Here is a 72,089-nt window from a genome sequence, read left to right as displayed (position 1 = left end):
ACCTGAGCCAGAATTTTTTTGTGACAATTTGGTTTTAAAATGTTGGGTTGCCATAAGAACCAAGATTAAAAATAACGTTTAATTGCAGACACCTGTGATAACTGTTACAGCTGTTTATTGTAGCCTAAAGCTAAAGTACAAGAAATTACTAACATCCAGAGGTTTGTAACTAGGGGTCATCTGTAAGTCGTGTGTTCTTAAGTAGGGGACCGCCTGTACAAACAATAACATTTATTTGCTGACATGGGAACACCCCTTTAGTGAGAACAGGACTCCAGTTCTCTGGGTTACTGGGGGTACATATGCGTGATCTGTTGGGTTCCCAGCAGTCGGATGCTAACAAATCAACAGAGGTTTGCTCACATTTAGAGAGTAGCAGACCCAAAATGTAGGTTGAGGTTTGGCATTTGGGCCCTTTCCTTCCAACCTGCACACCCTGGTCAATTACAACCATAGCTTATTGTTAAGGGAGTTTATGTCCAGCAATATGTCTGGATCGGGAGGAATGCCCTTGAATGCCCAAATTAATCCTACATTTCAGGTCCGCTCATCTCTACTCACTTCTAGTACTTTTTAAAGACTAGACAATCGGGCCTAGATTTCTTTATATGTAGACACATGAATTGCCTTCAATATTCTAGATTGTACTTAGATTAGTGAATTCTGACAAGTTGATATGCAGAAATTTAAAAAGAACAGATACATTATTACGGTAAATATGTATTCAATATTTAATGTACTTCATATTTTAATGTGTACCTATCTTTTAGCATGGGAAAGAGTGTTCCTCTCCTCCCCTCTAGGCCAGAGACTGACTCCTACTCTGAGATAATTAAGAACTAACATTCTCGGCACTGCTTTCATTGCTAGCAGCAGTTAACCAGCACGGACCATCAGAGTAACAAAGTATTACTATATGAGGAGGTCACTGGAAACAGTCAAACCCTGAGTTAAAGCTGCAAGGCATGACTTCAATGTTCCTTCTTGAATTGAATGTTGTTTCTAATGTACAAGGACAGAGAGGCTTGAAGTTTGATTTAAAATGAAGATAAAAGGGCACTTTGCCAGACATGAAGATGAAAGCATGAAGGTTGAAATAATAGCGTTTATTCTTCAAAATAACGTTCAATGTAATGATGACAAAACAACCTAGGTGTAATACTACAGAGACTACATAAAAGCAACAGAAATACTGTAAAGAAGCCTTGTGTACAGTGGCGTAACAACAGCCGTAGTAGCCGAAGCAGTTGCTATGGGGCCCGGGAGCAGGGGGGCCCGCGACGGACAGCCTGAAGGCCCGTCTGTCCGTCTCCTGACTGCTGCTGACTGGCCCCACCTACCTCACATGCGTCCTGGCCCGCCCCGGTCCACCCACCTTCCTCACTTGCAGCCTGGTCCCCTCACCTGCGGCCTGGCCTGGTCCTCCCACCCACCTCACCTGCGGCCCGATGCACCCACCCACCTCTCCAGTGCCACCCTCTCCTGTGCTCCTGTGCTTTCTCCCACTTTCCAGGAGGGACACGATGTGACGACCGAGTGACATTGATGAAGGAGGGTATATACTGGATGCATGTGTATATATGCTGTGAATGCTGTATATGTGTGTGTATGCTGTATATACTTGATGCATGTGTATATATGCTGTATATGTGCGTATGTTGTGTATATATGCTGTGTATTTGTGTGTATGCTGTATATACTGGATGTGTGTATATGCTGTATATTTGTGTGTATGTTGTGTATATATGCTGTATATGTCTGTGTATGCTGTATATACTGGATATGTGTATATATGCTGTATATGTCTGTGTATGTTGTATATACTGGATGTGTGTATATATGCTGTATATGTCTCTGTATGTTGAATACTGGATGTGTGTATATATGCTACATATCTGTGTGCATGTTGTATATACTGGATGTGTGTTTATATGCTGTATATTGGTGTATGTTGTATATACTGGATGTGTGTGTGTATATCTGCTGTATATGTGTGTATGTTGTATATACAGGATGTGTGTGTGTATGCTGTATATACAGGATGCGTGTGTGTATGCTGCATATGTGTGTGTATGCTGTATATACTGAATGTGTGTGTATATATGCTATATATGTGTGTATGTAATGTATGCCTGTGTACATATGCTGTGTAAAAATGATTGTGATTGAGTAAATGTGTGTGTATAAATATGTATATATTTTTTAAGGGGAAGGGAGTCCCATTCAAAGATCTGCTATGGGGCTCAACCTCTGCTGGTTATGCCCCTGTGTGTGTAAAGTATCATTTAGGAGGATAAATATAAATCATGGGTAAAGATGTTCCTACAAAATGAGTAGTTAAAATAATTTTGACAAGTGTATCAATAAGCCGGGTTTACAGTCCTAGGAATCCTGAGGAGTGAGGGTATAATTAATGGGTTACAAAAGCTGAAACAAAATTTGGTTTCTTTGCTCAGGCAGCTAAAACATTTCACATGCTGCAGTCCTTCCTTGTATGTGCTGGTAGCCTCTTTATCCCCTGTTGATCTATACTATATAAAGCCATACTTCTATCCTTCATTGGTTCCTTGGTCCCACCAGATAAAATTATTCAGGGAGCCCCCCTGCATTAATAGACCCTACAAGTCTCCAAATTAGGTTCTCATCTGCTGTATCTATGGGATCCTCTGCTTACATCTACCCCTTTCAAATTTTGGTAAACATTTCATGTAGGTCCAGTTTGTTATCGATCACTGTTGGGGTAATCTATAAGTAAATTATGATAGTTACACTGGTTTGTTTCTGATAAGCATAGGAGGCCATAATCAGACCAAGTTTTGAGAAGTCCTTAAAGAGAACCTACCACCACGAATCTACCTATAAAGGTAGATCGGGTGGTAGGTGGATGTAAGGGACGTGAGGAGAGTTATTTTTAGAGCTAATCCTCACGTCCCCTCTAACTTTTGGGAAACTTTATTGACCGAATATGTAAATTTAGTTATGCGGCTACTGGGGTGTGGAGTAGCCGGCACGAGGCTACACAGCGCGGCTACTCCACGCCCCAGTAGCCACATTACTCCTCCTACCCTGTTGTGTGCGGCGCGCTGCTCCTCGTAGCTGCGCGCCCTCGTCCGATATGATAGCGTTTTGCGCATGCAGTTCCAGCTCCGAGGCCGGAGCTACTGCGCATGCGCAGTAGCCGGCTTGTCAGACGAGGGCGCGCAGCTACGAGGAGCTGCGCGCCGCACACAACAGGGTAGGAGGAGTAATGTGGCTACTGGGGCGTGGAGTAGCCGCGCTGTGTAGCCTCCTGCCCAGCTACTCCACCCCCCAGTAGCCGCATAACTAAATTTACATATTCGGTCAATAAAGTTTCCCAAAAGTTAGAGGGGACGTGAGGATTAGCTCTAAAAAGAGCTCTCCTCACGTCCCTTACATCCACCTACCACCCGATCTACCTTTATAGGTAGATTCGTGGTGGTAGGTTCTCTTTAAGGACTTCTCAAAACTTGGTCTGATTATGGCCTCCTATGCTTATCAGAAACAAACCAGTGTAACTATCATAATTTACTTATAGATTACCCCAACAGTGATCGATTCGTGGTGGTAGGTTCCCTTTAAATATACCCAATGGGAAGCAAGCAATAGAGACACATGCTAAGTAAGAGCTAGCATAGTTTCAAAGCAATGGAGTATTAAAGTACTGTACATAATTTGCAGCTAAACATTATACTGAATCCATACCTTTGCATTTTCAGCCAAGGATTTGATGACTTCTACATGGCTGCTGTCTTGTGGAAATACCCGGAAAACCTTTTCCCTGTAAATAATTTGATATAGATGTAAACACCAATATGTATTTTTTCACATTAGGTGGTCCAAATCAACAATATACTTACCCATGAAAGGTTCTGGGTTCGGCAGAAACGGCCGCTATACTCACAAGGATGAGTATCTTCCACATGATGATGAAAGTAGGGATTGTTCACTCTACGTCCTAATTATATATGCTGCCTAGATTGTTTATCCAGTTCATGATTTGCAGAGGGCCACTCCACGCCCATTAGCCTATCTCTTGTATGATTGATTATAGCAATGTCCTTGTTGTGTTTACCCAATGACTTGTTTTCTTGCACCTGTGTTTTAATATTTCTTGGCCACTGCACGGAAATACAGCAATTCAATAGGAGAGAGTGCACATTGCTCTTTAGCTTTACTGAAATTGAAGATGAGTTACTGAGGTCAAAACATGAAGTCTTTCTATTTAGTAGTCATGACCTTTTGGGTTTACTTTTGCAAAGTTGCTGAGCAATAGTACGCGAATGTGGGAAGTCCCCTGTGTTCAACTTGTCTTTGGTGTATCCATAATTTAAGCTATGAAGGAATAATACAATCAATGCCACATATGGTACAATCTTTTTGTAAATAGGTGAGTTCAGTAGAAATGAGTTTTTGTTGTCCAATTTTATATTTGATCACACCACAATATATAATGAAATCCATTCACATTAAATTCTGGTATTATTAAAGCTCAAGTGTATAAAAGAGGGGTTAGAATCTTCGGAGTGTCAGAAACACATCAGAACATCTTCAGGACCTGCTGTCACTTTCTTGTCATCAGAGGCGCAGGAAAATTCAGACGAAGGGCATTTTCCTGGAAATATTTAGGAACCCTTATTCATCCTAAGCATTATTCTCTAAAATGTCACCTCTACCCCAGTCATATTGATTTCTTTATGTTATGTGGCATAACCAGGGTTGTAACTCATTATCCCCACTTGATTTTTACTTTTTTATAAAAAGGTTTCCAAAAAGTATAATCAAAATGGCTTTTCAATTTGTCACATAATGTTTTAGTTGTGTAGCCCAAACCTTATATTATAAAGATGACTTTCTAAAGCAACATGAATATTCTAATTTGCAAAGAAAAATTGTCTACATTTCCAATACAAAAACTGTTAGGTAATTTAATTTATATATATAACCCAAACTATTAAATGATATTCATAATGTCTTGGCTGGTGAATGGAATTGCTGATATTTCATCATTTTCCATGTGTAAAGCAACCTTGACTCCAATCAGAAAAAAGAAACAGATTCTGCTTGGATGAACTCTCCCTTACCTACATATGAGAAGGTTGTGTCACATCCCAGCCAAAGTCTTATTGCTTTAATAAGCTGCTTCAATTATATTAAGGTGCTTTTATTGCTATATACTTTTTGTAACTACAATTTTAAAAGCATTTCAATCCTTATTTGTAGATGTATGACTGTGTTGGGGAGTTAGGGCCATCAGTTGCAAAATGCTCTCACCAGTCCAATTGTTCTAGTAACTAAAAGGATGAGCTAGAGAAGGCCAGACAGAAGATTTATGTCACAGCCATAGGATTTCCGAGGTACATACAGTAGACAAGGGTTATGTGCTCTGGGGGCTGACACACAGCTCACTCTTGACTGTTACTCAAGTTCCCCAGTTCTCATGCAGAGCTTTGTGGATGAGGGTTATTATTTTATAGTGAATTCGGAAGAAGAGAGGCAGCCAGTGCAGTGACTGGCACAGACTAGAGGCATTCGTGTAGCGTTTGGTCTGAAAAACAAGCCTGGTGGTTGCATTAAGAATAGATTGGATAGGAGAGTTTAGTGAGTGGAAAACCAATTAGTAGGGAGTTACAGTAGCCTAGTTGAGAGTGAATCAGAGCAACAATTAGCATTTTAGAGGTTTTAATTGTCAGAAATGGGCGGATTCTGGAGATGTTTTCAAGATGCATGGGGCAAGAGCTAGCAAGAGATTGAATATGCGGTGAAAAGGAGAGGTCAGAGTCCAGAACAACCCCAAGACAGCGGGCCTGCTGCCTCGGGGTTATAATGAACCCACAGACCAAGATGGAGAAGTCATTGTTGGGTCGGTTAGTAGATGGTGGAAAGACAAGAAGTTCAGTCATAGAAAGTTTAAGTTACAAGAAGAGAGAGGACATGATTTTAGAGACAGCAGAGACATTCACCAGTGTTCTGGATTAAGGCAGACCTACGGTATTTAAAAAAAAAATGTTTGCTGCAATTCAAAACTCCTCAGACTAATTGTACTCTACAAACTGGAAATTCATTTTAAATGTATAAAGTTCTTTTAAAGTGTCTTGAATATTATAGAGAAAAACGCAGATGCCACCAGAAAACAATAAAAGCAAGCAATGTAAATAAAAGTTATCACATTGTAAAGTATTATATCTTTTTCAGATTAAAAAAAAAGCAGGAGCATTATCCCTTTTAGTAAGTAAATTTACATTACAGTGCATTGAATGATAACATTAAATGATATACAAGTATGATGCAATTATGCAATTACATTATATTTTCAATGTTCTTTTTGAACTCAGAATGTCTGATAATCTCCTATAACTCAGCAACATATTAGTTAAATTCCCATACATTTGAAATTGTTACAGAATTGGGGTAATGTTTTCTAGAGAAATTTGTCTTTTTGCCTATTTCTTCCAGGTATTGTTAGGCATGAAACAGCTATTCTTAACCCCTTACCGAGATGTGACTTATTATTACGTCACATGCCGGGTACGGGTGCATGGAGAGGGCTCACGGGCTGGGCTCTCTTCATAGCCGGTAAGTCTTTGCTGCATATTGCTAGCACTGATCGCGGGTGTTTTCCCGCCAATTGCTGCCAGCGAAGCTGCTGGCAGCTTCAAAAAGATGGTGGTGCATGGGCGCCGCCATCTTGCCAAGGATCGTCACTCCCCGTGGCATCATTGGGGAGCGGCGATCCGTCACCATGACAGCCTCGGGTCTTGTTTTAACCCCTTGATTACAATTTGCTAATAGCACATTGTAATGAATGAGGAGGAAAATCCCCATATACTGCCATAATGTAGTAAAAAAAAAATTATAATAAAAAAACATAAAAAAATTCTAATCAACCCCTTTCCCTAGAACTGATAGAATTATAAATAAACAGTAAAAATAATTAACACATTAGCTATCACCGGATCCGAAAATGCCAAATCTATCCGTTTTTTTTACTGCGTTTAACCCCATAACGGAAAATATCGCCCAAAGTCGAAAATGGCACTTTTTTCCGCATTTTAAAAAATAGAAAACATTCTATAAAAAGTGATCAAAAGGTCGTACTTTCCTAAAAATGATAACATTGAAAATTTCATCAAAAGTCACAAAAAATGAAACCCCCAAAGCTCTGGCAAAATCAAAAAATGTTTTTTGTACAGGTTTTCATTTTCATAAATGTATGAAAACATTATAAAACCTATAGAAATTTTCTATCCATGTTATCGTACCGACCCAAAGAATAAAGTAGACATGTCCTTTAGGGGCAAACAGTGAAATCCGTAAAAATCCAAGCCTACAAGAATATGGCTCAAATGATTTTTTCACCAATTTCACTGCATTTGGAATTTTTTCCAGCTTCCCAGTACACAGCATGGAATATTAAATGCCACCATTTTGAAGTGTAATTTGTTACGCAGAAAATAAGCCATAACACAGCTCTGTACATGGAAAAATAAAAAAGTGTAAATATTAAAACAAAAAAACGAAAAAGGGCATCGGCGGGAAGGGGTTTCAGAATAGTGATGTTTAAAAGATGGGGACCTTATCAAAGCTTGTATGCCAGTTTTCAGGAGTAAACATTGGGGGACATTTATCAAATGTCGAACAGAGCACTGTTAGATTACAAGGCAGTCTTAATTGTCAAAATCTCAGTCAGTCTTGTTCCCAGTCCAGCACAAGCAAAAACATGTAGCGGATCCAGCTTCACACAACCATCCAGGGTCAGTAAAAACATAGCAATTTATTTCATATTCTCTAAAAATTCACAGAGGCAGATGAACATATAGGAGAACACAGACGCGTTTCGGAAAAAATCCTTCATCATGGCATCCATTCGCGATCCAGTGGCGTGTTCTCTGTGGTGGATTCGGGTCTTCCGGCGATTCACTAAGGCAGTTCCTCCGACGTTCACCAGGTGTCGCTGCTGCGCTGAAGTCCGCCGAGGTCCGCCGGAGTTCACGATCCTATTCCTATTGAAGGTAAGTGCGTGTCCAGCGACACTTTTTTTAAAAATGTGGCGGTTTCTACGAATCCGACGGGTTTTCGGTCGGCCATGCCCCCCCCATTTCCGTCGCGTGCATGCAGGCGCTGATACGCCACAATCCGATCGCGTACGCCAAAAACCCGGGGCAATTAAGGAAAAATCAGCGCAAATTGGAAATATTCGGGTAAGACGTCGGGAAATCTGGCCCTAAGTAAATTACCCCCATTGTGACCACATTTATATGAGCCTTTCGTTTTCAACCATTTGAAGGATCTTGTGTTTTGGAAGAAAACCAGCTTGGTGACAACAACTGGCCAAGTGTAGGAGCTTTTCTTGAAACATAATTTACTCCGTTATCTAGGATACAGGAAAGGGTATCCTACTGGATCTTTGTATTAGAAACTAGATTTCCACTGGGTCTTAATAAAAGACATGATATGATTTTTCAATTGTAAATTTCCTTGATAAATTTTCTATTTTTTGCTTTCTCTATTTAGTGTTTGATGCTTGTATCGTGCGTTTTGCCTATTGACACATGACCGGGCACACGAACAATTAAAACTTTTTAAACATGTAATGTTCCTTTAACATGATCACATGACCACTGTTGCGGGCTATTTAAGAATCACCTGTTCATGCCTCACAATATGCCGGGATGAAGGATTTTTTCCGAAACGCATAGGCATTTACGTTGTGTATGTCTGTGTTCTCCTATATGTTCATCTGCCTCTGTGAATTTTTAAAGAATATGAAATAAATTGCTATGTTTTTACTGACCCTGGGTGGTTGTGTGAAGCTGGATCCGCTACATGTTTTTGCTAACACTTGTTTCTCGACTACTGCTAGACTAGACAGTCTTATGCTGTCCCAGATGTCTGATGTTGAATGATATATCTGGAGTAGCAACTGTTGTCTGTGAAGCACAAACAGTGAAAATTCCTGTGACATGTACCAATATGCAGCATAGCTGACACTATACATTACCTTATTACGGCTGCCCATAGAGGTCTATGGCATCCGGTCAGGCACCAGGCAGCAGCTGAGTTTTCTTTTTAATCACCTATGACTCAAAAAATGTAATTAATTGAGATAAAAAAAATTCTGAAACCCAAATGTGCTCAAATAAAATCTACAGGTAAAAAAAGAAGCCCTCACACAGCAAAATTGACAAAAAAGGAGGAGTAATGGCTGGGTCGATCAGTATACTTCTTATGGATTGAACTGGTAAGAGAGAAGACATGATCTTGTAGATAGCAGAAAGACAATCACCAGTGGTCTGCACAAATGCAGAGATAGTGTTACAAGCAGAAGCATATAGTTGTTTATCATCAGCATAAAGATGGTACCAAAAACCACATCTACCAATGGTTTGTCCAATGTGGACAGTATGGAAGGAAAAGAGAGAGAAGACCTAGTACTGAGATCTGAGGAACTCCAACAGTAAGGGATTGAGGATGCGAGAGAGATCCAGAGAAGGAGACACTGAGAGTGTGGTCAGATAGATAGGAAGAGAACCAAGAGAGTGCAGTGTCCTTCAGGCCAATGAAGCATCCTATGGAGGACCCAGTGGTCCACAGTATGATACGTTGCAAAGAGTTTCAAAAAAATGATGAAAGAATAGTCACCTTTGGATTTTGCAGTGAGGAGATCATTGGGGGCTTTAGAAAGTGCAGTTTTAGTAGAATGCATAGCGCCAGATTGTAAGGAGTTAGATAGCAGAGAGAATAGGTTATGTGAGAATAGACTAGGCATTCCAGGAGGTTGGAGATGAAAGGTAGATCAGGTCCAGTGAGGGTGTTTTAGTAGTGGGGTTACAACAGCATTTATGAAAGAAGAGGGAAAGACACCACAAAAAAGAGAGAGGTTAACTTTTATTGTGAGGTGAGAAGTAACTCTTGGGTAGAGGGCCTGTATCAGATGCCAGGTGATGGGGTCGCTGAGGACAGGAGTCTGGATACATCTTCCTTTATGGCTGGCTCAAAGGAGGAGAGTGAACAAGGTGAGGTACCGGAGGGAAGGTGATCCATGTAGCTTGTGGTGTGGGAAATTACAGTATTTATTTATTGAATACAGTTACTACCTGCGCCTCTTGTTAAATGCCTCCTAATAGTTGTAGATCATCTGGTTAAAGGGCAAAATACAGTTCAGAAATATGCCCCAATCAGGAAAATTCTAATACATGAAATAACTGAACTCTACAGTTAGTACTACAGGTATTAAATCCAGAACTAAAGATGATTATCATCTCTCGGTCTTTATCTTTGTCCATCTTTGCATTTTCTCAAAATGTCCTTTCACTGTAACCTAACTGCTCATAAGCAAGAGAAGCAATGTTCACATGAAAGTAATGGATGACGCGACTGCTCAGCACTTGTTCCCATAACATAATTTGAAGATCACATGGTTTATGTAATTACCTAAAAAAAATTAAACTTCCCTTTGCAATATTTATTTTGGGTGATCTTGCAGCATTTTGTCTATTACGACTACAACAGGCTAATAAAAGACTCACAGTGCGTCTCCATTACATGAAAGCAGTCCCCAGACTGGCAAGCAGTGACATTTGTAACGTCATTGTCATATTTTCTTTGTGATAGCAGCAGCGGCTTGTACAGTACCGGATGAATAGTGGCTCACCCTGGTTGCTTCAGAGATGTTCCGTAACCAAAACTGTCCGCTTACATTTTTCTCACAGGAACAATTCAACGCACATCATTAAAAGTGAAAAACAAAGTTACAAGGTTTAAGTTGACTATTAGAATGGAAAATTTGAAGCAAAGATCCACAGAGAAAATAAAACATGGAAACTTGAATACAACTATATCTTTATATAGACTTACACAACAGGACTTGCATTTGAATTATATGAGATAGCATGAGATTTTTTTTATCCTAAAACAATAGCAACTATTAATTGACTACTATCCCATAGTGTTACTCTAGGGCCCATATTTTCAGGGTTGTGCGGCACACTACACAAGCATCAGAAGGTTGTATGTACTACTGAACACAACGCCATCACATTGGCAACATAAAAATGCTTTGTGTGAAGCTTAGTGCTTGGGAGGTGCGAAGACTGGCCAACATCAGGACTGACACTGGAAGTTTATCTCGCACTCCCTCAGCCATTCTCAGCTTGCCTGGCTACCACGCCTTACTCTCTTGTTATCCTCTACAGGGATAAGGGTACTATGAACCCAGCGATCCCCTGACGAGCCCAATAGGGCGAAACAAGCCTTGTCGGGATTTGGGATTCATGCCGCATCTTTGACATACATTTATGACACAGGAGTTGGAATTTATACCCTATTTGTGACATTTCTATGACGCAAAAGGACTAAAACCTGACTATACTTGCTGAATAGGTCTACAACAGGGCCAGTTATTGCAGGGTCAGGTTGCAGTCGGGACTGTGGTTGAATAGGACCACAGTGCCGAAGCCAGGCTTTAAGGGTGTGATAGACTTTTTTAAAACAGGGCTATTGTAGGGACTTTCTATGACTCAAAAGTCATCAAGACCCAAGCCCACACGGACAATCATCTATCACCTTTCTATTTCGCTATTCACTCTACGTACTACACTATAATTGACTTTACAGACGGTCCCATATTTTGGCGTGAACCATCTCTGGTGTTTTCCTAAGGAGCTACATAGTTGGCCCATCTGCGATCTTTGAGTCATTGAACAAACTGCTAGGTGAGTCCTCTATATAACTATTTACTTCACACAGGAGGATACTCCAGGCCGGTTCTCATACGCTCACTTATTGTATCCTTTAATCACTATTTGTATTCTTTATACTCTCCCTAAGTGATTTTTGGGGTTACATCAGTAGAGGTTCTGACAAATCCCACTTTTTTGGACATCTCATATAATATACTGACACTTGCTTGTTTTAGGAACTTCAGCTAGTCAGCACTGTAGAAGTGAGACATAAAACGACTGGTTTGGGGTCTGGTTTTAGTTTCCACCTGGTCAGTAATTTAGAGGTATGGCTTAGGTTTGGCCAGTGATCTCAATGATTTCAATAGTCTAGTCTACAATATAATGTCATTGATGCAGTAATTTCTATACAAGGTTTTAATCCATTTAGGGGAGGAGGTCTGTGTCTGTATTTTAACAGTGGGTGGTTCCCAGAAGGTCAGGTAATAGTGATACTACAGTGTTCTAGTAAGGAGATTGAATTTTGGCTTTAGCTGAAAACTGGACCATATGTCATTGAAGTTTTCTGTGATACTCCTGCTGAGATGGGTAAATGTTAGCTCATGATAGCTGCAGTGGACCTTGAAGAGAAGATAGAAGCAGTATCTACCACTTATATCTTCTACATTTCTCATACATAGCTCTCGATCATGGGTCAGCTCCCTCTATTCATCCTGGTGATCACATGACATGTGAATGCTAGGAGGTTTGGGCCTCCTGATAAATCCATGTGGGCGGGAGTGCATTGCAGCTCTGTGCCACCAGGGCACTTCACAACAAGCAGTATAGGCATTTCACTGGCACCGGACAGGAACAACCCGAACTTGCATCGAGAATTGCAACTAAATTACAGCTGGTACGCCTGTTTTTTAAGTGAACAAGAATGATAAATCCCCCAAAGACCAGAGACAGAATTATTCGTCATACATACCCTGGTATATTGATCTATGCAAAGCTTGTTGAGAGGCTCGGTATTCTTGTAACACCAAGTATAGTCAACAACACAGGCTAATGTTACAATGTGCTCATGCTGTCATTCACTGCTTAACTCAGATTTATTAGTTAGATTTAGACTTTCCCACATGAATAAAGTTACTAAAGACTACTTTTGCTATTCTTAAAGGATTACTAGTTTATTTAGAAGACTTTTACTTGTAAGAGGTTAAAATTGGAAAACGACTGAGTAGATGATTTAAACTGGAAAAAAAAAACATATATATAATATCTCTGGTTTATCACAGTAATGTTTAGTACTTACAAGTAATGATCATTGCTTTGTTGGACTTTCCGCATGTTGAGATCTTTAGAGGAAGAACTGAATTCTTAGAATTAATTAAGAAGATCAGAGAAATCAATTAAACTTCAATTCTGTGATAGGTTTTTATTCTGCTAACTAGAAAAGCTCCACATGCTTGTTCCTTAGCCTCTATGTTCTTGCTGCTCCCAGGGGCCTTATAATTTTATTTAGGGCTCAAATGCCATAAAATGATCTTATGCATTTGTTGCACTGGGTTCATAACTTAACATTTCCAAGTATTTTCTTTGAATTTATCAGCTGTCTTTGCAAAAGTAAAGACACATTTTAATAAGATTTCTTACAAAGAACTTTGTCATTACTCTCCACTATTCATGTCTTTGGAATTGTTTCATTTTGGAAATAAAAACAACAAGCAAACACTCAAAAAAGACATAAAAATAATCCAAAATACACCAGTTATCCAATCTGCAAAACACATAAATCATGAAAGACTTATTTCCTCTTCCACACTTTCTCAGAATATATTTAAAAATACTGAAAATGTTCTGCTTAAGCCAATTATGTTTATTAAAAATCCTGCCATTCCCAAGGGAATGTTGCTTATCCAGTGAGAACAATCCCCGAATTTCATGGTTTAGGATTTTTATGTGCTGAAAACCTCTCCTGCCCTATTGACTAACCGAAAGCTGTTATGAATGTACCAAACAATGTACAGTTGCAACCCGGTACCGATCCTGCTGCTATCTTAAAGGAAACCTAACATTGAAATCAAGCATGATAAACTAGGGACACATAGATCCCGGCACTGTGACTGGTAATCTTCATATATTTGTTATACATAGACTCCTTCCAGGATTGTGCTAAAATTGTGCTAATGAGCCAGAAGGGCTTTGGGGGCCTTACCAGAGCCCCCCTGTGCTGTAGCTGTTACACTGTCACTCTTCCCCCTCCATCTTCCTGTTGTTATTTCTCATAGTTGGAGAGGGGAGTGCTCCTGTACACTGTAACAGCCTGTGAAGACAGAGCACGAAGGGTTTCTGATAATGACTCCAGAACACTTGTGGCTCCTTAGTATAATTTTAAACTTTGATTTTAGAAGAAAGGAGGCCATGGATAACAATCTATGAGGAAGTTCCCCTGGTTTATCAGGATTCATTTGGATGGTATATTTCCTTTAAAGGGAAGCTGTCACCACATTTTTTACAAATACAGCTGGTGAAGGGTTCATATAGTGCTCTATTAACTAAATGCCACCCTTCTTTTAGCTAAAAAAAAAATTATTCACATCCCCATAAATAAACTTTGTGCTCTTACCTGGCATACAGCCAGATCTAGCAGGGAGTTGGAAGGGGCATGTCCCGTATGGCCGAGTGTATCTGCTCCTCCTCATGCACCATGCTTTTTCTCACTATTCAGCACTTCATGTCATGTGACCAGGGTGATGTCGTCTAAGGTACTTAACCCACTATCAATTGCATAATCTACCCCATGTATGTATCTGATCACATGAAATTACAGCATACCTCTGTGGACTTCTACTCCTCTCCATGCCTTCATGAAGGCATGTTGTGATTTCTGATCACATAAAATTACGGCATACCTCCTGCTGACACAGGTGTAACAGGTGCACTATTATACTTTGCTTGTGATTACATTTGCTACTGTTATTTTGCGAAGTGAGAATGCCATGGGGAATGCCAGGTCTGGAAATCACAGAGCGTTCCGAAAAAGAAGCCATTGCTCCCAAACCTGATTTTCACGAGTTTTAGCAGCCTCTCCCGACAACTCCTTCAGCAACAGATCAGCATTATCTTATTTTTCCACATTGAGGGACATAGAGGGACCAGATGAGTATCGCCAGTGATTAGGAATCACAGAGCAAGCAATATATTACAATAGCACAGCTGATCCTTCTTTTGGCCTCATGGAACATGATGGTTAATATATCAAGATATAATCAAGATATAATATAATTTGCCATCTAAGACATTTTAAAACTTGTCTTAATGGAAGAATATAATAAAATATTTATTTATTAGTACTAGGTAAATAGCCAGACAAATTTCCAAATGTTACTGGTAAGTAATTGCTCGTGAATTAGTGGTGTCACTTAGGGATACATTTTTTTCTGCAAAGAATAATGATGCATGGCCAAGAGTTATCACTGGAAGTGGACACAGCAGGGATCGATTATTAGGAGTGGATTATTTGAAGTCATTATTTTTGCTGTTGATTTGTTCAATTTATTCAGGAAATCCTTCTTTACTTTGTTATGTTCAGAACATTTTCACACTAAGGTATTCCAGGAATCAGCATAATTCATATACAAATGGATCCTTAAAATATAAGCTAATATGTAATTAGTTGTTGTTGAAAATCTTGCTCCCCTTAGCAGAAAAATACTGTGCACATACAATGTAATGAAGAATAAAAATACTTCTGGCCCTTTAATCATTCTGTTGCTTTTCTCCCCACAGAGCAGACACAGGACAGAAGATGGCCGCTGATCACATGTCCACATCACATGTCCTGCACCTGCCTGGGCCGGTCATGTGATCATCACTATGTTTGGCTGTAGTCGGTTGGTTGCAGTGCATCCAATATGGCTAGTGTTGTGGTGAGACACATCTCAGTGAGGTAATGTGCAGTGATGGCAGTTACACATCATTACTATGGTAACAGAGTAGGACAGTCTGTTACATCATCACTGGAAGTAGAGCATAAGAAGGAGGAGCTATTACTGAGAACTAAAGGATCATGTGGCGCCCATCTTAGATATAACTCTGCATACTTTAGAGAGGCCATAACATTTTGTGAATCATAAAACCAGACAATTTAAGCTCAATTTTGTGACTAATAACAATGAGTTTTTTTCTAGTTTGACCTAAGACTCTTGATTATTTATCTGCCAGGTCGCAGGGGAAGGGAGTGTCCCAAGGGCATTGCTAGGGTAGCAAAAGATACAGGGCACGGGCCCCAATGCATATGCACCAAATTTTTGAAGTGTCCACTTCTGTACATTAACCCCCTTACATGTTCTTGCACCAACAATAACTGTTCCTTTACAGTTAAAGGAAACACAGGTGAAATCCCTACTTATTCCATTCACTGAATGTGGGTGACATGTCCTCGCATTGTACCTGTTCTCTATTTTCTCCATTAGGCCCCGCATACCCATGTCTCCACTTTCAGCAACATGCTGTCCCTGTGTGGTTTACCACAAACACATCTGATGTTATTCAATTTTTTCTTGTCCCTACATCTTGGTCCTCCACAGTGTCATCCTGCTTCTGCCCCTAAAACACTGTAACAGTATTTTATGTACCACTAAAAATATAATCAGTATACAAAGAATGCTTCCTAGTATAACACGCAGTAAAATTCCCCCAATTCCAGGCCCTACATCGTAAAAAGCCCTCTTTCCGATACCAGCGCTGTATAACACCCCCGATCCCCAGTGTGGCCCGCACAATTTATAATGGGACATTGTAGCAGTATACTGTCCTGATTTTGGCTCTCAAACTTGGTAATGACCCACGAGCATTAGACTCCACATTCACGTTTAGACACTGTACATTGTCTCCATTGTGGTCCCCATACTTTGTAATATACCCATTATTGTGGTCACCACATTTTCTAATGAACCCTCTAATTACCCGTCCTAGTATATGGTCCCATACATTACATCACCCCTCTCTCTTGTGTCACTTGCATTTAATAATGCCACCCATTGTGCCACGCACCCAATAAATGTTACATAAATGTGGCCTGACATCCTATAATACTACCCACTTAAACCCTGTATACCCCACTAATTCCCACTCACTGTGACCCCCTAACGCTAAAGAATGTCCCCTCAAAGACCCTACACTTTACGCCCCATAATTGTGGCCCCCTCCCCAACTGGCTTCTCCTTTCTCATAATTCCCCTACCTCGATTGTGGCTCCTGTCCTAACATTTTCCACTGAAAGGAACCCCTGCCTTAAAGTGCCTTCCCACTAAATAAGTCCATAGTCCTCAGTGATGCCCCCATACTCCACAGTAATGCCTGCATTATTGTGCACAATCCAAATAAATAGTAATTCCCCGCAGACCACAGTGTTAACCACAATCTACAATAATGCCCCCCCCGGTCTAATAATGACCCCTCACTAATATTCACCTCTGTCTTCTCTTCTTATCCTCTGTCTTCTGTGCAGGACGATCAGCAGTGACATCATCACATAACGTCTCAGTTTTTTTCCTGCTACTGTACTGAACTGCATGAAGCAGGAGATGCGATATAATCACATTATCGTGTCTCCTGCTCCGTGTAGTACTGCTCCTCATCTCCTGCTCCATGTAGTGCTCCGTGCACCATTACACTACCCGTCTCGGATGATAGTGGAAAAAGCTCCCCGGACAGCGGGACCAGTGACCTTCTGATCCAGGGAGATCCAGGGCTCTGGCCAAAAGATCTGAGGCTTTTGACCTAGCGACGCCCCTGGTGGGGCCAATATCATATGTAGGAGCGCAGGAGCATGATAAATCTCCCCTGAAATTCTTATTATTCTAATATGATTACAAAGCATGGTTTTATAGAGCTAAATATAGTTGCGGGTGAAGTTACATGTCTCAGGCAAGAGGTGACTCTTTTCAGCTCATGTGCAAACTATTTTGGTGACAATTTTTCTTTATAGATAAATGGACAGGAGGCAAGGCATCCCCCCAGTCCATAAACCACAGTGATTACCCCAGGAACACTTGGTTGTGGTGTCACTCACATTTTCTATAATTTACTTGGTTCTCAATCTGGCAACTGTTTAGGCCCAAGTAATTATTGTTACCCTGTAATTGGTCTTAAAGGACACATGTAAGAAAGATGTAGTATAGTTGTAGTTCATTCTTATATACTGTAATAGCTCACGCTGCTTACTAAATAATGGAAAAACATGTCAAGTTTTAAAAGTTATTTTATTAAAACACTGTAAATAACATATACTCTCAAAATACTTTTTTCACAGAAAACACAACAGCTAAATCATTTGTCCAACACGAAAACAATACTATGAACCATACATAAAAATATATGTATATCCAATAACTCATTATAAAGATCAAGGTGTGACACTATATACAACATTCAAGATATTCTAAGAGCAGAAATATAAAATGAACAAAAATATCCACCAAACAGGTGTAATATTCCCTATGGGCACAATGTTGACTATGAGATATACTCTATAAATGTGTGACCTCTAACTTGTATCTGAAGCATTATAAACGTTGTTTTATGCCTGGATTCTCCATCCATATACACAATGTAACAAATGCAGCAAATTTTTTACACTGCTTTCAGGATAGGGTCTAGCACTCACAATACTTCAAAAAGTGTCTAACACATCACTCATCCAATGTACCAAAAGTGTTAAATACAATTACTTTACATTCAACAAAATTAAGCTCTACCATTAGACGGTGATTAGCAAACCACCTCCCACTTCCCCATCCCCATAAATGTTTCCTGCGTGTCAATGGCTGACTGAGTAATAATGATGCAATTCACTTTTCTCTCCCAAGGATGGATCTCATACTTTTTAACATGGTGGCTGTTCAGCAGCCAAGGTTATATGCAATATGTCTTGGCTCATTAAGCCATTAATTTGGATCTTAGATTCTGTAGCACCCAAACCACTGAGTTTAAAGATGAATTTCCCATCTTCAAAGGGGCATCAGAACCATGGTTCTAGGTGTTATAGACCCAGAGATATGGGCAAGGGCAGTTGGGGGTCTGTAGAGTTTAAATATACTGGGACTTATTTACTAAGGGTCTGACGACGCACTTTAGTATGGTTTTCCGACGTTTTCAGGATTTGCGTCGCTTTGATAGGTATTTAACTGTAGATATGTCGCACGCGATCGGACTGTGACACAGCTGCGCTGGCTTTCATGCGACAGATATCGGGGGGCGGGCTATTGGACCATCCTACTGATTCGGACTGAGCATGGGATTTAACTTTCAAATCGTGTTGCAAGATCAAGCACTTACATGCACCAGGAAAAAGAAGGTAAACTCCGTCGGATCTGAGCAGGGAAGCGACACATGCAGGATATTGGGTCTCTTAGTGAATCGCGGCAGAGTGTATTCCAGGCGGACAATGCACTTTCTAGGAATGTGTCAGGACAGGTAAGTAAATGTGCCCCACTATCTGCAAATGTAGCTGACCCAGAGGGAAAGCATTATTATATTTATGCTCTTTAAGTGTTAGATATGGCGTTGGGGGTCTTTTCTTTTCACTATAAGAAGAGAGGATGAGCCATTGTACATCTAATAACTCCTCTCTAACAAGATGAACCACATATTGCTGCAACCTCTAAATGTCCTGTACTAGAGTCCGGAATGTGGCATTAAAAAAGTTACATCATAGACACACACACACATTACTAAAGTATATGACTAAAGTGTGTAAATACCCTACTCATACTTCGAATTTATCTGTTACATGATGCAGTTACAATGGAGAAGAATGACGAAAACATTTCAAAGGAAACTTTCAGCGGCCTGTCACCATAAGAAAACTGTAAAATAAAATACACTATGGAGAAGATTTTTTAGCACTTCTGTGCCAGATTTCGGAGTAAAAGCAATGAAATAATCACAGTTTCTTGGGCACTGCAAGAAATTTTGATTATATTTGTGACTACAAAACCTCCACGCCAGGTACGTGTTTGTGTAGTTTCAGAAAACCTGCTAAAATCAGTTTGGAGGTTTCTCAGCAAAACTTTGCTAGGTGCGACCTGACGTATTTTTGCCGGGCAGCCTAAGCCTCTAGATGTATCTGGCGGAACGGGGGTGGGCGTGGCCTTTATTATACTTTATCAAACTGCTACATTTATGACAACATTAATATATAAATCTAAAAGAAAATTTATCAAAATAAAATATAATGTGCTGTGCTTAGAGATTACCAATCTATGTGTAATAAAAGATATTTCTTTTGTTAATATAACTCAGGAATAAAGTGCTAAAAATATAAAGGTTTTATCCATTGGTTTGCACTACTGATCAGGTCTGCGGGGCATCTGGCTCTGTCAGCTTCACAATGTATTGAGCCAGAAGCAGACAATGCGTAGCAGCCTTGCAGACTTATTACCACTCAGCCCCTATTCATTTCAATGGGTTGTGAGCTGGAGGATCTCAGTACAACCACTACACACCAGATAGAGATGCCCTCTTAAAGAAGGTGCAAACAGCTAAGTCTGGGTTCACACATTGTTTTTTTTCCACGGTGTAAGGACACATCAAACGGCTTCCCAACGTGTCATTACAACATATGGCCCAGGCTTATCCCGCTGTATCAGCATATGTCGCTCGGTGACTCCTCCATCGCCCTAAATGCAGGGGATGGAGTGCACAACATCAACATCTGGTGATTGGCTGCTGCTGATATACAGGGTGTATCCCCAGTGTCCTTATATGGGCATTTACATCACCGGCATCCTTCACCCTGCTGAGCGACGTATGCACTCAGTGAAGCTTGTGGAAGGGATACAATACATTACATCCACTCACCATAGACTTCGATTGCCTATGCTGAGCGTATTATGTGCTTGCTATGTCTTTCCATCTTTCCAACAACTATGCCTCCTTCTGCCTGTATATGTCCATGGGTACGCTGAGCGTATACATTACGCTGAGCGTATACCAAGAATGACTTGTAAGCCCTGCCTAAGAGTGGTAGATGTCCCTCCCCACAATCTCACAATCGTGACTTAACATTATGAATAGGCCGTCAATATTTTTAGAATGAAAATCCCCTTTCAATAAAATACTGAGTATTATAAAAAAAGGCCCCTTATTTTTCTTACGTGATCACAAATAATAAAATTGTGTAAAGTAGTAGTACAGTATTTTCAATATTTTACAGAAAAAAACTCTCTGATTAATGGTAGAAAACACTACCACATGAATGGTTGAATGCCCCAGAGGTATTCAGCGGTAAGATTCAACCCCATTACTGCACAAAAAAAGGGGATCTGGAGTCCACTGTATTATAAGAAAGTTCTACACTGTACAGGGTTTGGAACCCACACTCTTCATGCAGTGTTTTTTATTTGCCTTTTTTTCTATCTATTGGTGCCAAATGGGTGCATACAGCCCACTAAACTAGTGATTTATGTGAAAGCATCCTTTCCAGGCCTGATTGTTATTGCTTTCAAGTGTCTGCTATCAGCTAATTTATATATTTTGGCTTGAAACCCATGGGTAAAATGGTGGACTACCCTACTGCATGCCTGATCCTAAAAGGTTCTATGGTTTTGGGCTCATATTTATTAATCCACAATTTTGGTAATGCAAATGTATAAAGCTGCTAAGCCCCAATGCAAAAATTGTACTATAATGTATTGCATATGATAAAGGTCTCCTTATATGGTGACAAGGGATCCTATACATCAAGCTGTGTGCCTTCCTACATGATATATGGATTCACACAGGATGTATCCCTTGCAGTTGTAGCAGGTTGTAACATGTGCTCTGTTTTAGCCTCTGCTTATTAAAAATTACATTCTTGTTTTGGAAAAAAAAAACTTGTATTTTTTATACAATAAAAAATTGGATCAACTTAACTCAAAACTCTGTGCTGTTCTTATTTGTACTCAAAATATATGAAGAAATTGATAACTGGAGGTTAGAATTTCTTCTTTCCTGCAAAGATTGGGAAACTTCCAGTTGTACGTTTATTTATAAATATATTAGGAATGACACAGGGGTCTAAAAATGTGCTCCACAATGGTTATGTAAATGAACACCCCAGACAAAAGAGAAAAACTAGTAGGGAACTCTGTAGGTATATCGGCATGTGAGAGATTCTGTGTTGCAGTGTGTGGTTCCTGGGGAGACATTCTGCCTCGCAGGGGTATTACATGTTATGGTATTAGGTAGTGTATCCCTAGCAACTGTCTGTTTGACATAGCTGAGCCCTGCAGATCAAAGCGGGGTGGCCACGGTGCTGACAGCACAGAGACCCTCATAGCTGCCATAAGTCATCACCCTCTTCTGTACCAAGAGTTTTCTAAAAATTCATTTACTTCATTTTCTCAACCTTCATTTGTAAGAGGTTTGACTTCATGATAACTTACATTACAAGCTGCAAACAAAGTTTAATGTTTAATATATAGAGATAATACGTAAAGTACTAAAAGTGTTGTCTGAAATGACTATATATTTATACATTGTGAGTCAAATGTCCTAGTACACCCTTTTATGTCAGAAGCAAAAGAAGAAACTACAAATCTGACTACAGAATCAACTATCAAGTGAGTGGACCTTACTTTCAGTCTATGGGGAGATATCATATGTTGGTGCTAGTGCCCCAAATACAAGAGGCGTGGGCCTGCTCATGTATCCAGGGGGTCACTGTCTCAGTGGCCAAAAGTACACTGGCTGCTAGTTGCAAACATGTGGGAGGTCTAGCTAGTGCGCAGGTGCGAGACATATCAACTCCGCAGCCGGTGTGGCCCCCTTTGCACCCCTTGATGTGGATCTGGCATCAATGGCGTAGAGCTGGGGTAATAATCACAATGGCGGCTCACAAGAACATCCGCCAGTGTTCAATAATCTGGTGCATCCTGCACATTAGTGAGGCAAACTCTCTGCAATTAGTGTAGATTGCACTACTTTTGCTTATTCTGAGCCAGTGTGTTACAACAATAACTAGGAACATTCCCCTTAATGCCCAACTATTTCATGTGTACAATGTAATGTCAATGATGTTGAACACAGAGCTGAGTGTGCTTGACCTTTTTGTTATAAAACCACATGAGAAACGCTGAAGAATCCCTGTCCTGTGTTGATAACTTTTAGATTTTTCAAACCTTATTGTTGCATTTGATATTGCAGCTTTTTTGAGATTTTATGTGACCCCCTTCAATTCGGAAAAACATTATATACATCATCTTCCCTTTAAAAATAAAAGTGTCTTGTGACTTTCCACTTATTATCTGTATATATATATATATATTGCAGCTAATCACTTTTTGCTAATCTTGGACCACATCTTTGTCACAGTAAGTGTCTTGTATTCTCTTGAAGAGAACATGTAATCCTTTTTGCTGTGAATATGGAACAACATAGCAACATATTGGCATGTGTATTTAAATAAAACTCTACTACTCTTATACCATTGCGGGGAGGGTATAATCTACAGAGACCTATAGTTATACTACAACACTCTCAGGGCTCTAAGTTCACAATACAAATGATTCTAAATCTGCTGCCTGTAGATCAAAGCGAATGGTCAACGTGACAAGTTCCCTTTAATTAAATAAATAAATAAATATGAAGCATTCAAATACAAAGCATTGTTATCTGATAGCAAACTGTATAAAGACATATAGATGTTACCTTGTTATTCTATGCTAAAAACATTGTACATTTTGTGACACTGGCTTCTTATTTACCCACAATATAAACATGAATATGAAATAATAAAGATTCTGTACACTAAACCATGTAAATTTTGACTACATAAAAACTAAATTGCTATGTTATGAAAACATATCTTGCAGAAAATGAGGTAAAGTCATTGATGATTTTTAGAATATCCATTCATCTATCTCCCCTATTGACTGTGATGTGTTGATGGTGCAGGTTTCCAAGTTCTTTAAGGACTTTCCCCTTCTATAAACACCAATATTCTAAATTGTACATTCTCTTTATACAGTAGAGTTGACTTCATTCTGTACAGTATTTTTGGTAGGCATGATACTGGTCTGGAGCATTCATAGAATCAACACAACTGAACTTTCATGTCAAGCCTTGGTAGCCAATTGTGCTGACTCTTTTTCCATAAATTGTAGGATTTACCATTCTAAGTGTTTCCGATGTGTAGTTCTTCATGTTCGCTCAAGTGAGATGAGTTTTTGGCCGAGGCATTGTGCTGGTCTGATGGACGATAAGAAAGTGTACTCATCTTTGTGTTGAGACTCGCATGGTTCCTAAGTTTTGGTGGTATGTTTTTCAAAAGTTGCAGGAAATGTTTCCTGAAGTTTTTTCCAAAAAACCCATACAAGAAAGGGTTCAAACAGCTGTTAAAGTAGGCGATACAAATAGTGATGGGCATTCCCGTGTCCACAATATCTTCAAAGTGACAGTTGTTTATTACATCCAGCTGAATCAAAATATCCAAAAAGGTAAAAACTTGATGTGGAAGCCAACAGAAGAAGAACACCAGAACTATGGCCACAATCATCTTGAAGATATCATCATTTCTAGTCTTACCCCTTTGACCATGGAACGTGGCCATCAATGTTCTACCAATTAAGGTGTAGCTTGTTAAGATAATCAGGAAGGGAACAAAAAATCCAAGAACGTTCTTAGTTATGTTCATACCAATCAAAACGGTTTGGGAGGAGTTGGATGGGTAGTAGAATGCACATACTGTTATGTTGTTCGTGAGCGGCACTACTGTGCGATAGATGAAAGTAGGTAGGCTTGCCAGACAGGCAATGATCCATATAGAAATACAGATGATCTTACCAACCATTATTGTTCTGCGGATACGAGAAATCATTGGATGGACAATGGCAATATAGCGGTCAATGCTGAGGCATGTAAGTAGAAATACAGAGGTGTATAGATTAAAGGTAATTGCTGCTGCAGAAAGTTTACACAAGAAGTTACCAAAAGGCCAGTTATAGTGCATGGCGGTGTATGCCGCCCATAATGGTAACGTGATCACAAAACACAAATCAGCAATTGCTAAATTCATTAAAAAAATGCTGGCCACCGTCTTCATCTTGATATAACAGTAGATCACAATGACAACAAGGCTATTTCCAAAGACTCCAATGATAAATATTGTACTGTATATTATTGGGACGGCAATAAATATGTAACTGTGTCTTCCTGCTTTGGAGCAAGAAACTTCAATCTGATATGTTGAGGTGTTTTGCATCTTGAGATATGTTATGATCTGCTTCTCTTTCCTTTAACCTGAAAATGGAAGACACATATATCAAATTAATCAGTTGTTTTCCTGTCATTTTTGTATTTGAGTTACATGGTCTAATCAATAGGAATATGGTTTCATCTCACTGAGTTTGGCTGAACCCATCCTGAAAGTTTGGTTCAAGTTTGGGTACAAACACTCAACCCCCGGGTTACATTTGCTATTGTCGCAGGTATTACCCTTTAAAATTTCCTTATGATCAGTGCTCCCCGTGACTCATTGGGGAACGACCATCCCAGAGAAAATGCTGGTCTTCAAATGCTGGGGGTTGTTGGTGAGCCTGAACGGCAAACCTGGACTTTTGGTGGAATTTTGGGTTCATGGTCCCCAAGCCACAATTACTGTACCTATCAGTAATTTAAAAAAATTGCTGACTGAACCCAATATGAATTTTTTTGGGGGGTTTGGTCAACTAAACACTAAATCCTACTGGGAGAACTCACTATTGTCTCAGGTGTTACCCTTTAAATTTTCTCTAGGATCATCTCTCCAAATAACTCATTGGGGAATGACCAGTACAGGAAAATGCCAACGTTTTTATTTAAGTCTGTAGCTTTGTATGAAACTTCTCATAAAACTTAAGGTTGCACAGAAGCAAATCAACCAATGAGAACAGTTTTTATTTATAGGTTGTACATGCCTTTTCAAAAAGAAACCTTTTAGTGCCAGTTACCCTAACAATAAAAAATAACTTAAAGAGGACAGGCCACCCTGTATAAACCCTCTAGGAACTGCTTACCAAAGTAAGCAGATCCCTAGCCCAGCCCCAGTAATAGCAGCGTTAAACTGCTAGCTTTATTGGCACATATCAATAAAGCTAGCAAACACTGCACTAAATAGATCTGGGAACCCCGAACCAAGCTGACAGCAGTCCGGCATATTTATGAGGGGGAGGTACAAGGAGGTGGTGACTGCTGCTTGAAGCCTGGCAGTCAACGCCGGCCTATAGTGTGGGAGGGTTGGTCTGGGGGAGAAGAAGAGGAGAGGGAAGCGCCTCATACCGCCCCCTTATGAATATGCTGAGCCAGTATAAGCTTGGTCCGGTGTTCGCGGCACAATGTAGTGCAGGGTCTGCTAGTTTTATCAGAAAGTTCCAATAAAGCTAGCAGTATAACACTGCTACACCTGGGGTAGGGCTAGGGAGCTGCTTACTTTAGTAAGCAGCTCCTAGAGGGTTTATACAGGTTGACAGGTCCTCTTTAATCTAGGTAATTCCCTAACTGCTCTAGTTGTGCTACTTTGGTGTTCCTTGCTGGAGTTTTCTATTCATATCTCATTTATTTAAGGCAATGTTGATGCCTGTATTTACAACATGTGACCCCTGTATGTATTGCAGGGCATATGGATGGAGATTAGTAGGAACAATGCAACATTGGGACTATCCCTTTAAGTAAAAGTTTGAATTTACTACTCAACAAAGGTATTGAAAACTCCAAAAATGCACCAGAAATGTATAGCCTGTTTAATAGCCCGAGGCATAGCCACGCTGGGACCACACAGCAAGAGCACCCACCATCTAGTTTGGACAACCAGAGCTCCCTTTACTTTCATAGCTGCATCAGACCATTGGGGAAGTGACAGTGTTAATGCTGTTCACAATTTCAGATGTTGACTGTGATTTGTAGGCTTTATGATCTCTTAATATTGTCCCTACCTTGATATGAGCCCATTGCCAGTTCATGACCCACAATTACTGGTATTAAGAAAAACTGATTGTGCTATTATTTTCCATTTGCAAAAGAACCATAATATCTTTTTGAAGATGAGTGTTCTACAAAAATGGATATCACCCTGTAATACTCAAAGAGATGAATCTTTAATTTAATTTCCATGTAGGCAGATACTTAGGTTCAATGCACGTTACTGCAATGTTATACTGTAATTGTCTTCTAATGCAAGATGCTAAGAAATAGGATACTTTATTTAATTGTCACCTTGCTCTACTATAAGAGCAAAGCAAATCTTCATGTATGTTTGCTTACTTACAGAATAATCAAGTTTCACTTCTGTATCTTATAATAATTCATGCTGTACAATCAACAATTCTGTTTAATTTTATGATAATTTTATCCGTTACCGTATTGCTATGGCCTATGACACAGAAAGCATTGCTAATTTTCTAGTCTAATCTTATCAGGACTCAGAGGCTAATTATAGCGCAGGTCTCCAGTTTCCAGATCTCTGCTTGAGAAACAAATGGTATTGAAACAGCTGGGGAAACTCACTTTTACATGTAACTAGTACATGCAGTTATGAAATGGAAAGACATTAACTTGCAATATGTTCCATTCATACATCCATAAGTATATTCAAGGTGCCAAGCGTGGGGTGTAAGCATAGCTATTATTTATAAATAAAAAGTATGTGAGTGAGTATAAGGCCCGTTCCACACTTGCATGTGTGATGCGATGAACTCACATCACACTCGCAACGCATGCTGCCTGGATCTCCCAACCCAAACGCTGCAAACCGGAACTGAACTCAGGATGTCAGTTCAGTTCCAGTTTGCAGCGTTTGGGCCAGGAGATCCCCGTAGCACGCATTGCGAGTGTGATGTGAGTTCATCGCATCACACTCGCAAGTATGGAACGGCCTTAAACAAATTAATATTTCTTAAAGCTACACAAATCAAAGTAGGTTATACCACTTATAGGACTTAAAATTTATAGTTTGGTCAGTGTGTTAAGAATTTGGTGCTTTGGTGGCATAGTTCTAGAACAGGTAATTGTAGGGTGTCTAGGATAGCAACAATTAAAGCTGTTTTACTTATAGTACCCTATTTTAGGTGGCATTTGATATCTATGTGTGTATATCTGAGAATTTTATTAAGACTAGTGGCTGTGAACCCACTGTGCTGTATACCTGGTTTGATTTGGGGTCACCTCTAGCATCCCTGAACATTCCTGATCTTCAACCTTTCACCCCTATACAGGGATCTGATGTGGGGAGATCCAAAAGATCATTACTTATGGAGATGGTCCTGGTGTGAATAGCAACTGGCCAAAGGACCAAGAGACACCATTGTGTGTAACAAATAGAGGATGGGCAGAAGAATGGTTAAGGACAGGCTGAGGTCAGGGTAGGCTGTGGCAGCATGTATTTTTCGGTCAGAAACAATCATACAATGTAGATCAGTAACAGAGTCAAAAAACAACTATACATTTCAAATATGTATAAAGAATTATAAATGGGTAATACCATACAGCAGAACTAGACTACTAGACTGGTGTAACAGCCTTTATCAAACACATAGGCCAGTAAAGAATGAAGAGAGATGCAGAGTGGTGGCGCCTGGGAATAGTATGGCTGTACTCCTGGGGCTATGGTGCCACCACTCTGCAGCTCTCTTCATTCCTTACTGGCCTATGTGTTTGATAAAGGCTGTTACACCAGCCGAAAACATTTATGCATGAATTTTGGCCGAATGTCCTAATAAAACTCTATTTTGCGTATCGGAGTTCTTGAATTACATTTTATGCATATTTTGGAGTTGGATCTCTAATTGTTAAGCACTCCCACTTCTACCCGATGTGCACCGATACCTATTGAAATAGACTACTACTGTAGACTACCCCTGCTCAGGAGCTGGGGTAAGGGGCAGGGTAACTTAAATATGTTTCTGCATCAGCTGAGTAACTTTTATGGTTCTATAGGTTCTATGGAGGAGATTTATCAGAAGTGTTTGGGAGCAGAAAATTAAGCATGGATCAACCAGGGATACTTACTAATAGATCCAGGCACTGTGATTGCAGTAATCTTCTTATCGTTATGCTAATGAGTCTAGGAGCTCTGGTGTGTGTGTGTGTGTGGGGGGGGGGGGGGGGGGGTTTGTTTCCAGAGCCCCTCAGTGATGACTTTTCACTTGTTGTTATAATGAGCAGAGCAGGTCTCCCCCCCTGCACTTGCTGCTGCTGCCAGATTACACAGACAGAGGGAGGAGGGAGAGAGCAGGGGGCAGGGTGAGACATGTTCTGCTAATTGTAACAACAAGTTAAAATACATCACTGAGGGGCTCTGCCAACACCCACCAGAGCCCATCTGGATCATTAGCATAATTTTAAATGTTGATTTTAGAAGAAGGGAGGCCATGGGAAACTAAGATTACCACACAGTGCCTGGATCTATGAGTAAGTGTCCCTGGTTTTCCTGTGCTTGGTTTTGATTGTAGATTTCCTTTATGAAATATGTTAAAAGTGTTAAATTAGTGCATACCCTTGTACAAAACTGAAAACCAGTGCATATTTCTTTGATTTTTATTAATATCTCTATAATTTATAAAAGGAACCCACCAGCTGTTTTATTTTTACCCCTAAACTTGTTGCACAAATTTAGGGACCAAAAAGTTATTAGACCATTTTAAGTCACGTAGAAATAAAGGAAGTAATATCAGACATCAGGCAATGATTTTATTGTATGGTGCACTCATAGGGGCTGAAAAGCCAAGTTGGAATAAGACTTGAATTTGCAAATTGACCATAACTAGACACAGGGGCGGGAGCAGCTTCATCCAGTCATCCCAATAAGATTCCTCTCACACTGCCAATGATAGTCCACTCAGAGTCCTGTGTCATGGGGCGACTAAACAGCATTGCCGGTGATGTAATCATATTTACAGTATCGGGGGCTGCTGTTTAGTTGAGAAGCAGGGACTCCTTTCATAATACAGTCATAGCCAAAAGTTTTGAGAATGATACAAATGATGATTTTCACAAAGTCTACTGCATCAGGTTTTATAATGGCAATTTGCATATACTCCAGCATGTTATAAAAAGTGATCAGTAGGAAAATTAATTACAGTGGGGCCAATGTAAGATGTAAGATGGATATTAAACAACATTCAGGTTCATTATCTAGGTTTTTGTATTTGAAACATATGAAAAACTTGAATATTATCCAAAAATAAATACTATGGTTCATCTTGGTAAAAAAAAGAATACAGAAAAAATATTAATGATTTCAAATGGATAGTGCCACTTTAATAGCCACCTCTCTATTTATATATTAACACATTAGGGCCCTGGGACTGGCCTTGTACATCACAAACAAATGACATTACCTCTTACAAAGCCCCTGGGCTATCATTAGAGTGACATACTATTTGGAATCCACCTATAAAACAGCTCTGCTCCAACCATCAGTGTCACATATACAAGAAGACAAAATGCAGGAAATTCAATTAAGTCTGAAAGTTCACCTTTCATTCCAATTAAAGGCTTGAAAAGGAATGGGAAGTAAGTGTTCCTTGGTTACATCCTACATGATTAACGCTTGTACAAATGCTTTAATTTGAGATCAGAGCTGGAGACTGGGAGCTTTTGTTTCAACCAGTAAACACTTCACAGTCTGCCTCTTAATTAGTTACATGTATACAGAGTAATATATATATATATATATATATATATATATATGTGTGTGTGTGTGTATATATATATTGTATACATACAGCAAGTCCCCAGGGTACACACAAGATAAGTTCTTCAGGTTTGTTCTACAGTTGAATTTATATGTCAGTCTGCCCCAGTAAAAATTGGATTTTCAAAATGTTGTGCTGTCGTTGGAACAAGGATTATCAATACAATTTCATTACAGACACCTTACAGCTGATCACTGCAGTCTGGGACTAAAGAGAAACATCAAGAGATCTTCACCAGAGGTCATTGTGAAACATATTAAAAGGTAGGCATACGGCAAACTCAAATGCACATATAAGGAGTACAACAAGGACCTGTCATTTCTCCTTATGCATGCAACATTAAAGGGATCCATTTTTTGGCATTAAACTTGATGACAGGTTCCCACATCACCATTCTTATTCGTGCCCGCACAGTTTTTATCTTCAAAATCCATTGTCATTATCCAAATAATATCATCTTTCTAAACTTAGCTGTCATAGGGGGCATTTCCAGTTCTGTAAATTGAATCTGCAGGGCCCCAGTGCAAAGTCTGTGCCAGGCCCCCGACTATAACGTATGGTTTATAGTAATAGTCTTCTCATATGGGAAAGTGACACCTTATGGGCCCCCTAAACCTCTTGGGCCCGGGTGCGATCGCAATCTCTGCACCCCCTCAAGTTACACCCCTGGGCATTTCTTATTTGGCCTAGTCACTGTTTCCAGCAGCTCCCTCACACCCCCTCCCTTCAGCTGATAACATAATCTTCAAATCACAAGTCTCACACTAACATACCTGTCTCCTGTCATGTGTCATGTGCAGAGAAATGGTGGACAATGTGTATCTTCTCCACTGCTCACTACGTATGACTAATGCCAGGAGACAAGATACAAGTTATTTGAACACAATGACATTCAGGTTCCATTTTATGCCCTGACCTCTCCATGTTTACACATAGAATACAAAGTCAAGAAATGTACTTTAAAAAAAATGAAAAACCAGATGAATTCAGGCACATTGAAAACATCAGCAAGGTCACCTACAATGGTTCCATTTGCTAACAGCCAATATCACACATTGGGGTTTAGTTTGTCGTCGTGATATTGCTTCCATTCCCACATCACAAAGATAATAGTCATGTGGGATGCCAAGTAGTAGTGTGAAAAGCAAAGAAAATTGTTTTGCATGATTTTGGTTTATCCTTAGAGTATGTGACCAATCCTGCACAGTGCACGGTACAATTTAGCTTCGGACCCCATGCCCTGTGTTGTGCAACATCAGCAGCCTTAAAAGCTGACCACTATGGGGGACACGTGTCATCAGTTGTGGTGCCCGGTTTCAGCCCCCTGCAAATCTGATATTTACTGTTTCTCTGTGTTATGGGCATGAACAGTCTAGGTTTTGCTGGGGTAATTTGCTAGCCATTGTTTCAATATGTTCCCATGTATTTCTAGGGGCTCATACAGCACACTGCCCCCTTTATGATCCGACTCCATTCTGGGCCAGCAGCTCAGCAGTTTCAAAAACTCACCCGCATGTAATTCTTTACTCCGTATCATAATAGCTTTTTGCAATGCATGTTCAATGGCAATATAATAGTCTGGGGGGCTCTATTTTCAGTCACTTGGTTGTTGAGTCTTTTCTCAGCACATAATATATGTCATCTAATAGCTGACATATAGTATGTGCTTTCAGTAGTTAAATAGTTAATATGGTTGAAAAAAGACACATGTCTATCAAGTTCAACCAAAGAAAGGAAGGGATTGGATGAGGAAGGGATTTAAGGGAAACAATTCTATATAACATAACCATCAATGTTATTTAGGTGTAGAAAGGCATCTAAGCCCTTCTTGAAGCTCTCTGCTGTCCCTGCTGTGACCAGCGCCTGAGGCAGGCTATTCCACAGATTGACAGTAATAGTAAAAAAGCCCTGTCTCCTCTGGTGATTAAACCTTGTCTTTTGTTTAGATTTAACCTGGAACAACTTTACACTATACTTTTTGTATGATTCATATATATATATATATATATATATATATATATATATATATATAAATTAATCATGTCCCCTCGTATTAATGTCTTTTCCAGACTAAATAATTTTTTACAGTTTAGAAGAAAAATAATGATGTAATGTTATAGTGCACTCAGCTCAGTACCTGTTTCTCTGTGATACAGAAATGAAACCTATTATAGTTTGTATGCACATATTTTGTGCTCTCTACTGTATATTTGCTGTTGCTGCATGATTTCTTTTATTTAACAGATGGTGGCCATTATATTAATGACAGCTTTTGGTTAGAAAGAAAAATGTACCAGACTTTTGTGAACTACATTTACCTCTGTAGATGACATTTGTTAGGTACATACAGGTGGCTAAAAGGCTTCCGCTAGAATATAATAGGCTTATAAAAAAATCACAGCAGGAAGGGATGGCTGAACAGAGTTAAAGCAATCCTTAAAGGGGTTCTAACAGGTTTATGTTAAAGTTTAAAAAAAAAAACAATCCTTTTTTTAATGCAAATGGATGTTGTGCAATCCATGGAACTTTAAAGGGAACCTACCACCACGAATCTACCTATAAAGGTAGATCGGGTGGTAGGTGGATGTAAGGGACGTAAGGATAGCTCTTTTTAGAGCTAATCCTCACGTCCCGCTAACTTTTGGAAAACTTTATTAACCTAATATGTAAATTTAGTTATGCAGCTACTGGGGCGTGGAGTAGCCGGCACGAGGCTACACAGCGCGGCTACTCCACGCCCCGGTAGCCACATTACTCCTCCTACCCTGTTGTGTCCGGCGCAGCTCCTCGTAGCTGCGCGCCCTCGTCTGACAAGCCGGCTACTGCGCATGCGCAGTAGCTCCGGCCTCGGAGCTGGGACTGCTCAGCCGGTGTTCTGCGCATGCGCAGAACGCCATCATAACGGACAAGTGCGCGCAGCTACGAGGAGCTGCGCGCCGGACACAACAGGGTAGGAGGAGTAATGTGGCTACTGGGGCGTGGAGTAGCCGCGCTGTGTAGCCTCGTGCCGGCTACTCCACGCCCCAGTAGCCGCATAACCAAATTTACATATTAGGTTAATAAAGTTTCCCAAAAGTTAGCGGGGACGTGAGGATTAGCTCTAAAAAGAGCTCTCCTCACGTCCCTTACATCCACCTACCACCCGATCTACCTTTATAGGTAGATTCGTGGTGGTAGGTTCTCTTTAAGTCCTATCATTTACTGTTAGGAATTTCATGTAGCATATTAAGGGTAATGTAATAATGTACTTGGGTCAGATTTAAAAAACTGCCTTGTTCTACATTTATCCGACAAATGGGGCATGGTTTTTGGATGCAGGAACGTGTTCAGGCAGAAAATAGTCAGTGCACCAAGTAAAATAAGACAGTGGGCCACATAGTGGCACACACTTTGGACCAGCTCAAAGAAGTTCTAAAGTAGAATTTGACAGTCTACACTGATCCAGAATTTATCATCACATTGACCTTGTGCAGTAAAAGACTAATGTTGTCTGGCTCTATACTGACATTCCCTCCAACAAATTGATAAATTCTGTCCTGTTGTAATTTCTTAAAATGGCTGCCATAGGCTTAGAATATGCAGAATGTGAAAGTCCAAGACTGGGAAATTGGTAAATCCTAGTACTCTCCTCCCTAGTTGTCCTGCTGCCGTGTCTCAAAATGGCTGCAGTAGGTTTACAATATGCACATTGTGAAAATCCAAGACCGGGAGGTTGGTAAATCCTAGCCCTCTCCCATAATACAGATATACACACATTATACACATTACAGGCACTATTAAATTTATAAAGATCTCACATCAATCCAGTGAGGAGTTTCTTTTTAAAGCATACAATGTTAAGTGACATAATGGGAATCAGCACCAGCAGCTTTTTATAAGGGGAATGTTGTGGACATTGGGAAATGATTAGGAGTGGCTTAAAATGTCCCACAAACAGGGACTAATTTCTCAGGAGTTATCTGTGACATACACCACATGACTAGTCAGAACTTCTAACTAGCCAAGAACTTGTGGCATTTTGAGAGGTTACCATTTAACAGCATGGTGGGATTGTTAAAGGGAACCTGTCACCTTAAAACCGCACAATTAACCTTGAACATTAACTAATAGGTGACTTTCATTGTGTTTTATTGGTGTCACTGTGCCTCTTTGTGGTTCTCTGTGTTGGTGCTCCATCATTTTCTTCTTAGATCTTGTCAGGAGGCAGGAGAGCTCTTGGATTCAGTCTTACACTGCCGCCTCCTTATGACCACCGTGGCTGGTAATATCCACCACTTTGCATGCCCCCAGCACTGCCCCCAGCTTCATACCACTACTAGAAACTTTTGCGCATGGTGAGTGGTGCTCGTGTCAGATCAGCACCGGGTGGCTCGTTCCCGGCAGGCTCCAGTGGTGTGAATGAGCCCATTATTATCTGAAGGTCAGGAGCAGCACAATACATGCGAATGCTCAATATACCTCTGGAGTCGGCCGGGGCAAGTAAATTATGTTGAATAAAAGTATACTTTTGGTTGAAGCAACCAAACTGACTCCATGAAAACAAAATTAGAGTCACCTGAGATACTATTTTGGGCTTATTGTAGCGTTTTGATGTGACAGGTTCCCCTTAACTACACAGTTGTAAATGTAGAATGGAGATAGCTCATGGGCCGAAATCTCTCCATACAGGGACTGGTGCTGGCATCGATTGCAGGTGTTAACCTTTTAGCTGCTAGAGTTGAATTCAAGCTAAATCATATATTATAATTGCTTTATTAATCCACATTGAATGACACATCAGAAATAAGGGGACATTAGATTTTGAGGAGAACAACCGCTTCAAAACCCATTCCAGTATCTGCCGTGTATAACTAGACATTGAGCCCCTGTACAATGTCCATCCAGAATAAACTAAAGAAAGTTTATAGCTCAGTTGTCTCACATAAATTGTGGTATTATATCCACACATATCTTTCCATCCTGTCCCTGTTTTCCACTCAGTATATCTGGATTATACATTTCCCAGCCATTTCAGGAAAGGAGTCCACCCTCACTTGTTCACTGTATATGTAAGACATTTCAGATTGGTGTTATGTAGCTATGTTAAAGTTAAGAAATTTGGATAAGTATAATTTTCCAGATTTAGTAAAAAGTTATATTAAAACATTTACCAGTGTTGTGTTTCTGCTTTTTGTGAGGGTGACTTGTGCGGAGCCATTTCTGCAAATGTTCTAGATAAATTGGCAAAAGAGCTCTCACATACTTTCTGTCTGCCAAATTACAAAGTAAATGATTTCCTGTTTGACCCTGTGGATTGTGGTAAAGTGCAGCAATCCAGAAAGCTCTTTTGGGTCATTTATCTCTTGTCCAAGAAAAAGGAAGGATAAATTGTTCCCATTATATTCTTTCTTCTATCATGCGTTCACAATTATATCTCTATCATCATCTAATTCATGAACACAGGGTAAAAGGTACAATTATAGCAGATTGTATTCAGTAACACATAGGAAAAAAGTCTTTGCTACAATGAAATAAATATTGCATTTATTAACAAAAATCACTAACAAAAGCAACATCAAGAAATAGAAATAAAAAAATGTATACAGGTTTAAGATGAAGTTGTGACAACTATGTAGAATGTATTTTATACTGGATACTGGCAAACTTCCTCTACCATATTGCAGCCAGAGTTCACGATGGCAAGAACTGATCTGAAGACAGTATAAAAATTACTGTAAGGATTTGTGATCATGACTGTGTGTATGAGGCCTAAAGACATGACTGTTCATGGTACCTCGCCTATCTTTTTCGGTGCGGGCAGCTAACACATTCCCGGTGCGGTGAGCCATGGTGCAATGTGAACGTGCCCAACAGTATGTTAGAGTCTAAAGACAAGAAGAATCTAAAGCCAGTTTTCCACAGTGCACATATTACAGTAGGTGCCCCCATGCTAAATTGCCCCTGACTTACGTACCAGCCAAGGGAGTGGTGGCAAAGGGAGTAGCAGGGGGATTTATCATGACTTGTACTCCTGTTTTCTGGTGTGTACAAGCCATGGAAAAATTGCAATAACTAATGCTCAGCTTTTTCCCCATTACACTACCCTCATGTCAAGTGTGTATGTGTAGGAGGTTATTAACTATAGCCATGTGATGTGCCCAATCATGAATTCCCCTTATTATTCCTCCCTGAAAATACTTTCTCTATCACTAGTAATAGCTTATTCATATATAATGTAATTAAAAAAAAAACACCCAAAAGGATCAAAGACAAACAATGAAATAAAACACATAATGCAGAAATTTGTCTTTGGTGACGCGTCCCCTTTAAGGCTGCTGCACAAAACTTTACACCCCCCATAGTTGGAGCTAATGAATTTTATGGGCCATGAATACTTGGGAATATCCCAGGAAGCATAAAAAGAGGCTGCCCCAGTGTATTATACAAATACTGTGGCTTATGAGATCTACTGAAATTATCCATGAGAAAGCTGGACGCGATGAAATAAAATAGGATTCAGCTGGATAGAAAACATATGTAAAAACAGTGAGAAGTTAAGTAAAACAAGATTCTCTCCTTTTGTGGATGTCCTTAAATTAATGTCTCATGTGGCAAAGTATTTTCTTGTTCTTGGCAATTCGTTAAAGAAGAAATAGGGTTAGAAGTGAAACCCCTGGAGACTCAGTAATGACCCCCATGGGATTCATTGGAAATGTGTATTGGGAAAGACTGAGCAGATTCAGGTGGTGAATAAAGAAAAGATGGGAATTCATGTTATTGGTACATTACCAAGGATGCACACAGATGAGACAGCAATTTATTATTTGATCAATGCGGCACATTTATCAGTATATTTCAACCAGCTTTGTCACATAACTTATATATGTGAACCCCATGCAAAGACAAATGGGTATAACAGAGTGCAACTCAGCAATTTTACTTGGAAAAATGTGGGAAAAGCAACAGGTTCCAGCTTGTACAGTCTTGAAGGGGTTGTCCTGCCACCAATCTCACATATCTCTGCTCTTCTAACCAACCCCCCCCCCCCCCCGACTTCCAGTCTATAGCCCCATGGCTTTAAGTGTTTGATAACACAAATATGGATGACTAACGTGTTCAACAGCAAAGTATTGTAAATGCAGAAAAAGAAGGTCTAGTTTGGGTCTAATTATGGAGTCTATCATGCATACTAGAAGTAAGTATGTGATGTGATGTCACTAAATGAGTAAATGATGGCATTTCATAGCAATATGCCGCTGCTTCCTATAATAGAGAAATGCTTTAAAGGCTATCTACCATTCGATTACCTAATCGTAGATGTGTATCACTCACCTCCCCGTCCCCTTGCCCGTTTCCAACATGCATCTTTTATTATATCCTAGAATTGGCGATTTTCATTAAAATGATTGTTTTAGAAATATGCAAATCAACTCAAGGTGCTCTGCAAAGCACCTCGAGGCACTGCAGTGAACTAAACTATGCACTCCTTGGTATCTTTTGGCACTGCCTAAGGACCGCTATAAGAGCCACTGACGCCATTAGCTCTCACTCAAGATCTTTCACATGCCCGATACCTTTCGACAGATGAAAACAGAGGCTGTGCAAGGAGACCAAGGAGGAAGAAAAGCCAGACATAGTTCTCTTCTGTCGGCAGTGTAAGAATAGGTGTTATTTTGCATGCATGAAATTTCATAGCTCTCATAGCGGTCAATAGGCCTTTCCAAGAGGCACCAAAGCGTGCATAATTCAGTTTGCAACGGTGCCACGAGGTGCTTTGCAGAGCACCTCGAGTTAATTTACATATTTTGAAAACTATCATTTTAAATTGAACCTGTCAGCAGAAATTGACCTAATAAGCCACTACCAGTATGTTCCAAATTCCAGATCATTCTTTCATGGCCCATTGTGGTGGCATCATCCAAAAAATGTTATTTAAATTAAGATGCAAATTAGTTGTTTAAAGTCAAGGAGGCGGAGATATTAACACTGAAATCAAGCTCGCTCTTCCTCAGAAAGCCCCTTCACTATAATCAAGAGATCTCCATCCGAAGACATCACTAAGCAGATCTCCTGAACTCTTATGCATGTTTTGAATCACAAAGGAATGAGCGTTCAGAACTCCCCACCATGACATCAGTATTATACTCTCCTCCTCCTTGACTTTATACAACCAATTTACAGCTCACTTCAAAGTTGATTTTCTGGATGATGCCACCACACTGGGGGTTATTCTGCTTGTCAATATTCTGGTAGTATACACATTTACCATCAGGTAATCTGATGGTAGATGTCCTTTAATGAGTATCCAATAATTAGCATTTTATTGTCTCATTCAGGTATTATTTTTTGGCCAATTTCTCCTATGTCACTTTGCTAGCTTTATGTATATTTTACAGGATCCTAACCCTACACTTACTTTCATTTTACAGACAGTTCTTGAATCTTTTCTGCTGAATTTATATGTAACCCACACTGCCTCCTAGTGGACAGGTAAACTTTTTTCCACTACAATTGTACAGAAAATGAGTCTGAGACTAAGAAACAAGTTCAGTTAGATTTACTAGACAACACTAGGCTTTACCTGGTTCAATAAATGATACATTACAGGGGTGAGAGGTCCTGGTACAGTTTTGCATTGAGCCAGCTACACCTTTGATGGGTGTATATGCAAAATACTAATTCTGCTTATTTACACATCTGTAGTATATACTACAACAACAGACGCAACAAAGAGCAAAATAAAAAAGCAATAAAAACTAATGAGACTCAATACAGGAAGCCCCTAGCTGTAAGAGCCTACTATGTAATATACTGTATGTATAGAATAGTAACAGTGTCACAATACTCTGGGGCAAGTCTCTCATATAATGGGCTAGAAAGCATTATATAACACAGTTCAATTCGGCTGTGAAATTCTTCAAGCATAAATCACTTTGGCAAAGGTTTTCTGCTGCGCATGGCCAGTGAACTGTGGGAGAGAAGTGTGGGCTGATTTAAGCATGGAAAGTAACATATCATTTTGTTTTAAGAAGTTGTAATGTCATGATTTGTATATTTCAGGGTGAGCAGAGCCAGGTAGTACATACATCTATGCAGTGTTTGAGGGTCAAGGGTAAATCAGTAAAAATCTTTTCATGGGGCCTACGATTATTACCTGATATCCATTCACAAATTCCTAAAACAAAACTGACCCACAGTTTGTTTTCTAGCCCTTGTCTTGGACTGTTATGGTCCTGTCATTAACATGCTGACTGGCCTTGCCTTTACATTAGGCTCTCTTAGCTCTGTAAGCCAGGAATACATATAGGAGCGGGACTCGGATAGTAGAAAGATGCTGCAATGTGATTGGGCACCGATGCGATGTGTGATTTAAGAAGGTGGAGCCCAGGGACGATGGACACTGGTTGGCTAGACATTATATACCATGCAAGTAATCCAAAGCATTTACAGTACATAAAAATGAAGAAGGAAAAAATCAAGGGATTCATCTTAATCCGGGGTGTAACTACAGATTTATCAACCATAACAGCTGCTAAGGGGCCCGCAGTGTCTGGGAGCCCCATAATTCATCCTTTCACACCAAGGAATAGAGGACGTGAATCATTATATATGTATACGCTGCACATTGTAGTATGTATATAACATATATGTGATGTATATATGCTTTATGCTGTATAGTGTTATACACTGTATGTGTGGATATCACTGTAAATTTGGATATGGCACTATACGTATGTGTCTACATATGCTCTATATGTGTGTTTGAGTAAACAACTGTATGTGCATGTACTGTATATAAGTATATCAATGGTTTGTGTATTTATATATATGAGTGTATAAATGTGTGTGATTGTAGCTTGCATGTGGGAGTATACAAATGTATATTTTTTAAATGGGAAAAAGGGTCCCATTCAGCAGCCTACTATGGGGCCCTGCCTCTCCTAGTTACGCCTCTGATCCCAATATCATATGATGATTTTCAACTATAACCCTATAAGAAAAAGACTAGTCACATGTTATACTGGGAAATAGATTTGGGAAAGAGCTATGACTTATTGATATCAATCAATGACATGGTCAAAAGACACACTTTTATCTGCTAACCATGAAATTCGATTATCTTAGCTCATTGTATGTGTGTGTATGTATGTGTATGTCTGCTTACGGAATCCGCACCGTTGCGTGTACAATCACCAATTTTGCACCATTTTGTCGATCTCTGTGACTGAGAGAGAGATTATGAGCTGAAATTGTCAACCCCACACTTTCCAAAATATGCTTATTAACCACCATATATAGGACAACGCGCAGGACTTTAAAACGCGATTGTGTCGCAAGATTAAGCACTTACAAGCATCGGGAAGAAGCAGGTGAACTCCGGCGGACCTCAGTGCAAAAGTGATGGATGCAGGAACTCGGGTGCACGATATTCATGAATCATGGCAGACCCGAATCCTCGTCGGACAACGCGACTCGAGATCATGACAGGACCGGGTAAGTAAATCTGACCCAATGAGTTTAAGACAGCTTATGTGTGCGGTAATATGGATAGAGAGAGACACGGAGAGAGACAGAGAAAAAAAGCGGGAGACACAGAGAGACCGAGAGAGAAAGAGAGAGAGACAAAGAAGTAGAGAGAGAGAGGAAGAGATAAAGACATACAGAGAGATAGATATAATAAAGATAGATAGATACAGAATTACAAAAAAGAAAACCAAGTCCGCACAGTGGAGAAAAGCCTCAATAGAGGGGATGCAGAGCCTTCCTGGATCCTGGCAAGATCCTTCCGTAATAAAGTTAAAAAAGTGTAGGCAGCACTCCAAAAATACAAAATTCCAGAGGGTGAGGTTTATTGAAATGAAGGTGGTTCACACCTAAACGTCGCCGCTGTTTCAGTAAACCTCACCCTCTGGAATTTTGTATTTTTGGAGTGCTGCCTACACTTTTTTAGCTTTAGATACAGAGATAGATAGATAGCTATAGAGATAGGTAGATAGATACATAGATAGATATAAAATATTTTTGTTAACCTATTTTATTTTGTTATAGCTAAAAGCAGTTAATTAATATGCTGGTCAATGCCCGGGGCTACAGCTAGTACTTATTATACTTGCATTGAACCATTATGTAAATTAAAAGATTAGTAAATCTAATCTACATATTATCTTATATATATCCAAATTATAGGATGGTTGAGATGCTGTATGCTAATAAAATCTGTTTGATAACTGTGAGAGTTCTGCACAATTCAAGCAGGGTCTGGGGTCCACCAAGCTCCAGGGCCCACCTGTTCATTTATCTGTTAATCTATTGGACAGCCTGACTTTACGAGTAATTCTGGGCATATTCATTGTTTAAAAAAGGTTCTTTTTAGCAATTCACAGTTGGAGTGTTGCCAAATAGAGGCTGTATAACCTGTTGTCTTTTTAAAAAAAATTAAATTAAATACAGTAATATGTACACTCACCGGCCACTTTATTAGGTACACCATGCTAGTAACAGCTTGGACCCCCTTTTGCCTTCAGAACTGCCTCAATTCTTCGTGGCATAGATTCAACAAGGTCCTGGAAGCATTCCTCAGAGATTTTGGTCCATATTGACATGATGGCATCACACAGTTGCCGCAGATTTGTCAGAGGCAGATCCATGATGCGAATCTCCCGTGCCACCACATCCCAAAGATGCTCTATTGGATTGAGATCTGGTGACTGTGGAGGCCATTTGAGTACAGTGAACTCATTGTCATGTTCAAGAAACCAGTCTGAGATGATTCCAGCTTTATGACATGGCGCATTATCAGCCATCAGATGTTGGGTACATTGTGGTCATAAAGGGATGGACATGGTCAGCAACAATACTCAGGTAGGCTGTGGCGTTGCAACGATGCTCAATTGGTACCAAGGGGCCCAAGAGTGCCAAGAAAATATCCCCCACACCATGACACCACCACCACCAGCCTGATACAAGGCAGGATGAATCCATGCTTTCATGTTGTTGACGCCAAATTCTGACCCTACCATCCGAATGTCACAGCAGAAATCGAGACTCATCAGACCAGGCAACGTTTTGCCAATCTTCTTCTGTCCAATTTCGATGAGCTTGTGCAAATTGTAGCCTCAGTTTCCTGTTTTAGCTGAAAGGAGTGGCACCCGGTATGGTCTTCTGCTGCTGTAGCCCATCTGCCTCAAAGTTCGACGTACTGTGCGTTCAGAGATGCTCTTCTGCCTACCTTGGTTGTAACGGGTGGCAATTTGAGTCACTGTTGCCTTTCTATCAGCTCGAACCAGTCTGCCCATTCTCCTCTGACGTCTGGCATCAACAAGGCATTTCCACCCACAGAACTGCCGCTCACTGGATGTTTTTTCTTTTTCGGACCATTCTCTGTAAACCCTAGAGATGGTTGTGCGTGAAAATCCCAGTAGATCAGCAGTTTCTGAAATACTCAGACCAGCCCTTCTGGCACCAACAACCATGCCACGTTCAAAGGCACTCAAATCACCTTTCTTCCCCATACTGATGCTCGTTTTGAACTGCAGGAGATTGTCTTGACCATGTCTACATGCCTAAATGCACTGAGTTGTCGCCATGTGATTGGCTGATTAGAAATTAAGTGTTAACGAGCAGTTGGACAGGTGTACCTAATAAAGTGGCCGGTGAGTGTATATTACAAATATGTCCCCTACAAATACCCCCTTCAAAATAGTAAAAAGTAAAATTAAGTGACAGTAATCCAGAAACATTCATTTCAGATTCCCAACAATATTTAGCTGTGGATCAAATCTCATATCCTCATGAAACCAAACACTTTGGAACGTGGGAGATTTATTTTACTATTGGGGTTATCTTTTACATACAACATCTGATTCGATAAGAAAGGAAAAGCCTTTGGTTCCAACATTCCAAAACACATGGAACTACTTTTTGAATGTTTGAAGTTTTTTGGCCAGAGGACTCATGTGCAGCATTTATTAGCAGACATGTATTTATTTGTGGAGTTAGTTAAACTGTTATTTCTGTTAAATATTCAAGAAATTGTGCCAGACAAAATTGTTAGGCAAAACATGGGAATAAAAGATTCTCATCATTGAAGCAGCATTATTGTTGCTAAGTTGTTAAAACTTTCCAAAAGATTTTGATATCATTTCAGCGTGTTGTGAAATTGAAAGAAGAGGAAAGAGGCAACTTCACCAAGCGCAGATTTAATGAGACTGAAAAAGGACATTCACATACTTTACAAAAATGAAAGCCACACTGTAACTGGTTACTGTCAATATTCCATCTTTAGGACTGATAGGAATGAAATGGTTACATGGGTATAATAATCAATGTAGAAAATATAGTGGCAGCTGAGGGGCCCAAGGTCAGCACACAATAGTGATAAGGGAAAAATATGCTGCATAATTGTATGCAATGCTTCCTTCACAGACCTCATCTCTTAGGGTGGTCAACAAGACAATATTGTAGGAATGTTGCATCTTGTGGAGGCTAACATGTATAAATTACCACTATTCTCCGACTGTTGCTCTTATTTTATATGGTTTCAATATCAGGTGCAGAAAAAGAATGTGCCAAGACAGGGATAAAGTGCACTTCCCATAACCTTTGCCCTTGCCTATTTGCTGACCCTGTGATAAATCACAAGTGACAACTGTAAGATGGTCCTTACCCTAGACAGACAAATAGTGAGAGCAGGCAAACCTCATCAAACCAAATATGGAGACGAGTTACAAAATTGTAAGGCAATAGAACTAAGGTCATCACTAAGGGCACACAATTCGTTTAAGACGCCCGTAACGTGTCAGCCAGTATGGATGGCAATACTAACCTGTTTGTTTTCAACATATATAAAATAAATCAAGTATTTTTAATTGTGGTGCTAGGATCTTTTTCTGTCTTTTCAAGCAAAACACTGTATTGGTTTCAATACTTTTCTTTTATCCAAATTTGAAGTCTACAGGGGAGGGGCATTACAGTGCAGTGAAAATGTAAAAAACATCTGCTGTTATAGTTGTCTAGGGGCCTGCCAAAATGAAAGTTCAAGAAGACAAAGGCAAGTACATTTTCGTATATTTTTTAGATTTGTTTTTGCTTTGTTTTCTTTCATTAGTTATCTAGGAGTACTGCAGAAAGGACTATTACTCCAGAAGTATCATACAAATCATTACTGTATATTAGACCATGTTAAATGTAGCATTAAAATGGACAAGTCTAGGTGTTTCAAGGGAATTGTCCTACTGTCTATAGTGACTGTATATATGCAGATTTTTGAGTCACAGGTGAGAAACGTGGGGGGAGATGGGGAGTGCTGCCCTCCTCGATACTGTGGGTGCCCTACTCTATGTTCTGAATACTGTATTACATTTGTATCTAGGCATGAGATTGGCTTTTATTGTAAGCGCAGGCAGAGTTTTCTATTTTAAACCCCTTTAAAGCATCTTAATGCTATTTTTAATCAGATAGGAATTACACATAATTAGTACCATTTAAAGGGAACCTGTCATCAGGAAGGCCATTTTACATGATGACAGGTTGCAATGTCCTCTGACATGTTGATTAAAAATGCCTCATTAGCATAGCAGTGAAAATGAGTTTTTCTCAGAAACGGCATTATGGATAGAAGTAAATAAATATTTTTGAAATCCTAGTGTGTTTCTCTACTATATGATACCAGCAGGTAATAATGCTAAGTAGAGGTGGTAGCTCCCTTTACAAATAATAACGTAGAATTCTGCAAGAATTGCTTTGAATCTATTCAGCTAGTAATGTAGAGAAATATTAAATAAAATAAGAAGTCAGAAAATTATGGTTGGAAAGCGGTGTAAAGCTTTTATATATTCGCTAGCTGCCGCCATGCACTTGACGCTTTCATTGGATGATCTGGTAATCCCCATATACGGTATTTATACACATCCTTGTGGTTTACAGGCTGTAGTGAATGTCATTCTTTTATTATACTTGTACTGTGGCAGGGGGACATTTATGTTCTGCACATTTGTTTTGGATGACTGGAGATCAGCTCACTGTGTGACTTCATTCTCTCACAATTTGGAACATTCTGTCTTAATTTCAGTTTGTGTTGACCTAATATGAAGCCAAACAAGTAACATTTTGGAAGGCGATTTACACTGCCTTAGGGCAAGAAAGATTGTTACTATGTATTTTGGAGTCATCAGACAGAAGTTGTTTTGAATGTTTTTTTTATATGTGGTTTTATAATCTGACACACAACTTCCGATAGTATTATACAAACAGTAACCTGTGAGTAGACTCAACATTGCCAATAAAAATGTATTACTGTCTAGAAATGAATCTTGTATGTACCACTGGAGTTCAGCAATTCACAGAACTGTTTTTACAAGGAACACATTCCACTTGCCACATTGAATTTGTCCAAACTTCTTAGCAAGTAGAGCAGACTGTTCTGAGTTGTGTGTATGCTTTGTTTATGGTGACATTCCCCGGAGTTCAGTAGGTGCATGTACGACAATATACCATATTTCTTTAGGTTTTATCTGCGGTAGAATCAGAATATGAATATGTAAATTACCAGTGCCTGGCCAGGCTCATACACACCCCAGTAGCCTCTGCAGTTCATTCACATTTTTTTTCCTGTGTCCGCTCATTCCCTTCTCGCTTGGGTAGGTGGGCGGTCTGGGTTTTGGAAGGATGGGTATTGATGAAATGTATTTTATGTGTATGTATTATGATCATGTGTACATTTATATGTTGGTGTTTTGCCATATTACTAAAATAAAGTTTTTTAAAAATTACAGATTAGGGCAGAGGCAGGCAGGAGGAATCTACAATCAGATTGACTTCTGCTAATCAATTACTCATGGTGGGTTTCCTTTAAAGGACATCTACCACCAGTATCAAGGATTGTAAACCAAGCATACTGACATACTAGTGTGTGTTCCCTCTGGCAGGATCTGCTCTTCCTTAAGCTTCCTATGCCCTTGTTTTTTTTTATTATTTAAAGGCTTTAAAAATGATGCAAAATAACCTGAGGAGCTCCAGGCTCCATCAGGTTAATTTGCATAATTTTAAAGGCCCTTTAAAAAAAAAAAAACAGGAAAAAGAAGCTAAAAGAAAAGCAAAATCTGCCAGAGAGGGCACTTACCAGCATGCAAGTGTACTTGGTTTACAATCCTTCATCCTGGTGGTATATTTCCTTTAAGGATGGATTTCTTCTCGCAAGACAACAACTGGAATCTAGAAATAAATATTTAAAAAATCAATTAAAATGAGTACAGGGGATCATAAAATATGGTCTTCTCTAAACCCCATTACCGAGCTGAATGCTGCAGAGTGCATGGTAGCCACTGATCCGAGTGGTGATAGTGGAGTAAGCTCTGCATTCATGCTCATCCAGCCTTTTGATATGGATCTGATTGTTAGAGTAGCAGGAGCCGCACTCAGGTGCACTGCTGAATGGCTCCTGTGACATCATTCTCTGTCACCCCAACCTCACACCTGGTGAGTAAAGGGAACAGTGTCATGTGCAGTATAAGCAATTTAGTGTCTATTTCCACTTCAAAAGCCAACATAATTGCATTTCTTAGCATTTTATATGGCCATAGTGACAGTATGTTGGTTACAAATTAACTCAGGACACGCTATATGCATATATAGCTGTACACAGCAAATTATACACCCTGCATATCTGGGGAAAGTTTCTCTTGTTTATTTGAAAGCTGATTTTTCTTTTTTACTGGGCTGAAGTGTTAGGCTCTTCCCACTTTGATGTTCAGGAGGCTTTGGCCAATCAACCTCACCATTTTGCTGCTCTGCTTCCCCTCTCACAGCATGAGTTTTACAAACAAGCTAACACAGAAACATGACTTACACTTCTCCGTCTCATATTTACTTCTCTTCAGTTATAATAGAAACAGATGTGACAATCCTTGGCTGGCCAAAGACACCGCTGATATGTGGTTTTACTGCCAATAAGCAACAATTTCATAAGATGCAAAACTTTACACATCTTTACATCCAAAACCATATGACTTAGGTGGTAAAATACATTTTAGGAAAACCTATGTAAAAATTCAAGTTATATTTACCCACAAGATTTAGGTTGATCTTTAGCTGTTGGAAGGTATGGGAAATGGCACTTCCCAACAATAAGATGTGCAACTAACATTATAGATTAGTTTATAACTAGTTCTACAGGTATTGAACAAAATGATATATAAAAAAGCATGTCAAAAGTTGGTTTCCAAACAGTTGCTGAAAGATACATCAATGGGGGAACATCAATACACAAGTGTAAAGACACAATGCCAAGATTCAATGTGGTATTGAAATTTGATGTAGTGGATTTGCCTTCTTACAATGTGGTGCTTCATCATCCCACAGACAAAATGAGGAATCTAGGTTTAGAGGATCCCTTTAGAGAAACTTATATAATAATTTTGCAGATAATACATCATGTGAGTAGAATTTTCATACTGCAATTTTCTATTTTTTTGTAGGAAAGGGGTTTCCCAACCCCAAACCATTTATGACATATCCAAAGAAAGTGATAGATGATCCTGAGGATGTGACTTCACTTGATAGCAGAACATACAAGGGTTTATTTACAAAGGGTCACAGATCGCACTTTCGTCGGACTGTTCGCCATTTTCGGGATTTGTGCAGCTTTGACATGAATTTAACAGGGGTTTGCACTGGGTTTGTGTCACAAGCGATCGGATTGCGGCGCAGCCGCGCCGGCTTCCATACGACAGAAATTTGGGGGGCGGGCCGTCACACGATCCGACTGATTCGGACTGAGCGTGAGATTTAACTTTCAATGTGTGTTGCAAGACAATGCACTTACATGCACCAGGAAGAAGAAGGTGAACTCTGTCTGAGCTGGGAAGTGACACATGCAGGATTTTGGGCGCATGATCTTAGTGAATCGCAGCACAGTGCATTATACAGAGACAATGCACTTTCTGTGAACTTCAAGGAACGGGTAAGTAAATGTGCCCCACAGTGTTAAAAAACAGTCGCTACACTACGATTGTAGCTGTCTTCTTCCATGATTATCATAGTATATAAGGCTGGAAAAAGACGCAAGACGCAATTAAACATCTTATTATTCTTGATGTGAAACATCTGATCAGCAGGGAGGCTGAGTATGGTATCCCTAACGATCACTTACTTATGAGCTATCCTACAGCAAGTCTCAAAACCTAATGATAAGCTATAACAGCAGTAACAGAGAAATAGCTCCATATTGATACCTCTAGATCAAGCAAACATACAGTGGATAATATGTATCGGTATTTCAGTATAGAGGATAAAGACAGCATCCAATATTGTCCCAATTAGACAAACAGATGCAGAGGGTGCTCACAATTTGTCAGCCCTGGTAAAAAAACAGCGGCACAGCACAGGAACAGTTAAAGTGGTATTCCAGGAATAAGCATAATTCATATTCAAATCGGTCATTAAAATATAAGCTGATTATTTAGTTGTAATTAGTTGTTATTTAATATTGTGCTCCCCTTAGGAGAAAAATTATGTGGACATACATTATAATTGAAAATAAAAATTCTACTGGCCCTTTAATCAGTACTTTGTTTTTCTCTGCGTGCAGCAGATACAGGAAAGAAGATGGCCGCTGGCCACATGTCCACATCACATGTCCTGGATCTGTCTGGGCAGGTCATGTGATCATCACTATGTTTAGCTGTAGTCGGTTGGTTGCAGTGCATCTAGTATGGCCAGTGTGTGGTGAGAAGTCATCTTGGTGAGGTAATGTGCAGTGATGGCAGTAACACATCATTACTATGGTAAGAGAAGTACAGTCTGCTACATCATCACTGGGAGTGGAGCCTGAGAGGGAGAAGCTGTTATTGAGATCTAAAGGATCATGGGACTTGTAGTTTCCAGTGGCGGCAATCTTGGAGATAACTCCACCTACTTTAGAAAGCCCATTAGATTTTGTGAATCATAAAAGTAAACTATTTAAGTTCCATTTTGTGATTAATAACATTGGGCTTTGATGTATTCACTTATTTATAGTATTATGGGATTTTGTGTAAGACATTCATATTCCTGGAATACTGCTTTAAACTCACACAGAGTGCTTTATTCCATCCAGATGCAACATTTTGATTGCTGTGCAAACTTTATGAAGCAAGTCTCGGTAATCCAATAATATTGAGCATGTGCGGTTTCTTTTAGATGAGAAATGTTAAAGTGAAATTTGAAAAACACTTCAGAAGAGGAAAACCTATTTCCATTTATATGTTTTTAGTTGTGAATACTTTAATATTTTTAAATATTAATCTCTATGTTTTTATTACATTAAAGTACAGGCAGTCCCTGGATTACGTACAAGATTGGTTCTGTAGGTTTGTTCTTAAGTTGAATTTGGTATGTAAGTCGGAACTGTATATTTTATTATTGTAACCCCAGTCAAAAAATTTTTTGGTCTCTGTGACAATTGGATTTTAAAAATGTTGGATTGTCATAAGAACCTGGATTAACAATAAAGCTTCATTACAGACACCTGTGATAAATGTTATAGCTGTTTATTGTAGCCCAAGACTAAAGTACAGTAAATTGTTGCAATACAATAGTGACTGTCATACATTATATTCTATATCGCAATCAACCTAACAAACATAATACATAATAACTATTATCATTGTCAGTTAGTAATGAAGTATCTGTGATAGAATCCCAGGGATAACAGCTACTAGCTCATGCTACTCACACTATACACATGATTTTATTTCTAGGCTGATGGAGCTGGATACAACCAGACTTTCTGACTGGATGAGACTGGATAGCAATAAAAATGTTATTTTAAACTTGAATGCAGCAGAAAGGATACAAAATACACAACATTTTGTGAAAATAGAAAACACATGTAATTCTTTGTGGGGAGAACATTCCAATAAAATATGGCATGGGATGCTCTCAGGGGTGAAATCCTTTCCTAATTCCTAAAGGAGGCATACATATTTATTGTATCTAAAACTTTCTGGAAACGGGTTGCATAGGATATTACAAATGTAAAGCATTGCCCTAGGGAAAACAGATTTCAAAACAAGAATGGGAAAGCCACATCTATTCCAGATGCATATTCCTAGTGCTCACATAACCCCCTGGTTCCCAAACACTCTACAGAAATGATTATGTCATGCATGCCTTTAGATCAAGCTGTATCCCGGAATGTCCTCTGAAAACAATGGGAACAAGTACAAGGGGCTGTATCATCAGCAGATACAGTTCACTTCACTGTAGACATGTTAGAGATTTAGAGGGGCATTTACTAATTTTGGCGCAGGGTGGCTGTAGAACCATACTAGAATACAATGATTGATTGCAAAAATTGTGGTTATTCAGCTTAGAAAAAATAAGACTTAGGAGAGACCTCATTACAACTTACAATTATCTGATTGGACAGTACAGAGATTTTTCCAAGATCTTTATATACCTAGCCCTGTGACCAGAATAAGGGTGTATCCTCTCCACCTAGAGGAGAGGTGGTTCTACCATCGCCATAGACAGAGATTCTTTACTGTAAGAGCAGTGAGACTATGGAACTCTTTACCACAAGATGTAATGACTTATAATTTGAACATGTTAAAGTGAGGCCTAGATGCCTTCTGAAGAGCAATTATATCAAATGTTATGGGAATAAAATGTTTTGTAAGTAGTTTCTGTTGATCCAAGGAGTTATTCTGACTGCCATATATAACGGGTCAAGGAGGAATTTTTCTCTACTTTGTGCAAAATGGAATCAGCCCTGCAGGTTTTGTTTGCCTTCATCTGGAGCAACACTGCATAAAGTAGAATAAATAGGCTGGACTTTATGGACTAATGTCTTTTTCTAACCTTATCTACTGTGATATTCACCCCCTCATCCTCATAGACTGTAAGCTGGACAGGGCCCTCACTCCTATTATTCCATATGACTGCAATGTATTATTTTATTTTTATATGTTCCCCATAATCTGTAAAGCATTATGGAATATGATCACGCTATATAAATAAAGATTACTATTACTATGATAATAGATGCTATATTTCTGAAGTACACCGTTTTTTTAAAAAATTGAACTCTAAGATTGCATTCATATCTCGTTTTAGCCCTTGACTTATTTCTCAGCTTTTTGAAAGTGGGAATAGGAGTGAGCATTGGCAGAAGCCAGGAATTGGCTGCTGCAGATGTTCAATTGTTTACCCCAGTGATGTCACAATCCTTAGTTATATGGCTAGTATATCACTGTATCTGTCCCACATAGGTTACTATGAACTTTATTGAGTTTATACGGTGCTCATCAGGAGAAAGCAGAATGGAATGACCTATACTGTGCGGATGGAGGCAAAAAGGATGCCTCTATCTGCCAGTATAAGTCTATAGATATCTTTAGCATATACACTGAGAGCATTCCGGGTGGATATGCTATATTTACCCAGAAAAGGTGATGTGAATGTAGCCTTACAGATGCCCTGATGACTCTGTGTGTTGGTGAATGCATGGATGACCTGCCAGTCCATCAATTAGTGAAAATGGACCCCATTCTCTGGATTGTTGGGGGCCTGTTCGAGTGATCCATTGGCATTCAGGAGAATTTAGCTTGTTATCTGGTGTCCTGTGGAAACTTGGTACAACCCCTTGAATTATTGTAGAAGAAACCCTTTTTGGTAGTTCTTCCAAGCTCTCCTCAGGGGGAATTGTCGGGGGAATTGTCGGCATTTAACCTTCTTATAGTATACGGCTGCTAAAGTAATTGAGATATTAAACTATACTTATATTGTACAGTTCTTTTTTCATTCAACATACAAGACCTCATAACAGCATTAAATTCTATAATGTCTTAGCCAATTGGGGTAAAATTAAATAAACACTCAAACCATTTGTTATAACATGACTAATATATTCATATGTTACACGTATGGTCATATATACCCAGTGACAGGAAAATGCATCTTTCCGCTAATCACCTACTTAACCACATTATGGTTTGAGAACTTGCTATTACTGGCCATTATCTGTTGACTGTTTTGTCTCATGGTTTAGCTTTCAGGGCCTGAGAACTGTAGGGGGGTTTGTCAGTCTCATGTTTCTGCTATGGTTTTGTGGATTTACACAATTTGTTTTTAACACAATTACATATCTGACACTGATAGCCATCATATACTGTAATAGTCATGTTTTCCATGATGTAGCAGGGTGGTTGGCAGGTATATTAGATGTATTCTGTAAGAGAGAAGGTCTTATAATTTGTGCTCCTAATGATAAAATGGGCAGTTCCTTATTTAGGAAACTATCACTTTTGTTGGTCCTGGACTGTGGTGGCTGACAACAGAAATCCTCTGAGCTCTGTATGATGTTTATTACAATTTGGATCAGAGACAACATTTACTTTTCAGCACTGCTGTAAAGAATTTTGATGGATTTAAAGCTTTTTTATGAGTTATTAAAGTCGTAGGAAGTTGTAAAGCTGGCCAAAGTTTTTCTAGCAGATGTCATTTGGTCTTGTTCACTGCCAGGAATGAAATGTTGTCACCATGTTTGGACATTTTCTTTAAATAAACAAAGCAGTTGCCATTGGTTTTGTTGTGTATTGTGCAAAAAAGTACAATTATTTTTTAGAGGGACCTAGCCAAAATTTAGAGTGAACCTAGCCTGGTGCACATGGTGCTGGTGCTGATAAATGGCTCACAATTGATATAATAATTTTCAAAAAGCCAGTAAGGATACATTTATCAAGGCTTCTACGCCAATTTTTTCCTATGCCAGAACTTTTGTTTGTTTTTTACACAAAACTACATCAGGTCGGACCTGGTTCTTTGGCACCAACAGTTTTGTTTGGCGCCATGCCGACCGATGGATGCATCAAGAGGCCTTAGCCTCTTGATGTATCTGACGGGACACAGGGGGTGTGGCCGCTATCATACGCTGGCACACAAGTGTCTAGTACCACCTATAGGTAGGTATTTTGTGAAAAACATTTCCAATGAAGCACATTGAGATATGACAAAGCTAGGAACTTTTACCACAACTACCACCAAATGCTTTTGTACACTTTATTATTACAAGACCACTGCAAGCCAACCAATGAGTATCCTATCACACAAATTCACCAGGTTAAGCAAGTAATAACTATATTTCTATTATCGTTTGAATAATCGGTTATTATAAACTAAAAACAACCAAAACAAGAAGGAGAAGCCAATTCACACAGCTGTACTCAGTCTGGGAAACAATGACTTATTGTCAGATCCATTTCTCAGCTCATCAGAACTGGGTTTACAATACTGTAGTGATATACGATGCTGTGGATTTCGGAAGTACCTCAGGTCTATGTCATGTGAGAAGGACACTGATGAGATGAGGTAATATTGGAACTTGCATTGTCATAGATCTCAATAAAGCTTTGTGTTCAGTTCAGATGAGCCGTGGAGGGGCCAGGATATGCAGCTGTATTAACCAGCTCCAATACAGCCAATTGATTTAATCCTCAGGTCCTATTACACCCGCCAATACATTACAATACAATAAACGGGAACTGTCGGAAAGGATGACTGACATTTGTATTGGTAGAGGGATGATCTATCTGTGATAGTTTCTTCTTCCTATGAGTTGTATTAATTATTACACAGAGAAATGAGCTTCAAAAAAATTAACCATTCTTTTATACTTTACATCCTTCTTTGCATTTGTATGTTTTTTTGGGGGGGTTAATCAACAGCATAATCCCACAGGCCATTTTTCCTGAATGAGTTTATTTTTTCAATAATTCGTCCTATAATCTTGCAGGGCTTTTAAAGTGGTTGTGCAGTAACAACATTTTTTTCCCTATCCACTAGATAGGGGATAACTTACTGATCGGTGAGGTTCCCAGTTGTGCAGAGAACAAGAATCGGTTTCAGTCCCAAATGAAAAGTAGGTGCACTCTGCTACTATATTCTCTGCTCAACCGCAATGGCAATGACAGAGATAACCGAGGACAGTACTTTACTATTTCTGTAAGTGAATTGAGTAGTATTGTGTATGTTTGACTTGCTGCTCCACCACTGGGACCCCACCAATGAGCAAATTTTCCCCTATTCTGTGGATATGGAAAAAGTTTAAAGCTGCCCAACAATTCACATCAATAATTGATTAGCTGTAATTTTCTTATGCAGCATGTGGTTGGGATTTGGATAGGCAATAAATGTCTGATTGTTGCTGCTATATACTACAGTTTACATTGGGTATTGTGCAATTTTTTCTGTGTGTTCCCCTATTTATGCTTGTCATTTAATAGTTATCTATACAATAATAAAATTAAATTGATTTTTTAACCACTTGGTTATTTATTTATATTTATTATTCTCTCTTGTTCTTGTATGTGTAGGCAATAAATGTCTGATTGTTGAAAAGTTCGACTCTGATGATTGTCTGCAAGAAAATCAAAGCAGTAGGTTATAAATGGCTAAGATGGGAGGATGCTCGTTTGAGAAAGGAGACGTAATATTTGTCAGTTAAAGAAATGACACCAGATTGCGTAAAATTTGAGGTTTCTCACTGAGGAAAAATGGTTCGAGACAATTTGAGTTGTGTTATTTCGATCAACATCATGTATATTGCCTTGACTTCTAATGTGAATAGTGGATATACATTACTGCCTCTGTTCTCTCAAAGGTTCTTACAAAATAACAAGCAGTGCCACAAATTTTTGACTTGTGGGTTACACATTAACAAAAGGGGAAATTTATGCATTTAACATAATTCTGGTTTTGTGTCACAAATGTATTTAGTGGGAATGGGGCCCCTTCAGACATACATTTGTTGCAGAAATGTTGCAGGTATTTAGAGAAAGTAAGCCCAATAAATAATGTGGCATACTATACTCTACATAGCCAGGTGCAGAAGAGGGGGAGGGGTGGGCGATTCTCAAATTTCTCTGCTAGGATCTTTTGACAGTATTCACAAATAATATCATAATGGACAGATAAGAACACAGGACCCTCCATCTGCCGCCATTTTATGGACAAGAAATCAGTGCATAACTATTAATAGATATATATTGGTAAATGACCTAATATATTGCCTCCCCACACTTACACACACATTACAAAAACATTTGGTAGAGGGACCAACCCCTTTAAGCCTGGATGGAAGTTCCAGGGTGTAGGTGTAGTGGCCGGGTTAGGTGTGGCCCCAATGCTATGCTGGATCTGCCACTGTTGAGGTGTCACCATGGGTTACTGCTCTCCAGAAGGGGTGGTAAGGCGTGGTGCACCCCAATGGGAAATAAGTCCAAAGAGTTAGGGTATGCAGTGAACAGTTTACTTTTTTATTTAAGAAATTCAGGTGCAGAGCAATACAAGCAAATAATAGATCTGACCTCTGACCTCTTCAGATAGCTGTCCAGCTATTTCTCAAAAGGCTGGTACCCTGGTCACAGGCTGGGAGCTCAGGGTCTATGGGGAGTATCCCCTTCTCAGCTTCTTCTTCTGGTTCACAGGTAGACTGGCAGTCTTCTCCTCCAAGCTCTGTTCCCTAACTGCAAGATACTAAGGACCGGAACTATTCTCCTAATATACTTTCTACCAGGCGATGGGTGGCACATTTCAGCAAAAAACAATGACAAAGAATTCTCCCATAGACTTACATTGAGTCCCCATAATATTCTAAGGCAGCAAGTTTTTATAGAGTGTGAACAACTTTCCAGACAGCACCAGTCATTCTAAAGGTCAAGTTGTCTGCTTTTCTGGCAAACAAGTCTGCTTTTCTAATGCAAAACAATCTATACTATAGTTGGAAAATTACTGACTTCTCTTAAGTTAGAGATACACAGTCAGACATGAACTGAGAGCCAGAGGAGGGTATCAAGGCTCTCTTCTCATTGGTCTTATTGGTCTTACTAAAAAATGTGCAATAGTCTCTTGTCAAGTAAGCAACAAAAATGGCTAGAAATGAAATGATAATTGGGTCATGCATGCTATTCTTTGGCACATCTCCCAAAATGTGCAACTATCTGGCCATATGCATTACATAGTATGCAAATTTACAACCTGTTCCCAAGAGTAACCACAGGGGAGGAACTACAGCGGTAGCAGCCATAGCAGCCGCTATGGGGCCCACAGGGTCAGGGGGCTGCGTCATCCTGACACTAAAGAATGAAGAATGTGCACCATTATATACATATTACGCTGCACATTGTGGTATATATATTGTTTATGTGTGTGTATCTGTGATGTGTATATGCTGTATGTGTATATGGTGTATGGTGTGAATAAATACTGTACGTTATGTATGTATGTAAGCTGTATCTCTGTATATTGCACTGTATGTGTGTATTTGTGAGGTGTATATGCACTATATGTGTATAACAGTGTATAAATGTGTATGTATGAGTGATGAACTGTATGTTTATGTATATAGGAATGAAATATATGTATATTTTTAAGCTGCCAGGGGGTCCCCTTCAGAAGTCTGCTATGGGGCCCTGCTTCTCCTAGCTATGCCACTGAGTAACCAATTACTTTGCAGTGTTCATTTTGCTAAAACAGTTAAAAATATCAAAGCTGAGTTGTGATTGGCTGCTATGGACAACATAGATAGTTCTAATTTTATACAGTTTTTATACATTTGTCTTGTATAATAGAAGGTAATAGTAATAATAATTCTTTATTTATATAGCGCACACAGATTAGGGAGCGCACAGCAAATATATATTTTGTCAAAATCATGTGATATTTGTTGATAAAGCATTCTGACTAGGGATAAACAGCAACTAACATCCCCAGTTTTCCTATGACTTATTTGCTTATGATATACTATGGAATGTGAATTTAAGGGTCATTTATTTTATGTTGTTTATTAGCACGGACAGAAATATTTCATATTAAATAAACAGGGTGTTCTCTGTATCGCTATGCAGGAAACATTCCCAAACAGTCACTCCATAACAGCTCTCTGTAAGCTCCATCCAGAGCGGAGCCGTGCAGGACATTGCTATTGCTTTTTTATTTTGCAACTTCAGTTTATTTCTCAGTTTTATCTCTTAAAAATATCAGTCACATAACATGCAGAGGTGTGTATGTGAATTTATCCTTCAGTTTCCGTTTTCAGATGCATTTGCAGACAGGCATGTACAGATCAGCATTCCACGCTCTAATTTGTTGTACGCCCACTCGTCGTTAATATAGAAGCTCCGTTTATTTTGGAAAACTTCCATCCTTCACAAACTCATCTTCATGAAAAAAAAAATCTAACACTTGACCAGAGTAGGAATGAATGTGCTACTGTTATTAGTCAATGAGATACAGGCAGTCCCCGGGTTACATACAAGATAGGGTCTGGAGGTTTGTTCTTAAGTTGAATTTGTATGTAAGTCGAAACTGTATATTTTATAATGGAAGTTCTAGACAATTTTTTTTCTTTTGCCCCAGTGACAATTGGAGTTTCAAAATTTTTGGTGTAATTGGACCAAGAATTATCAATAAAGCTTCATTACAGACATCTTACAGCTGATCATTGCAGTCTGGGACTATAGTAAAGCATCCAGAGAGCTTCACCAGAGGTCACATTAGGCAGAGGGGTCCGTCTGTAACTATGGGTTGTCTGTAAGTCGGGTGTCCTTAAGTAGGGGACCGCCTGTATATGATATTCACAGTAAAGATTGCAAAAATTAGAAAGTATTTCCATTCTGTGGATTCACCATTACACTCTATAACAGTGGTGGTGAACCTATGGCACGGGTGCCGGAGGTGGCACTCAGAGCCATTTCTGTGGGCACTCAGACCATCGCTCCAGGTCAGAGTTCACCAATTAGGACCAAATCCACCTGCAGTCCCAAGAGATGCTGCTCTCAGCGCTATTTTAAAGCGACATTTCATTGGCTTTTTGGAACTGCGGGAAAAGTAAGAAGGTGTTGACAGAAGTGCAATGTCTTTGGAGGTTCTCCTGCTGGACCCACCATTCTTTTCTACAGTTAAACCCTGGAGAGAAGCTCCAATGAGAGTCTGAAGTTACCCTCCTTCTTTGAATGGTATTGGTGTCCTCAGTGGGTCAATACGATTGAAAGATGAGGAAGAACAGGTAGCAATAAGTTACTGCTTAAAATGTGTTGGCACATAATGGTAAATAAGTGGATTTTGGTTGTAGTTTGGGCACTCAGTCTCTAGAAGGTTCGCCATCACTGCTCTATAATATTAAGAATTGAAAATCATAAGTAAGGTGATGTTCTACCTAACAGCTTAGTTATTAATGTTAGGATTTGGACATCACCCTGAGGACTCATTCAGATGGGTGTTTATGATGTGCATCCACAAAAATATCGTACTTGTGATGTCCGTGTTAATTCTCTATTGTATCAGCATCATTTTTTTTCACATCTATATGTCATCCATTTTTTTCATGTCCGTAAAAAAAATTATTGGTTTCTAATTGAATTTTTTTTGGTGGACCCATTTACTTCTTTGTAGGTCCGTGGTCCGAATATTAGAAAAAAATTGGTGACCATTGGAATTTTTTCCCACTGTTTGCACATCCGTGAAAAAAATGGATGTGTGAACAGAGGTACAGGAATCAATGGATCAGTGTGCCATCCGCAAAAAAAACAATAGCATGCGGACCTAAAAAACAGCCACCTGAATGAGCCCTTGCCCACTTCAAAATTGACATTTCAAAAACAAGTATTTACCAAGAAATAAACATTACCACACCACTAGATACTGATGACCCACTTTGTTCCTAATAATGGAAGTGCTGGGGCTATATTTGCATGCAGTTTGCAGCTCTATACAGTTGCCAAGGCTTACTGGTTGTGAAAGAGTGAAGTTACAATAAGCAGAATATATCTAGTCCTGCATTCTAGAATTCTAGCCATAAAACTGTGAAGTCAAGGAAGAAGCATAAGCTCCGTGCTTCCCACAACCTCTGTCCCTGCCACTTACCAGCCCCGTGCTAACTACAGGTGACAACTAGGTTATAGTTTCTACTCAATGCACAGTAAAGTAAGACAAACAAATAGACACATGACAGACAGAAGGCAAAGTCAAACAAAACAGTGTTACAACCAAGATGGTAGTGAGAAACAAAATTTTGAAGAGTAGTTAAAGAGGTATTCCCATCTGGGCATTCACATTTAATTTAATTCATTTGCCATATGTAAACATTTCTTCAATTGGATGTTATTAAAAAAATGTTCCCGCATGAAGATAATTTCTCATAAATGTAGCCATGCTGTCCCTTAGAAACGAGATAGGTTTCTCGGATACGACCACCTCACATTTTGGCAACAGTGGCCAGACATGTACTATTGAATCCTGCCTGAATGCAGTATTATATGTGCACAACCTACACACATTTTTATGGACCATTATTCAGGTTCTCATTCTAGACAGAAACATTGCAAAATAACCGGGCAAGATTTATCACTATACAGGCATCTTACTCTAGCTTTTATATGCGTTTTGAACATCAGATGTATTAAATTGACAGGAAGTGTCAATGTCTGGAATTTACTTACAACTTTTTTTACTAAAAAAGTTGCATAAATGTCAAGGATTTGGTGCAGCTAGTACCTATGTTTTCTCAGTTCCACTAGGGGACTGGAGTGGATTTGCACTTACATTTGGGACTGTCTAAATCTATCTAATAAATGTGGATTAAGTTCACTGAGATGAAAATTGGAGTGGGTTGCCACTAATTTGGCACAGATCTGGAGTAATTTGCTACAAGCAACAACTTTGAGACATTTTGAAAATAGAAAACTGATGCAACTGAAATGATATATCCCCAATAGTGTTTGTGACCATATAAACGTAAAAGGAAGCTGTCAGCAGTTTCACAAATCTAAAACTGCAGGTAGCATTAGGAAGCTGCCCTGGAGATCAGTGTAATCATACTTTTGTGTATGTTGTAGGAAGCAACAGGTCTGTGAAAAATGCATTTATATTCCAGGATTTAGATACACTAGTGTATGAGATCTCTTCTCAGTACACAGGGCAGTCACTCCCATCTGCTGTAGCAGCTTCTGTTTGACTACTACAGCAGTTACTCAGAGGGGAGAGACTTCACTGTGCTTTTTGAAGAGATCTCAAACATTAGTGTATCAGAGTGCTCTAGATCCAGCTACAATCCTGGAATATAAATGCATATTTCACTGTCCTGTGCTGATCACAATAAACATGTGATAGCACAGATCTGCAGGGCTGCTATCTAACACCGAGTGCAGCTTTGAATGAAAGCTTTGACAGATTCACTTTAAATGTGCAGGTTACCCTATTTTTGAAGTGGATATGAAAGTTAGAAACAGGGTAAACTGTTGTGCTCAAGATTTTGAAAACATCTCACAGTCCACCAGATGTCCAGCAGGGGTGTAGAAAGTGGGATAAGATCTCAAGACAGAGGTATGAGGCAAGAAGATGGTCCAAGTTTATCAAACATTGTGCAACATTGGATACATTTGGCACAAACAATAACAACAGAGAACTTTAAAAACTCCCCTCATGACAAAACTTCATAATAACTTTTTATAAAAATACCTTTCCCAAATTCAGGGATGGGTGGAGAGTGGTCCCTTCCAAGGGCACAAATAAACCTGGTTGAGATCAATAAACATAATAGTCCCACAGATAAGTATAGAGCGACATTACTGGTCTCTAGGCCAAGTAGCATCATCTGCCAACTGTGGAGTCTCTTAAACTTTGTTGGCTCATTGCCCGGCAAACAGCACATGCAAAAAGTGATTCACTAGGGAGCTCTAAAAGACTCCTAAAGGGATAATCCCATGGTGGAAAGTGCATTTTTGTCATCAACCAGAGATTCCATTATGGAGGAGATAAATTAGCGTTATCTATGAGTTAGATATTTGCATTACCCTCTTTCATACAGATATAAGCTCCTGAGCTAGGGGCGGCTAGCAATGTGCTGCGGCGCTGGTTTTCATGCACATCTCGAGTTGACAAGAATGTAATCTACAAAGTGTTACAATGTTTATTTAAAGGAACATTTCACTTGGTAACCGTACGGGAACAGATGTTCTCTATTTGTGTCATAAGGCAAATAGGAGCATTGTTGTTAGAGGAATGTGATGAAATCTTTCATGAATAGACAATAGACTTTGTTGGCACTTATTCTCCTACTAGAGATAAGACCCTGTATCATACAGCACATATATATGCTAATGTAATGGATGGTCAAAATTATAATTTATTATTATAATTATCAATTATTGGCATCTCAAAAAGTCTTAACTTACTGACTAATCATAAGTTTGCCTCTCCGGATATATTAAGAATATATTGTTTATCTGATAGGAACAGCAAGTCTGATATACATCTCTCTCATGAAAAATGGTCTTCAGATATGTATTTTTATGTCATGTCTTGACACATTTCCTGACCTGTTTTAGTAAGTATTATTAATCCTTATGCAGTAATAATTTGTGACTAATAAGACATCAATATTACAATTCCCATGAGACTAAGCACTGATTAGACTTTGCTTGTAGGTGGATGGGTCTCATTGACTGAAGTGAATGGTAACACCCAGTTGTTAACCTCGGTAGGAGGAATAATAGGAGAACTCATGCAAAGTTCTAGGCAATGCTTATAAGAAGGAAATTTTACTGATGGGAAATTATAATTCCCTATCATTATACTTAATTAATCATTAATTAATTGAAAGAATTTTTATGAAATGTATTATTATTAATTGGGGTGTCCTTAGATATATAGAACACATAAATGTATTCATTGTCAATTAAATATTCATTAAACTTTGTTTTGTGAAGGAATATTACACGTGTAGTAGTAGTAAGTATCTCTCGGGATGCATGCAGAAACCATTATTATATGATTTCTAGTGCATATATATATATATATATTCTACATATGCACATATACTTTTTTTAACTAGGCAGGTAGATGGATGGATAGATAGAGAAATAGATAGATAGATAGATAGATAGATAGATAGATAGATAGATAGATACTGTAAGTAGACTAATATATCTATTGTACATATCTATATATTTTTGCATATATCTTACAAGTACCATTAGGAGTATATGAGATACTACACCTACCTGTTATTGCACATACCTAAAAGCGTGTGAGTAAATAACCAATGATAACATTGCACTGTTTCATTGTAACAAAGTAATACATAAACACTGTAAAATAAAGTACCTTAAAGTAAAAGTTAACTTTCAATAAAGTAATGAACCATACAAAAATATCATTTAGAAACAGATTTACTTAAGAACTGAAAAGAGAAGAACTTACTCGTAAACAGCTCCAGAATTCAGGCAAGGGATCTACAGTATAAGAAAGTAAGTCAGTATCTTAACAGTAACCCTAAATCATGTCGTAAAATCATAGAATAGAAATGTACATATACATGCTTCTAAATGAATGAGATTTTAATCCCTCTCTCACCTCAGGGACAGAATCCAGCACAATCAGGAGAAGAACTAGACCAGGTAACGGAGCCTGCAGACAAGCATCTGTGATGTTCTAGGAAGCAGAGTTAATTTTGTGATCATTCACTCCCAGCTGTAGAGGAGTTCCAGCAGATTTCTGCCTTATCCTTTACATCACAGGCAAAGTCACGCCTCTGCTGATCTCATCTTACACTGTCTAGGAAAACACAGGATGGACAAACATTTAAAGACATAGTTATACAGCTGTATCATAGAGGATTTTTTTTAAAAATTCCACCCATATATTATATAAAAAATATTAACACTGCAAAGTAACTTTTGCTGCAGATTGTGAATGTATGCAATGCAAAGCCTGACACATTATGATATGGAGCGCCAGAGCTTCTACAGCCCATTTTGCCATGTTCTAACAACGGCTGATTCCGCTAGTGCTATTGATATTTTTATGTTTGCTCTCTATTTTTTACTAAGTTGATTTGCAGGTAAAATAAGTATGTGTGACCTGGTTACCACAGGAATGGTACATCTGACTTGTGTGCCAAAAGTGGGCATTGGGACACAGCTGACATTTTTATAATTTTAATGTTTCTGCCATTCGGTGTTAGGTCATCTGTGCAAAGTAACATGAGTTAATGGGGCAGATTTACTTACCTGGTCCATTCGCGATCCAGCGGCGCGTTCTCTGCGGTGGATTCGGGTCCGGCCGGGATTCACTAAGGTAATTCTTCCGACGTCCACCAGGTGGCGCTGCTGCGCTGAAGTCCGCTGAAATGCACTCCAGTACACCGGTCTATTCCTGGTGAAGGTAAGTGCAAGCTCCGCCACACTTTTTGTTTTTTAAATGCGGCGGTTTTTCCGAATCCGTCGGGTTTTCGTTCGGCCACACCCCCCGATTTCCGTCGCGTGCATGCCAGCGCCGATGCGCCAAAATCCGTTCACGTGCGCCAAAATCCCGGGGCAATACAGGGATAATCGGCGCAAATCGGAAATATTCGGGTAACACGTTGGGAAAACGCGAATCGGGCCCTTAGTAAATAACCCCCAGTATGTTTATGTACAACTTCATCTCTGCTACAACTATCCCCCATCATGTTCTCCTCCCTTTTTATTCAGGTAGCCACTGATGTTTTATGCCCCTCTTAATGTCCTCCCATGTTTTCCTAATGATTCAGTGAGCCCACTCTTCATTAAGTTCCCCTCATTTTATTACTTCTTCATTAAGTGAGCCCCCCTCATTTTTTTACTTCTTCATTGAGTGAGCCCAACTCATGTCCCTTCATTCAGTGAGCCCCCCTTATATTCTCCTCTGCATTTAGTGAGCTCTGCTCATGTCCCTCCTCTTCATTCAGTGGACCCCCTTATGTCCCCCCTCTTCATTGAGTCCTTTTCATTTAGTCATCTCCCTCATGTCTCATGTCAGGGGGCCCCTTCTCAAGTTGTGCTGCCAGTAGGGAAGAATAGTAGATGAATAATGGAAATTATTGGAATTCATTGGAAATGGGACATCAATAGAGATGAGCGAGCACTAAAATGCTTGAGTGCTCGTTACTCGAGTCAAACTTTTCCCGATGCTTGAGTGCTCGTTTCGAATAACGAACCCCATTGAAGTCAATGGGAGACTCAAGCATTTTTCAAGGGGACCAAGGCTAAGGACGTCAGTCCTGTTTCTTCGTTTTTTTTAATTCAATGGAATATTCGTGGAACTTCAAAAAGCAGAATGACCGTGTTAAACATATGCAATGTGTTCTTCACACATATTGTTCTTCAAATACTATTGTGAAGAACACCTTTCTGCACTCGTGTCTTCGGATAAGTTAGCAGATGGACGGAAACATCTGCAATGTGTTCTTCACTGAAGAACACATTGCAGATGTTTCCGTCCATCTGCTAACTTATCCGAAGACACGAGTGCAGAACGGTGTTCTTCACAATAGTATGTGAAGAACGATATGTGTGAAGATTCTTCACAGATATTGTTCTTCACATACTATTGTGAAGAACACCGTTCTGCACTAATGTCTTCGGATAAGTTAGCAGATGTACGGAAACATCTGCAATGTGTTCTTCAATGTGTTCACTGTGTTCTTCACTTAAATGATCCTTAAATGATCCTGTGTTCACTGTGTTCTTCACTGTTCTTCACTGTGTTTCCTTAAGTGAAACTCGTTATCGAGCAGGCGAAATACTTGTCCGAGCAACGAGCCGTTTCGAGTACGCTAATACTCGAACGAGCATCAAGCTCGGATGAGTATACTCGCTCATCTCTAGACATCGATAAAGTTCCCTGTGTCATGAAAGAATGGAAATACAGGTCATGTATGACCACCTTCATTCTAATGCTATTAGAACACAAAAGATATAAATAGAGCTGCAAAGTCCATTTGTCACCTGACGGTTGATCTTTGTAATAAGTTTCAGAGAGTTATTCCCTATACTGAGTATAGGTTCTTAATTTGTTTCAGTACTGTATTTATTCCAGGGTCTGTATTCATTTTGAGGCTGGAGGAGGGAGGTTGGAAGAGAGCTAGCAGAGCAGAGAGGAGATGATGATGAAGAAACCAGGAAACTCCAGGAATACTTTTAAAAATGAGTGGAATTATTAGAGGACACCTACCACCAGGATCAAGGTTTGTAAACCATACTGGTGTGTGCCCCCTCTGGCACAATCTGCTCTTCTTTTAGCTTCTTATGCCCTAGTATTTACAAAAAACAGTATTTTAAAATTATGCAAATAAGCCTTAGGGGCTTCAGGCTCTATAGAGCTTGGAGCCCCTTAGGCTCACATGAATAATTTTTAAAACCTATTTGACTTAACAACAAAAGCATAGGAAGCTTAAAGAAGAGTGCATCCAGTACACGTTACAAATACATAAATACAAATACTTAGAGTGTCTCATTTACTAAGGGTCGCAGATCGCACTTTTGTCGGACTGTTCGTCTTTTTCCGGGGATTACACGGCTTGGACAGATATTTAACAGGTGTCTGCGCTAGGATTGTGTCGCACGCGATCGGATTTTGGCGCAGCTAAGCTGTGTTTTATGGGACAAAAATTCAGGGGGTTTGCCGTCTGAGTGTGAGCTCAAGCACTTACATGCACCACAAAAAAGAAGAACTTTATTGAACCTGAGCGGGCACATGACCTTGGTGAATCGCAGCACAGTGCATTTTAGTTGAACAATGCACTTTCGGTGAACTCCAGCGGATAGGTAAGTAAATGTGCCCCAATGCTTTTTGTTGCTAGTTTTGTAATTTGGCATACTTTCTTTTCATTGCATTTATCTAGCTTCAAGTCCTTAACACCTGAAATCTATCACTGGAATCAACTTTCTGAAGTAGTTTCCATGGTAGGCTCCACCTCACTGACACTGACTTTTGTATTTAGTTCTTTTCTAAAGCCCTTATGATAACAATCTTTATTTAATCAATATGCAAAGTATCTGCAGAGGCTGCTGGGGGCATGGCGTAGCCTCTGTGAGCTCCAGGGGTGAACTAGCTCCCCTTCTGCCAGAGACACCCCAGTAACCACTGCGCTTGCGCAAGGTTCAGCTGCCACAGTCACAGAAGACAACAACGAGCTGGTAGGCAGTTCTGCAGAGACTACTGAGGACGTGGAGTAGCCTTCACCTCAGTAACCCATGCAGATAATTTGCATACTGATAAAATAAAGATTATCGCAAGGGCTTTATAAAAAGAACAATCTAAAAAGTATTTGAGGATGGTGCAGGGAGGTGGAAGCTACCACAGTAACGACTTCAAGTAGATTCCCGATGGTAGATTTCCTTTCATAGCTTTGGTTATGTAGACAGCAGAAGACATCTGTTAGGTCGAAGAACCCCAAATAATGTATTATTGATGAAAAGTCCAAACAAACTACTAAACTTGTTAACTGGAATGTTAAAATATTCTGCATCTGTAGGTAAACATTTTCTATGTACCGGTAATAATCACAGTACCAGGAATATTCAGCTAACAATCTCATCCCATTCACGCTCATGTATCATCACTCAACACAAATGTGTTATTCTGCTTCATTATATGCTAAGGACAACTGATGGTCAGCATAAAACATCAGGAATATGGATGCAAGGGAAAAAATAGAATTTATTCCAACTCCAGATTTAGCCTTCTATAAATACATTGGGTTTCAAAATGATGAACATCCTATAAGGACATTTCTTATGTTGGTTTTCTGCACGGACAAATGATTAAACCCGTCAGTAGACCCGGATTATTAGCTACGGTAAATTGTTCTGATTTTCATACATCATTGTGAAGTTTGTTACATGCTCATTAAGTCTTCCTCCTCATTTACATGAGGTCACATTATGAATAAGTCATCACGAACAGCTGCTACCTTGTGATCGGCGTATGGCTGGCGAGTGATAGTCAGAATTGTAAATGATAATGACTGTGGTATCTTTGCTTAATTGCTTTATTAGAAGTATCTTGCAATGAATAGAAATAGATCCATTCATTGGAGATTTGAGTTTTTAAAGTTTCTCTACCGTCTGATTCATACCTTATAAAGATGCGTCACTGATTCAATCCAGATTGCACCTGGATGCAGGATGTGGCCTTGTAAATAGTATCTTATGGTGTCCTTTTCCTAAAAAGAAGAAGCCCCCCTGGAGAAGTTGGAGCTTATTAGGATATTTTAAGTGGATTTAGGCTGCATTCACATGTCCGGGGGGGCTGTATAGCTTGCGGCCATATAAACGTCCCCCATAAGCCGGCAATGGGCACATGGAGCACCGTAGCGCTCCATACACAGGGAAAAGATAGGACATGTCCTATCTTTCCCTGTGTTACCGCTCTGTGTATCTCTATGGAGAGAGGAGGGGTCAACCCTACTCCTCTTCATGGCGCCTTACGTATGTCCTGCCCCGCTATGGCCTGGCGGCCATACGTTCGTGTAAATGCAGCCTTAGTCATTGATGCTGCTTTCTTAATTAGTGATCATATAGCAGACTTCCTTTAAATTAAATTAATGAAATATTTCATACATGCAAAAAGTTAAATTTTATTTGAATTCTAAATTGTAACATAAATGCACAGGCGGTTATGTGGTAGGGTTGGTATCTTTGAAATCCCTAGTACATTTGGCTCAGTCTTTTTTCCAGATTTTACATATCAAATCTGCCCAGATTTTACATTAATGCTTCATTTCAAATATTTTGGATAGTTTTTCTTAATTATTTCTTTTCATTTTTCATTTTTTGGTTCTTTTTAATTTATTTTTTTAGTTAATTCAATGTATTTATAAGCATTGCTATACTAGATCTTTATTTTTTTGTATTGTACTACAAGTTGAAAATAAAGTTTTATATGATTAAAACAAACACATTTATATTATTTATATTAAAAATACATGTTTTATTAATTATTTTACACACACATTTTGCTAAGTTTAAAGTCTTTACTCTGCTACAGTGTAAATGAAGGTTGTCAAGCAGATTGCATATTAATTCTGTGTAGTGTGTCTCTATGCAGGTTTAAGGGGCACATTTACTAAGAACAGTGCAGTCTGTACTATGTGCAGTTTGCCTGCGTATAGTGCAGAGGGCACCAGATTTATGATTTGTGGCGCACGTTCTTCATGAATCTCTCTGCACTTTATCCAGGTCAACATCTGCAAAGAGTTTGTATGTTTTCTCCGTGTTTGTGTGGGTTTCCCCCGACACTCCGAAACATACATAGTAGGTTACTTAGATTGTGAGCCCCCATGGGGATAGGGACTGATTTGGCAAGCTCACATGCGGCACAAATTTGTCTCAGAGGCTTCTTAAATACCTGTACTAGCTGTTTGAACTAGAAATCTGACAGAAAGCTGGCGCATGGCCCTTAGTAAGTGTGCTCCTAAGTCTGCATGCATGGTAGCCTGCCTCTGCTCTCCTTGTGTTTATACATTTTTGCCCAAGAAAAATCTATGCCAAAATGCACTCCCATTGGAAGTTCTGGGGATCTTTTTTTCAGACAAGCACTTTATTCCCTTCATTTTCATCAATGTGGAGTTAACTAAAATTATAGGGCAGATATCAGAAATCAGAGTCATCAGAGTTAATATAGAGGGGTTCATTTACTTAGGGCAGCGGATCTAACTTTTGTGTGACTTTGCACCATTTTTGGGATTTGTATGGCTTTGACAGGTATTTAACAGGCCTTTGCGCTGGGTTTGTTTCGCACGTGATTGGATCATGGCGCAGCTGCGCTGGCTTCCATGCGTCAGAAATCGGGGGGTGGGCCATTGGACGATACTACTGATTCGGATTGAGCGCAGGATTTAACTTTCAAATTGTGACGCAAGATAAAGCACTTACATGCACCGGGAAGAAGAAGGTGAACTCTGGCAGACCTGGGTGGGGAAGCGACACATGCAGGATATCGGGCACACGATCTTAGTGAATTGCTGCACAGTGCATTATCGTCTACTCCACAGACCAGGTAAGTAAATGTGCCCCAGAATTTGCCATTGGAAAAAAAATACACTCAGACTACTATATGTTGTGCATAGAGAAGGGAACTCTACAGACCACATTGTTGCTAGATATTTGGGGACCATTACATGACAGATCTGTTTCTTATTCTTATTTTACATCTTCTATGGAATTTCTAAACAATTAAATGGAAATATGATCAAAGTATGATCTTGATATTAATATCCTACCAAAAATTAAATTAACAGGATAGGCTCCAGCTGCAGCTAGTTGGCTCAGAGCTAGATATAAAACTATGATAAGCAGCGGAGAATTAGCTGATCTCTTAGTATCCTCATAAACATTTTTATTTCTTGCTTTCAAAATGCAAAATAAAACCAAAGGAAATGATTATATTCAGGGAGGAATTCCTGGGATGTTTTTCAATTTCTTTGCATATTTTTTTAGTAAAAAAAAATGATATTTCATTATTTTGAATTCCACTTCTACAAATTGGATCTTGAAAGCAGCTAAGATGTAATAAAATTGAACTTATAATGGTGCGTGTAATGTCCACCCTGCCAACTCTACTAAATGATGGCCTCATAATTGTGCGATAACTTTAGGCCTTGTTTTAAATGTGTTTAATTAAAAAGAAGAAGGAAACTAATTGGCCGTATAATGTGCTTTGTTAAATAATTATGCACAATTAAATTATTGAAATTTCCTCACAGGCAGTGCAGGAAATACAAGCTGAACCCCACCGTAGCTCAAAATTAGAAATGTGTTCATTTCCCATCAACTAATTCTAAGAGCATAGAACCTGCGCCTATTACTTTTAACATGAACATCAGACATAGGAAATTGGCTCAGTAGGGTTCATGGTTACTAATGACCTAGACAAAGTTTTTTTTTAATTTTGTTATTACAAGGGACACTGACTGAGCTACATCAGATAGTCACCTGCTTTCTGTGGGCTCAGAAGGCAATGTTTCTCAGTTTCAATTATTAACAAGAGATTGACGACAGAAGACCCATTATTGAACATCCAGTTCTGGAATTAACAATGAGTCATTAATAGAATCTTCAGACAGAAAAGACAAACAGCTTGTGTTCTCGAGCATGATCAATTAGTTGTGTTGTTACTCGTCGTTGGAAAGGAAACGTGTCTTCCCGCTCTTGCTTTATTATCAGAAAAAAAATGTTTGTTTGTACTTGCCAGTCCTTAAAAATAAATCTTTCAGACAAAGACATCCTTGACCAGTCTCGACTGCCCATAGACTATAAATATACTTGCGGCTTATTTCTGCAATTATATTTCAACATGTCCTGCAGAACTGATAGATTCTTGCTGCCTCAAATCCATTAGAGCCTTATAACCCCACTCTTTACATGGTTTTAGCACAAGGCAATGTGTAGCCACCGTAGCCATAAAAATAGCCAACATTACATCAGGTCAGGTTCTACTCACACAGTTCAGAAACACTGGACACAAAGCCACATAACCAGTTGGCAGAACCAAAGTCCAAGTTACAAAAGATCAGCAGTGGGTATGGGCTCATTAAATTCCTTCTATAAAAACCCTTTAAACAACTTACAATGTGAAATGACCCCATCTGCACAATTTTACCTGTGCTAAAAAATGGCCCAGGTTTCACTTTAATATGGAAAATCAAAAGTCTAATTCACCCTATTTTAAGTTATATACCATTCATTTAGATAAAAGGGTGTTCCCATTTCAGCAAATAAATGTTATTGTTTGTATAATGAAAAGTTATTCAATTTTCCAATATACTTTCTATATCAATTCCTCATGGTTTTCTAGATCTCTGCTTGCTGTCCTTCTATTGAACGCTTCTATGTTACTTCCAGTGGACAGAAATCTGTCCCTTGACACAAAGGTGCACGCTTCGTTATATCTCTGATTACTCTCTGTGACATCACGAGCCGTGCACCTGTTTGACCATTGTCATATTTCTGTGGAAGCTTTCCATACATGGAAGCTTTCCATACAATGTCAGCAAGTGTGAGGATTTGATACTGAAAGTATATTGGAAAAATTTATAATTTTTCATCATGCAAAAAATAATATTAATTTGCTGAAATGAGAATAACCCTTTAAGTACCACAGCAAGTTCTATGGGTCTAAAACAGCCAGTGTGTTCTTTCGATGGCTTAATCACTGGAACTCTTCTGTGCGATGATTTCACTACCTACGTCTTTATTCATTGTCTGCGTTCCATTGTGTTGTCATTATTTCTATTGAGTTGTATTGTGATGTTGTTTTTGTTTTTATTTCTCACTATGTTTTATTGGGAACAATGAAGATTTTGTCTTTATTTACCGCCTCCATCATGTCATTATGATAGCGCAGTAGTGTGTGCTTTTTCTGTGTTTCATTGCTGTGACGTTCATCCATTTTATTCCTTGGTTGTGATAATATCAAAACAGTGTTTGTCTTCCATGGCAGAAATCTATAGGGAATAATTTCTTACAAGTGTTATTTGGCTTCACAGGGATGATGTGAGAACAATCTTTGGGTAAAATAAAAGGGGTTGTCCAGTTTCTGCAAATAAATTATTGTTATTGTTTGTATAATGAAAAGTTCTACAAGTTGTCTATTAACATTCTGTAAAAATTACTCACAATTTTCTAGATTTCTGCTTGTTTCTTCCTGTGGATACAAAGCGGTCCATGATCATGTGATGTCACACAGGTTCACAACTCATTATAACACACAGCTCTGATTACTCTCTGTGATATAACGAGCTGTGCATCTGTGTGACATCACATGACCATGGACCGTTTTGTATCCACAGGAAGTAACTGATGAAGCTGTAGATAACCTCTAGTCTTGATCCTCTCTGTACGGCTTGTTTCGTGTACTGCATTGCATATCCTTG

The 72,089-nt window shown here is 39.3% G+C and overlaps 2 protein-coding genes and 1 long non-coding RNA gene across 3 annotated transcripts in view; 1 reads left to right on the top strand and 2 right to left on the bottom strand.

Moving 5' to 3' along the window:
* CPB1 (carboxypeptidase B1) overlaps nt 1-3,987 on the bottom strand; it is a 13,940-nt gene extending 9,953 nt beyond the window's left edge. The window contains exons 1-2 of the mRNA XM_072143091.1: nt 3,879-3,987; nt 3,724-3,799 (exon numbers count right to left, since the gene is read on the bottom strand). Coding sequence (XP_071999192.1) covers nt 3,724-3,799; nt 3,879-3,943 — 141 coding nt within the window. The 5' untranslated portion in view covers nt 3,944-3,987. The remainder of the gene's footprint in view (nt 1-3,723; nt 3,800-3,878) is intronic.
* Nucleotides 3,988-22,845: 18,858 nt separating this feature from the next.
* On the bottom strand, nt 22,846-62,917 carry AGTR1 (angiotensin II receptor type 1). Its single transcript, XM_072139598.1, has 3 exons — nt 62,768-62,917; nt 62,615-62,646; nt 22,846-24,971 (listed from the first exon to the last, which is right to left on the bottom strand). Exon 3 carries the CDS (start codon nt 24,931-24,933, stop codon nt 23,848-23,850), a length of 1,086 nt encoding a protein of 361 aa, XP_071995699.1. The 5' UTR covers nt 24,934-24,971; nt 62,615-62,646; nt 62,768-62,917; the 3' UTR covers nt 22,846-23,847.
* LOC140120636 (uncharacterized) lies at nt 59,224-62,997 on the top strand. Its single transcript, XR_011853924.1, has 4 exons — nt 59,224-59,298; nt 61,646-61,739; nt 62,576-62,661; nt 62,773-62,997. It is a non-coding gene; the product is annotated as an uncharacterized lncRNA (long non-coding RNA).
* The last annotated feature ends 9,092 nt before the right edge of the window (nt 62,998-72,089 follow it).

Source organism: Engystomops pustulosus, chromosome 3, assembly GCF_040894005.1.
Source record: "Engystomops pustulosus chromosome 3, aEngPut4.maternal, whole genome shotgun sequence".
Classification (NCBI taxonomy): Eukaryota; Metazoa; Chordata; class Amphibia; order Anura; family Leptodactylidae; genus Engystomops; species Engystomops pustulosus.
The sequence above is the reverse complement of the archived record's forward strand: the minus strand, read 5'-3'. Positions and strand labels throughout refer to the sequence as shown.

Excerpts from the sequence above, each read along its gene's own strand:
- AGTR1 (XM_072139598.1), bottom strand. The coding sequence starts at position 24,933 with ATGCAAAACACCTCAACATATCAGATTGAAGTTTCTTGCTCCAAAGCA.